The 72,089-nt window shown below is 39.9% G+C and overlaps 2 protein-coding genes and 1 long non-coding RNA gene across 14 annotated transcripts in view; all 3 read left to right on the top strand.

Annotated features, from left to right (window-relative positions):
- Positions 1-20,801: 20,801 nt before the first annotated feature.
- LOC143117281 (uncharacterized) lies at positions 20,802-23,650 on the top strand. Of its 2 annotated transcripts, XR_012985962.1 has the most exons (5): positions 20,802-21,128; positions 22,099-22,179; positions 22,292-22,450; positions 22,751-22,969; positions 23,166-23,650. It is a non-coding gene; the product is annotated as an uncharacterized LOC143117281 (long non-coding RNA). The 2 variants fall into 2 exon arrangements; XR_012985961.1 differs by having other exon boundaries at positions 20,802-22,179.
- Positions 23,651-35,804: 12,154 nt separating this feature from the next.
- On the top strand, positions 35,805-58,308 carry ptprc (protein tyrosine phosphatase receptor type C). 11 transcript variants are annotated; one of them, XM_076278895.1, is made up of 34 exons: positions 35,805-35,949; positions 36,119-36,222; positions 39,808-39,867; positions 40,162-40,212; positions 40,673-40,780; positions 41,099-41,176; positions 41,338-41,403; positions 41,998-42,027; positions 42,143-42,520; positions 42,955-43,116; positions 45,656-45,763; positions 45,957-46,070; positions 46,341-46,469; positions 46,709-46,849; positions 48,363-48,577; positions 48,677-48,740; positions 49,175-49,283; positions 49,607-49,641; positions 49,738-49,838; positions 49,970-50,060; positions 50,195-50,277; positions 50,473-50,509; positions 50,639-50,736; positions 50,932-51,057; positions 52,337-52,494; positions 53,998-54,133; positions 54,273-54,419; positions 54,618-54,708; positions 54,870-55,006; positions 55,133-55,267; positions 55,397-55,519; positions 56,673-56,833; positions 57,281-57,416; positions 57,558-58,308. In XM_076278895.1, the coding sequence occupies exons 2-34, from the start codon at positions 36,159-36,161 to the stop codon at positions 57,894-57,896; spliced, it is 4,011 nt and encodes a 1,336-aa protein (XP_076135010.1). In that variant the 5' UTR covers positions 35,805-35,949; positions 36,119-36,158; the 3' UTR covers positions 57,897-58,308. The 11 variants fall into 11 exon arrangements, with proteins under 11 accessions (XP_076135010.1, XP_076135011.1, XP_076135015.1 ...); XM_076278896.1 differs by having other exon boundaries at positions 35,901-35,978; XM_076278898.1 differs by having other exon boundaries at positions 35,926-35,964.
- A 13,357-nt stretch (positions 58,309-71,665) lies between these two features.
- Positions 71,666-72,089, top strand: part of LOC143116463 (pepsin A-like) — a 4,003-nt gene continuing 3,579 nt past the window's right edge. Inside the window, exons 1-2 of the mRNA XM_076277663.1 lie at positions 71,666-71,721; positions 71,876-72,020. Coding sequence (XP_076133778.1) covers positions 71,666-71,721; positions 71,876-72,020 — 201 coding nt within the window. The remainder of the gene's footprint in view (positions 71,722-71,875; positions 72,021-72,089) is intronic.

Here is a 72,089-nt window from a genome sequence, read left to right as displayed (position 1 = left end):
CAAGCAAAGCGAATTTTAATACTTCCCTGAACAATAAATTATGCTTTGGGCCATTCTTTCACAATTTCCCAAAAATAAATAATCTTAACTAAGATGTGGTGGCCATTTACAGATAGAGGGCTATATCTTACACTCGGTGCAAAAGGACGGCAAGTGCGATGGAAGGCTTGTTCCTATCTTAGCCTACACCCAATTCAGTGATGAATTTTTCGTCATGCGCTCCAGTTCAATTGAACATTGTGCCCACGGGCATGTCAATTAAAAAAATAGGTGTGGTCAGGCGCATGATCCAAAAATCGTTGGCTCCTATCTTGGTGATCTGAAACGCATGGTCAGTGGCAAAAAGCTTAAATACATTTAGGGGTGTGTCCAGTCCACATTCGGGGTTATTTTGTTATCAAACATCAGGCACATTTTTCAAAAGGGTTGTTCTTCTGTTTCTTAATGGGTGTGTTTTGGTAAAGTGAAACTAACTTCACTGTGGACTCATAGTCAATGGCACAACAGTTATACATAGTTATTTACTTTCAGTATTGACTGACAAGGGGTTACAATCGAAAACGTAGCCAGAAAAACTGTTCTGAGCGCTGTGGAAAAAATTGGTCAGCCCAGAGGACTTTTTGCCACAGAGGCGCTGAGCGCTGTGAACGCTGATAGAAAAGAGCCGCCGACAAAAAACGCGATTGGTGGACACAGGCCCTTAAGCCAGGTGAAGGAGAGCCTTTACGAATCTTGAATACTACCAGTGGTGTGTGTTGTTGTCGTAGCATGTTTTCCTGTCTATACCTGCAATTAGAGAAGCAAATAGCTGGAATTTAAGGGCCTGTGTCGACCAAATGTGTTCTTTACACCGGCGGCAGCTATTTTCTATACAAATCATATGAAGGTCAACGTTCACAGCGCTCAGCGCCCTTAGTGGAAAAAAGCGCTCAGCGCTGCCGTTTTTTAACCAGTGGCAACCAAACTAAGAATTTAGATGTAGGCTACGTTGAGAGAGCAAAATCAATGTGAACTTCAGTTCCTATGAAACATTTGGTCTGTTTTAGTGTTGACAACAACAAGGATAAGAGGTCTAGTAAGTGTTTGTAGTTATTCAATACTTGTTCCAGGCCTGTATGGGTGATAAAAAAATCTACAGTATAAAATGAATATGGTGTCCAAAATGCTGTGTATGATGAGTAATATTGCATGATTATGGATAGTAGCAATATACAGGATATATACCTTCCAAGGAAGTTGCCAAAAGCTGTCAATGACCTGGCAAGTCCAGTTTCATATTTTTCTCTTTTCTTGGAAAAGTAGTTCATGTCAAAATAAATTAAATTGTGTAGGGATAGCTTACATGAGCCTAATGGTTCCTTTAAAAATGTAACATATGACTGAACAAACCATTGGGCATCTAGAATACCTCCTAGGTTCAAGTGTCAAAAGCAGCGCAGCCAAAGCGAATTGAAACATCCATGCGCTATGCACAATTAAGGAGGCCAAAAATGGCAAAAAAACAAGCAAAGAATAGTTCTGTAACAGGGTGTCAACAGAACTTCTGTTGACACCCTTTTATATACATCATACTATAACACTGGTTCTCTGAGTAGGGACCAGACCTATTACTTTGTCTGCACACTGTGTCTCTGCTGAGGTGCTTAGCAGCGAAAGCGGAAGATGGACATGTGTCAGCGGGCTTTATAGCCTCAGCCAGGGGCCGGGCTGTGATAGGACTGACACGTCTATCAGCCATTCAGTGTGATTGTAGAGAGCTTCGATTGGATGCCCCGATTTCATGATCAAATCCCATTGAGTAATAGGTCTGGTCCCTATTCAGGGAACCGGTGTTGTAACCGAGACATTCCCTTTTTCAGGAACGGCAACCTATTACTCAATGGGACTGTATCTAAACACGCACAGGACTATGGCGTTGCAGAGGGATCCCTTTAAACAAGCTATGCCATCAAAACACAGTATCAACGGCACGTCAGCTCCACAAACCCTGTGCCATATGAGCTGTTAATACTGGCCTGTATTACCTATCAGTATTTCCTGTGTAGACATATGTACCACTTTTCACCCTGTGCAGCACAGAAGAGACTAAATAATTATACAGTAACTAAGAAAGCACACTTAGGACAAGCTCAAGCTAGATGTGTATTAGACACAGCTGACAGTCCTTCAACAGTGATGCTACAGAAGTCAGCTCTACCTTGTCTATTTCATGTTCAGTCTCAGCTTACACCTCAAACCACAACCTCCCTGGGTTGGAGTTTGAGACAAGGTCTACAAGTAAACAATGTGGTTTAAAGTGCGTTCATACATTGACTGTGAGACAAATGCTTGCCACACAAGCCACACATGCATTTTCTCACACTAACATCTTTGTTTCCCTTGATGTAACGTCATAATTTGATTATTAATTAGGACGCATGCATGTACATGTAACCTTCAATAGACGTAGCTCAAATTTATGCATGGCATGGAACGTTTAATTTGCCAAAGAATTACCTACAACTAAACTCATTTAAGCTAGTCCTGCCTGGCTTTCTTCCTGATGTATTGAAACCTAAATGTATGCAGCCTGTATAGATAACTAAAACAATGTAACTTAAACAAAGAAACAAAGATAATAACTTACTCCTATATTAGTACCATTATACTATGCATAAATGCAATCATGGATAGACTACCTTTATCATGAACATGATCTAAAATAGCCCAATTATCAAATAACACCAATGGACTCATTCTTCTAACTTTTAATTAAAAATAATAAAAACAGCCAAGACTAGAGAGAAAGAATCAGTTTTATAATACAAGAGGGAAATGACAGAGAAGGGCCTTCACAAGATGTGAAAAAAAAGAAGACCGTAAAGTTGTGAGCCAGATAGTAGGTCCTAAATGTTCTGCAGGTGACCCTACAAATGTATAGATACTGTAATGTATCCATGGTATGTATGTAATGTATAATGGTCTCTCCTTAATGTTTTTGTTCATTTACAGTTCTCTCTCTTTAGTATGCATGTTATCAGGTAAATGGCAGACATGGCATCAAATGACAATTTTTTGCCAATAAAAATAGTCTTATGACTAAATGACCTATTGGCCCAAGGCCCAAGCCATTGTGAACTACAGCACAGTCGCGACCACAGATGCAGAACTTGAGCACAGTCCTTCAAGTGATGCCACAGAAGTCAGCTCTACCTTGTCATTAGCAGCACTATTTCATGTTCAGTTCACATCTCACACATCAAAGCACAACCTCTCTGGGTTGGAGTTTGAGACAAGGTCTTTAAGTAAACAATGTGGTTTAAAGCGCAAACACGCATTGACTGTGAGACACTGTTGACAGACTTGCCACACATGCATGTTCTCACGCTAACGGCTTTATTTCCCCCATATGTAATTTCATAGTTTGATTATTAAATAGGAGTTGAAATGACGACAGGATCTGCAAATACAGTTTGCTGGTTACACATGCACGTAACCTTCAATAGGCGTAACGTTTCAAGATGGCACAATGATCTGCATCAAAACGAGCGCACAAGGTAAAATGTACTATATGCATGGCATACAATGTTTTATTTGCCAAAAAATAACCATACAACTCAATTCATTTAAGCTACTAAGGCACGCCTTGCTCTGTTCCTGATGTACTGACACCTTAATTGACACAGTCTGTATAGATCACAGCCTGCCTGAAACAAAGTAACCTAAACAAAGATAGAACTAGGAAGGAGGGAATAATAACCTAGTCCTAAATTGATTTCAAATGAATGTTTTATCGATCATTATACAGTGCATAAATATAACTAGATGTACCGCAGAGCGGTACAAAATATGACCGCCGCCCAGTCCAGCACATTTTTTCCACAAAAATAAATCACGCTGAAAGGCCTATATGATTCTAACTGTCTCACTAAATTGCATTAGCCACACTCAATTCTCACTGGTATCTGCTAGACAACAAGTACCAAAACATGATTAGTTCATAGATTTCACATGTAAAATTCATTTTATACAACCCCACCCCCATCTTGCCTGTTCATAATTCTGAGAAATTCTTGAATTGTGTGCATGTGTGCGTGTACACGTTTATGTTTATGTGTGTGGGTGTGTGTGTGTGTGTGTGTGTGTGTGTGTGCGTGCTTGTGTGTTTGCCTGAGTATGTGTGTTTGTGCATGTGCATCTTGCCTGTTCATAATTCTGAGAAATTCTTGAATTGTGTGCATGGGTGCGTGTACACATTTATGTTTATGTGTGTGGGTGTGTGTGTGTGTGTGTGCGTACTTGTGTGTTTGCCTGCGTATGTGTGTTTGTGCATACATGCGTACATATGTCTACTGTGTGAGTATGTGTCATACGTATGATTACTGTGAATGTATGTGTGTGCGTGTGTATCTGTTTATGCACATGTGTGCACATGGAATGGGTTAACATGATCCCTGGAAAATTGTGTTTGCCCTACCCTCCTTTCGGGGGGTCCAGTACAGCGGGGGGGCTACAGATCAAAACGAAAAATGACGGTTCCATGCTATCCATGTGGGGTTACATGCCCACCAAGTTTCGTGTACCCCGGTCTTTCAGTGTCCCGGGAATCCTTGTTGGTGTACGGTCACTAAATGTACACATAAATTATTTTATTGTAAGGCCCCCCATGAACGAAAGTTCACAAAACTTGGCATGCATTTGGAGGGTGTCATAATGATCCTACACTTTCAATTTCGTGCAGTTTTGACCATGTCAGCCAGAGATATTGTGATGATAACACCTACTTTTTTGCTTTTTAATTTTTAACTAGGTGGCGCTATACATGAAATAAGTGGTAATGGGATGGGTTGACATGCCCCCTTAAGACCAACATACAAAAAAAAGGTGGACCTCCTAGGCCCTACGGTTCTCGAGATATTCACAGAAAACTGTCTCCGGCCACCTACAGTACAGGCCAGTTGGTGTATAGTAACATAAATTAATTTATTGTGTGGCCCCCCATGAACGGAATTCCACGAAACTTGGCGTGCATTCAGAGGGTGTCATAATGATCCTACACTTCCAATTTCGTGCAGTTTTGACTATGTTAGGTCACAGATACCTGCGATTACAACACCTCATTTTTACTTTTTTGTGTTTAACTAGGTGGCGCTATACATGAAATGAGTGGTTATGGAATGGGTTGACATGGCCCCTTGAGATCGATCAACATACAAAAAAAAAAAATGGTCCTCCTAAACCTTACGGTTCTCGAGATATTCACAGAAAACTGTGTCTGCCCTACCCTCCTTTCGGGGGGTGCAGTCCAGCGGGGGGGCTACAGATCAAAACGAAAAACGATGGTTCCATGCTATCCATATGGGGTTACATGCCCACCAAGTTTCGTCTACCCCGGTCTTTCAGTGTCCCGGGAATCATTGACGGAAATTTGGACATGCGAAAAAGAAAAAAAAAACGACTAAACCCGCTTCGCTGCGCGGTGGTCATAATAATGGATAGATTGCCTTGTGAACATGACCCCAAAAAGACTAATTATTCTAACTTCTAAATTTAAAATTCAACAGACAAGACTAGAAAGAAAGAAACAGTTTTATAATACAAGAGTGAAATGACAGAGAAGGGCCTTCATAAGAGGTGAAGAAAAGAAGAGAGTTCTTTCCAAGTAAGAGACAGTGAAGTTGTGATCCAGATAGTAGGTCCACACACACACACACACACACACACTCAGGTAAATAGCCTAGAATAGAAAAACCGCACTCTCAAGTATTTTCTCTTTACTTATTTATTAATGCCACGTCCATCTGTCACACTGACGATGGCTTAGGCCGAAACGCGTCTGTGGACGTGGCATTAATAAATTAATTAAAGTAAAGAGAAAATACTTGAGAATGCGTTTTTTCTATTCTAAGTTGTCACTTTTTAACTCGCACCCGAAATTGTTGTGAGATTTGAAGTTGAGCGCGCCTGTTCTCACTACTCGGGTAAATAGCCGACATGACATCTAATGACTAATTTCTAACTATAAAAAAGTCTAATGACTAATGACCTGTTAAGTCTAAATACCAAATATAAATAGGCTATGCATAGCTTTTTTTGCATAGCATTCACTCTGAATTAACTTCTAGTGTAGTCTATCTTGAGCCTCATATTGAGTATACAACACACAAAACACATCAGCTAAAACTCAAAGACCATTCAAATAAAACTTTAAGATGTGTTATAATATATAAAAAGGATGTCATTAGTTTGTTATTCACATTTTCTTCATATATATATACAAACGAAAATAACAATTGTGGCTGATTAAAAAAAACAAACAGATTCTGGCTAAAAAAAGGTTTGTGACTAGCTCAAAATAACATCCACTCAACTTCAAGATGAGAAAGGGCCACAGTTCCGCCAAAGCTAATTCCTCTCAGTTGTGACTTGCAGTGCGCTTTGTCTAGAAGCAGAATCAGGTGAGATTTTAGGGCTAAACCCACACAGGCCACAACTAACAAGAGACTGCAGAGAAAAGAGATTTGCTTGATTTGTCTGTTTAGAAAAGTATTATTATATAAGTATTATTTATGTGATTTTAGAGAACGTTGTGAAGCTGATAAAAGGCTTCTTCAGTGACGAGAGATCTTGTGTCGCTCTTCAACAGGGCGTCAGTGGTGGCTGAGCCAAACGCATGCAGCTCTTGGTCATGGCACGTCTCTCTGGCCTGCAGGTCCTCTTGGCTCTTGCAGTCCTCTATGGCTCGGCTCAAAGTAAGTGTCCAGTTGCATTTTTTTAACTCATGGAGCATCACTCAATACTTTTTTGTGTGATGTTAAGGTAAATTTGGCGGAGTTAAGATGTTTTATGAGGGAAAGGTAGGCTACATATAGATATATAGATATTTGAACATGCATTGCATTCTTAATTCTATAGAATTGGTATGAATATTACATGTTATCTAATCACACATGAAAGAAACAAGAATTCACATGGAAATATCTGAAGAATTTGGTTCCAAAATGCTAAAACATTAATAAATCATGTTATGTAATTGTGTATTTCACGTTATATCAATACAATTGCAGTTTTGCTGTTTTGATTGAGTAAAGATAAATCAAATAACAATAACCCAATGTCTAACATTTACATGTCTAACATTTACATTGTAACATTCAACAATGTCTAGCATTAATCTGCTAGTTTAATGTATATGTGCTGGAAAGCCTATTTTCTTGCAGCTGTATATGTGTCTGCAAGAATCATAATCCTCTCTTTGAGGCATGGGAGCACTCAACGTTTCACTAAATGATAGATGGTAGAATTCTGGATAATGTATAAAACGCCGGTCATTAGGCTATTGGGAAAATAAGTCCGTGCAGCGTAGGGGTCTTGTTCCGCCCTGAAGGGACTCATTTTCCCAATAATGACCGGCGTTCTATACATTATCCCGCTTATTACACGGCTACTTGCCAACACAAGAAAAATAAACTTCACACAGTAGTCTACTTTTATGAGGTCCGAATGATTTATAGCGATTTTCGTGAAAAGAGAAAAAAATAAGAGAAAATAGTTCTTCAAAAGTTTAGACGTTGCTTGGCAACGCCTTGGATTTCTAGTACCGCCAGGGATAGGCTACTTGTTGAGGTTGAATTGGACATTCCCGTTGAACGTACAATTGGAGAGGACGAATGAATGGTACATCTCGGGGTAAGTTTGCACTCAAACCCCCATTCATTTCTTGACTTGATGCAACTTCTCCTCGATCGCAGCTTACAGGGTTAATTCCAGGCACACCTGAAAACACAGAATAGACCACGTTGACTGCACAGTGTCCACATTGGAAAAAATATTATGGCCAACTTGTAGCAGCTATTGTGGTAGCAACTCACCTGAAAGGATCTGGCTCCATATCTCCCTGTCAGAGGTTGTCGGAGCCCAGTAGCTTTTCAGATTTGTCTATCTATTGTTAATCTATATTAATCTTAGATCAATCTAAGATCAGGGTTGGGCAAATGGGAGTTGTACGTCTCTGATGAATTATTACCCATTTTATGATATTTATGATAATTTACTTATTTGTGGGTATTGGTTATGTTACTACACTTTTGTGTTACTACACTTTTGCACCCCTATTTATTATACCACTAACCTAATAACAAAATAAAAGTGTATTTGGTTACAAGGAAAAATAGTGTCAGTGAAGATGAAGGTTGAAGCCAAATATGAGATACATGAATTAGACACTGATCAGACACTGCAGAAAAGTCAAAGTAATGATCACTAATTAATATGAATGTTTTTCCACTCAATTAAGCCAAACAACTTAAAAAAATATTTCAGATATAAGATGAATTTAATGTCGCACCTCATTTGTGTATGAAGACAGTAAAAATGTTGAGTTCCAGCTCCTCTTGCAGCAATAAACAATAAGAGTAATGATGATGTGTGTGTGTGCGTGTGCGTGTGTGTGTGTGTGTGTGTGTGCAGGGGTGCCGCTAGGGATGTATAGTTTGCATCATGTGTGGCCCAAGCTGACAATACCCCCCCCCCCCCCCCCCCCCCGCACTTTTGGTAAATGTAGGCTAGCCTAACATGCAGGGTAGGCCTCTCCTTAAAAAAAGGCCTACCCACCCTGCATGTAACCTTTACATAAACAGGAACAGAACTTCACTACCCAACCTGTGAAAAAGGGAAAGAAAGGAACAAATAAACCAATGAGCTTATATTGTGATTTGCGATAGAAAAAAACACAGTTATGGAAACCTATTAACAATAAGGAAATTTGCTCACAACACTCAAAATTCATTGCACTGCTGTTTTTGGTTGTCCCAAACTTTTAGATGATCGATCCATACTCTACACATTAACTGAATCTTATCAATCTTGGAACCCGAATGGCGAAATGTTCCAAACAGAGTGACTGTAGAGGATGCAATGCCTAATCTCACTGCTGTCAGCAAGCATCCCTGCTAAGAACAGTGCGCCTTTTACTGTAAGACTACGTTTACACGAAGCAGGGTATTTTCCTAAACGAATATCTGGCCATCTACGTTTGCAAATAAAACTGCATTTACACGAGACCGTTTTTTTTTTTTAAATGTGTTTACACGAACCCGTGTACATACATGCTGTCATGAGCACGCCAAACAGTGGCAGTCTAACGATAAGCTCAAGCTCACATTAACCAATCAGAATCCTGAAAGGTTACCCGAGCCACCGGAAACTGAAGTGTACTCTCTTCTTCGGATAGCAGCGGTAAAGCAAGTTGTTGTCGATACAGTAGGCCTACACATTCTTCTGTGCTCCTCCACATAAAAGAGGAGCTGAATTTGCAAATGCAAACAGACAAAAGGGGTCTGCACCAACATAAACGCGATGGCTATTCTGAGCGCATCCATGATCACCTCAGCCCCCAAAATGTGAAGTCGCACGTGAGAACATTGGTCGCACACAGGGTGCGATTTGTAGGGGGGGATGGTGAGGATTTCCCACCCTCTGGTTTTCCTATCCCTACCTCTGCTAAATTATTTTTATCGTCGGGGGGGACAACATTTATCCCCCTCTGCCCCTCATATTGATTAATGCTACTTCATATAAGTAAAGCGCTGCAACGTGAGAACAGTCTAGTAGGCTAGCCTACATAATAATCTGACATCAGAAACGCACCGTCACCGTCAGCACTGATGCTGCTGACACAGTGGCTGCGTGATAACTTAATTTGGCCTTGATCGTGCAGGACATTTCAGAATGTCGAGTGTGTAATCCATCATAAATGGCTAGGTTCAATGGAAAAGTTAGCTGGACAAATGAAAGAAAACGAGAAGGATTCAGTGAAGCATAATAATGTTTTAGAACCTTCAAAATTAGAAAACTGATGCAACTGAGATGGAGGACAACTGCACGTAGAGTAGAACGTAGGCCTAGTGTCCGAAGGAACTTACATTAAATGAGGAGATATTTGCTGAATGTCACAAAAAGTGTTACAGAAATGGCTTGGCATCGCTTATTCAATGGCTCTCTACCGAAACACCTGTAGTTTGCGGAGGACGAACGAGAAAGCACTCGTTTGATAAATCAGCCAGTAGAAGACAAATAACTTTTAGAAATAATCTGTACTGCAAAAACGTATGTTGGTGGGTATTTAAACTATCTAGCGGGTGTTTTAACAGCTGCAAGAAATAGAAGCTTCATGGTCTTTATGTTCTGGTTCGTAAATTATTTTCATAAAACTTCAAGTTGCCCTATAACTTTACTCTCCAAAGTCTTCACTGCACTGTAGGCAATTAACTGACAGTATGATAGGCTATTTATTTTCTGTAGGCTACAATAAACACATTTATTTTTTCAACTTTTGCAATATTACGCACTTGGCTACTGAACGCAAATCAGCAGGAGAGAAAATGCACGTAGCCTACGCAGCGTGTAGCGCAATGTGTAGGCTATTTGGTTACCAACTAACACTGTTAGCCAATTCACTAACTTAAGACTTCAGTGCCATAATATACAACGTTTTTTACACAACAAATACAGAAAGAATGGAGGCAGCAAAAGTAGAGAAGTCATTTCAGATGGGGCAAGAACAAGGTGAATTTGTATGCTTGTCAAAACGTAGTCCTACCCTGCATTAGAGGAGCTGATCATCATACCAAGCACATTCGCTGTTTAAAGTCATACACCACGGTAAACTAAAACTAAAATGTTACAAAGGTGGCAAAAATAATATAGGCCTAGGGTATTATTAGCCATGACATTACTAGGCTATGAATCGTTCGTTCATTTTTTTTTTGGGGGGGGGGGGGGGGTACAAACTTATTCAAAATCATCCCCCCCTCTGGTTTTTACACAAATCGCACCCTGGTCGCACATTTGGTGTACTTCTGTCGCATACTGTGACGTTGGCTGCCCAAAACTCCGTTTACCACAGTTTACAACCAAACGCATAAACAAAGTTTTCCAAAAAAATCACTTTGGCCGGAGTTGTTTTTGGATAACCGTTTTACGGGGCGAATTCTCCGTTTGCGTCTAAATGAAAGGCTCAAACGTAGGGAAATGTCTTCGTTTATAAAAATACACATGCTCGTGTAAACGGGGTCTAAAACACCTGAAAAATATTAAGCTGAAGTTTTCTTTTCATGACGATCACTAGGCTTGAATGATTTATATGTCTGAATGGAACATTGTGTTTATTTTATTATTATTATTATTTTTTGGGCTTTTTATGCCTTTAATGCAACAGGATAGTGGAGAATGACAGGAAGTGAGTGGGAGAGAATCAGGGTGGGATCCGGAAAGGACCACAGGGCGGGAATCGAACCCGGGTGACCGCCATACGGTGCAGGTGCCCCAGCCAGTTGCGCCACGCAAAGTTGTGTTTTTAAGCACCAGAATGACTCATCATGTCATGACAAAGTTTACACCACTCATCATCTTCTAATGTATCCCTATGCTGAGAGGTCCGCTCTTTTTGCCCCAAACATAGGCTATCATTTGTGCGCAAAGTATGTTTCAATCAAGACATTACACAAGCTATTTTTATTGTTGTAGGCCTAATACTGAATGATTGAATGATAAAGTGGTGAAAAGCACAGTGCGTACAGGATTATGTCTGGCAGCGCCAATGTGTGTGTGTGTGTGTGTGTGTGTGATCAGATAGATACATAACAAGCCCTCATTATCCATCGTTCATCAGCCTGGTTGCCTGGTAGAAAAAGATGTTACTGAGTCTGCCGTTTCAGGGGTTTAAGATTGCAATACCGTTTGCTTGACAGCAGCAGCTGAAACATACTGTAGCAGCCCCTCAACTTGGAATAAACAGGCTTGGGAGTGTTTCCATACGGGTGTATTTTAATTCAGACGAGTGTGCATAGCACCAACACCGTAAAAACTTGAAAGGAAAATAACAAAGGCAATTTAGCCAGATACAAAATAGTCCTTTGACAAATGCACTTTAGCAAGCTAGCATCACATTGATAACAGCATTGGCAGGCAACAACCATTATAAGAAATGAATCTCATTACATTTTACATGAACATATGAAATGAATTAATATGAAATACATAGTACAGTACATTACAATGAACCACATACCTCGCTCCGCGTATCAAGGGGTGCTAAAGAGTGGTGATCCAGGGAAGGCTACCGCCATTAACTTAACTACTTAGCTAGCAAGTTCATAAATATTCTCAAATTATTACTGCCAAAGAAAATCAAGCACTGACTCAAAAAAAGGGTGCCCAGGAATGCTGCAAAGTGGTATAACACTTCAAAGAACACTTTAGTTAAAGGTTATAGTAATATTTTCCGAGACAGACTTGTAACGTGCCTTCTTGTGTTTTTCTTTGAACGAGTGTGAGCGTAAGAGATTAGTTCACCATGCAGATAGCGTGATGTCAAAATAAAAGTCACATAAAATCAGTCAAAAAGTATATCATAATAAAACAATGCTAGTGGTCACGTACCACGGAGCCCTAGAGGGGTCATCGCAAAATGTTTTGCATGTTGAGAGAATGTGCGCTCGTTTTACTACATTGTGCGCTCGTTTTACTAAATTGTGCTCTCGTTAAACTAAATTGTGCTCTAGTTTAACTATATTGTACGCTCGTTTTACTAAATTGTGCGCTCGGTTTACTAAATCGTGTGCACAATTTACTATATTGTGCTCTCGTTTTACTATAGTGTGAGCTCATTTTACTAAATTGAGCTCTCATTTTAAGAATAGTAAAATGAGGGCACAATTTATTAAACGAGTGCACTATTTATTAAAACGAGCGCACGATTTACTAAAACGAGGGCACGATTTATTAAAACGAGAGCACAATTTGTGAACATGGTTATAGAATATTGTGTGCACGATCTACTTAAACGTGGCCACAATTTGTAAAACGTGCACTCAATATTTGTCTTGACACATGTAAACATGAGCACGTTATAGTATATTCGAGATCTCGGTCAACTAAAACGCACCCACGAATAATTAAAACGTGGGCTCGAAGACATTAAATTATCTGCACAAAAACGTAGTGTGGTGTCAAGGGGTATCCCCGGGAATGACGTTGGGAGGTGTGTAGCTTGTAGTGACGTAGAGGGAATCTCATTGATTGCCAGATTGCACCTGGATATAGCCCCGTTAGGTAGGCTGTAGGTGGGAGAGCAGATGATTGTGTGTGTTTGCACAGGCCCCTTGCCATCATCGTCTGTTTGCCGAAGTTTTGAGTGTTTGTTGAGGTCCAAGTGTATGCAGAGCTGTGGTGTTTATCGCGAACGGTGTGAGCTGGGCTACATAGCCTGAGAAGCTGAGCATCGTGAACGTCACTGTTTATGTCTCCCGTTTCATAGTCCGTATCAAAGCTTACCTCGTTGTGTGCATCATTGGTGTGCTGGTGGGTTATATGGTGAGGCCTATCGGGCGCTAGAGGGAACCTTATTGTATTGGGTGGGTAGGCCTATTAGGCTACTACTAATACGCAGTAGCCTATTTGTACAATTACTAAATGTGAGCACGAAATACATATTTCGAGAGCTCAATTTAGGCCTACAACGGGGTCACGTTTTATTAATTCGAGGGCTCAATTAAAGGAAAACGTGCTCACAAATTATCACGACCAGAAAAAATATCACTTAAAGTGAGCTCTCCCGGGCTCCGTAATCTACACATACTGTGGCTAGAGTATCTATTCTGTGCTGACGCATTGTCTGTTGTACAAGGCCTGGATAGAGGGGAGCTCATATCTGCTGCCATCTGCTGTCCTCATGACTCTCTGCAGCCCTTTTTGGTTGTTGGCAGAAGAGCTCCCAAACCATGCCGATGTGCCACCAGTCAGGATGCTCTCTGTTGTGCAGTTGAGTCACTAATGGTGATGGGACCCAGCTTCATTCCTTTCCTCCTGCAGTTGACAATTAGCTCTTTGATCTTGGTGACATTGAGAGCAAAGTTGTTTTCCTGGCAAAAAAACTGTTGTTATTTCCACCAGTCACTACAGTCCACCACAAAATGACTATCACAACACATATAAACTGTTATTACAAATGAATATAACATCATTACATAGCCTACATATACAGACATTTTCAAGACTTATAATCCATATTTCATTAGTGCTAAGAAAAGTGTAAAGGGAGGCAGGAGTGTAAAGAGGTACCATCTTTAATCACGATCGGAGATGAAAATCACGACTGAGGACACGTTACCATCAACAAAGTTCCAGCAGCAAATTCAAAGTTCTCTGGAGCAAGGCCCAATCTTATACAGGCTCAAATACATGGTTTCCAGGCAAAACCATTACATGCAGACATACAGTATGACAAAACCCATGACTGTCATTCTGTAGTTTCACAAAATAACACATATGCATCTTTCCTGCTGTTGAAGGCCATCACATGATATTAATTATATGTCAGCACTATTCCCTACAGAAGTATAGGCAATAGAGCGCAACAGTTCCGCCCATCGCTGAATCCAGAAGTAAGAATTCAATACAATGGGGTTGGTATCCCAGACATGGTTTAAGCCTAGTCCCACGTTAAGAGCTATTGTTCCATTAGTGATTTTCATTTAAGCTCTCTTTCAGTTAAGGACTAGGCTTAATCCATGTCTGGGAAACCAATCCCATATCAGGATACCGATACCCCATATCATAGGATGCCCATGTAAAACAGTGGCATTCTCATGGAAAATGCAGGTGCTCTGCAAATATTAGAGGATTATCAAGGTCATATTTTCACATGCAAATTTGGTTTCTGGCAAACAGTTGCAGTTAACTTTTGGCAGTTTTGCAGCAAATTTGCAGCAATGTCATATGCAAATTAGGTTTGTCACCAGAAGTTTGTCATTATTGGCTAAGTATGGTGGCAAATCACTGGTGAACACATATTTTTTAAAAGTATATTTTTATGGCCTTTTTATGCCTTTAATGATAGTGAAAGTGGAGAGTGACAGGAAGCAAATGGGAGAGAGAGCAGGGATCCGGAAAGGACCACGGGGCGGGAATCGAACCCGGGTCACCGGCGTACGGTGCAGGTGCCCCAGCCAGTTGCGCCACAGCTGGGGCCACTGGTGAACACATTTGCCACTAGTGGCAAACTTCTCATTGTTGCCAGAACTTTGCTGGAAGTTTGCCTCTAACGGCCAACATTGGCAAACTTCTGGCAATATTTTCTAGTGAACTCAATTGTTCCCCACAAATCACCCACAAGTTTGCTGCAAATCTTGCCGCAAAAATGTGTTTTTTGTAAGGGCAGTACTGCCTTCACTTCAACTGTTAATAATTAATTATATAGTGAGTGATAAGCATTCAACTAATTTCTGTACATTGTAAAGCGTGTTTGTCTGTCAAGCACTAATGTTGTCTCAGCCTTTTTATGGAGGAACGATGTAATGCACACCAAGATGAGGTGCTGGCTACCGGTGTGTAACTTAAGTAGGAGAAGGAAGGTGCCGCACACTCCGAGTTTATGAACAAAACGTTTTAATGAGCGATAACGTTTCGGCCTATAAGGCCTTCATCAGATCGCATGTATAGTGCATTCAGACAAAACAGACTTATGTAGCTTAGGCTTTGACTCATTGATTGGATCAATTAGTCAGCTGATTACTATCTAAGACGAAACCCCATCAAATTGAGGACGTCATCAGACAGGTCGGCCCCAGGGTGGATCTCGTCATGGTCTGTAATAATAATAAAAGTACAATGTATTCAAAAATTCATGTAGAACAAGATATTACAGTTTCCGTCCTAAAAGAACATCATAAATAACATCTTTATCTCATCCAAAAAACATAGTCAGAGAAAACATCTTAAGTCAAAGTCAATATTTAAACCGTGAGGTGCAAGAGTTTTAAGATAGTAAATCCAAAAGTGTTCTCTCCTTACAAGCAGGGTGTCTAGATCACCTCCTCTAGGGGGGAGAGAGACTTTCTCTATGCCTATATATTTTAGTGAGGACACTGGATGATTACATTGAGTAAAATGTGCTGCCACTGGGTAATTCAAGTTTTTACATCTAATAGTGCTGCGATGTTCTGCAATACGGGTTTTCAAAGCTCTACTAGTTTTACCTACATAACATTTACCACATGGACAGGTAAGTAAGTAAATAACTGATCTGGTATTGCAAGATAGCCTGATGAGCCAGACCCACATTAAAATGTAGGGTCTGGGCACTCACCGTTCGCAGTGCTCAGTCTGAGGGGCGGGATAATCAGTTGTCTTTCAAATTCCCTCTGCACGCAATAGGACAGCGGCAGCGCTATGAGTCCCATGCGTTTCCCACCAGCGGAGCTAGTTGGCTAGTTCAAACGTTTGCCAACTTAATAAAAGCTTAACTCGTGTCACACTGTTCTCCAACAGCAACATCCATCTTATTTGTTTTCAAGTAGCAGGGAATTCAAGCCAAACCGTTGCAACTCTGCCATCAATCATTATGTTAAGCCCACCTAACGACTCTATACACGATTTCATTGGCCTGATTGAGTTTCGATTTCTGGAGCTCACAAGCCAACGGAGAGTTGCTAGACTAGCCGCTAGGGGCGCGTCTAGATTTCTTGGCTAATTGCAAGATATAATTCCTCTGATTTGGATTTCCTTACCTGTGTGTGGGTGTTTAAAACTAGTGCAACGGTATGTGAAATTACATTGGCTGCAAGTACCACAGCGGCGGTTACCCTCTGGTATAGGGGCGAGTAATTTTTGAGGTGGAGAATCTGATGGGGGGAGGTACGAATGAACTAACTGGTCCCTAAGGTTTCTCCCTCTTTTATATACCACTAGGGGGGGTACTTTGAAATTTTTATGAAGTTCCGAATCTGACCTCAATATATGCCAATGTTTATTAATTATAGATTTTATTCTTTCTGAACTCTTAAAATATTCCGTCGAGAAAATAATACGTTCGTTAGATGTCTTTCTGACTTTATTATTCAACAGGTCCGGTCTTGTGATCGCATTGATTTTAGTAGCAGCCTCATTCAAGACAGATTGTTTATAGCCTCTATCTCTGAAATTATCCGTCATTAACTTCTATTAGAATCCTCCTCTCAGCCTTTTTAAACAACACTCACTTTTGGTTTATAGACACTCAGACTCCCACTCAGCACCATAACCTTTTCCCTTAATTATAATAGTATCAGTCAGTGACTTCTTATATATTGAGATTCAAGATTCTTTTTCAAAGAAATTTTAAACATGTTCTCATTTTCATTTTCATCTCCCAAATATGGCTCTTGTAGGTGAAGTTACGACAACCAAACCCACAACACCCAAACCCACAACAGGTAATAGCAACCTCTTTTGAAAACATTTCCAGTGATTAGCAACAGCTGGAAAGCAGATTATTCCAATTCATGAGGTTATTTTGTTCTTACAGCTTAGCTATAGCTCAGTATCCACCCTGTTTCAGTTTCTCAGTGCCATAACCTGTTCCCCTGCCTCTCGCTCTCTTTCCTTGCATGTGCACTCACCTCCCATACAAAGCTGATCCACTAGCTTCCACAACTCCTGCAGACTCAACAGCACCAGATAATGATGGTACCACATTTGCTATTTATCTCTTGAAGGGATCCTGTTTTTAAAGACTCATAGCAGCAGCTAGTAGGAAAAGGCTGTCAGATGCACATAATGAGCATTAAAGGGGAACTATGCAAGTTTTTTTTAGTTTAATTTACCTTAACTTAACAGCTTCGGAGTCATCGGAATGGTTATATTACTTTTTCTGGGGTGAATAGTGTCCATCTCGCTTCCCCCTAGCGTCTGTGAGCAGAAAAAACAGCCTTGCAACTTTGGGCCGGCGGGCCGGTCCCAGAGACAGAAAGTCTTGCTGTCTCGCGATTTAACGAATTGCTTTACTGCACTACATACATACACGCCAGGCACCGGCTAGAACAAGGTAGCGATGGTGTTTCTCAGACATACGTCATGGCAGAGCCTGCGAAAAGAAGTAGACTGAGTACACCGTTGTCGGAGGAACAGGGAAAGAAGAAACAGCAGACTGATCGATTGAGGAGTGTCGTAAAATATATACTCTAAAGCTGTAGGGGGAGCTCTGCAGATAAACCTGCGAGCAAAAAGCAAGAAAACAGTGAAGAAATGGCCAAAACTGCATACGGAGGCTTTAGGATTGAGAAGAAAAAAAGACTTCGCAGCCCAGTACTCATCATACCACATGAAAATGTATTTTCCAATTTTCATATTATATTTCACCATAATCACATGGGTGAATTTGTGGTGTATAAGGTTTTTTGTTTGTCCAACTACCTTTATCATCCATTATAGTAAATTTGACATGGTGTACATCCAAAAATCAGCATACCACTCGTGCACGCACCTCTCCCACTCTTCCAAGCACGGCTGCTGCAGGAGGTCCTTTTTAAACAACACTGCACTTTTGGTTTATACGGTAGACACTCAACTTTCTTCCACTCAAACCACAACAATCCCAACGACAGTCGCAGGTTTGCTCTCACTTAATGGAGGCTTGCTTGTTTGGTGTTCACTGTGATGCACACTGATCTTTTGACAGACATTTTTTTATTAATGACCCAGTTTTGCACTTGTTTCTGTGTTTCAGTTGACCCAGAAATCCCAACATGTAACGACAGTAAGTAATAGTGTCTCTGTAATTAAGAAATTATGAGAGCAATATAGAGCAATTATGCCTGTTGGCAAAGGTGCCTGAAATGAAACAAAATCCATTGCGTCTCTATGTTTCGCAGGATGGTTTAACATTGAGGAGAATGATGCTGATGTGACAATAATCATCAAAACCAAAGAAAACATCCCCAGTGGCAGTTCAAGTACTATTGCTCCCACCATGATTGCCTCAGCAGATACTACAAATACCACTATCCCCGCTATTACCACTAGCCCTACTGTCAATAGCAATGATGTTGCAAGTAGCACCAGAGCTATGGAAAATATTGATGAGTACACAATTGAATTAAGTGATGTCTCATCTGGCTCGAACTTCACTGTTGATTCATTAATCATCAGCAAAAGAGAACTGAACCCATGCACCATCTACCAAATAAGTGTCACTGTCAACAGCAGCACCATTTGTAGATTAAATGGTAACACAACTTTCACAACCAGAAACATGGGTAAGTTCATAATGGTATGGCACTTAATGATAGCTGATGTTCCATTGCACCATAATGTCAAAGGTTGCAGTCTTTGAAGTGGCATCAGAAATATACATATTATACCAGTTAAATATGCATGTTCCCTGTGTGATATGTACTTATTAGGCAAGGAGGATTTCAGAAAATGGACCCAGCAAAATGACACATCAGTTAAAATATGTTATGAGACACACAAGTGGATGAGGAGGGAATGGTGTTTCGAGGAGAACAGGACTTGTGAGCTGAAATCATTTAAGATAGGTCCAAAGAATTGCCGTTTCCCCATAACAGATTTCCCCCTTGGTATGAAGTTTTATGTGATTTCCATCTTTTGTTAAAACATAGGTTTCCCCGTATCAGTCTGAATAAATGTTACATTTGTCTTTGATATGACTGACAAACAAATTCTTAACAGTCTTATAGCTGTGACTATACTTACATGAGTGTAAAAATGTGTGTCATAGCTAATCAATATTTACAGATAAAATAATATGTATAATAAATGGCTAAATATTCAGTTCAATATATTCTTTTGCAGTTGGTCAGATTGATCTATCTTATAGGAACACATACCCTATTGAGATTGAATGGGAAAACAAACCCAGGGAATGTAAGAATGATACTTTGGATTTCGACTGTAAAGGTGAGAATATTTTTTGTTTGTTTCATCTTTTGTTCCCCAGACATGGAGTAATCCTTATCCTAAAAACATTATTCAGTGGAGATCTTGACTCCTAGGATTAGGCATAATCCACGTCCAACTGTATATCTATCATAAAGTGGTTTATGGTAAATGCACATTATCGATGATCTGAAAAATATTTTATTTTGAAGGACGAGATGGTTCATCATATCCAGTTGACAAATTAGAGCCATTCAAACAATATACCTGCACCGGAACCTACAACAAATCCAGTTATCCTCTTAAGGGCCAAACAGATGCGCATCTCATTTGTGGTAAGACACTACTCATATTATTTCTGGAAAATCTAGTCTATCAAATTCTGTTTATGCATTCACACACTATTGATATATAAATAAGATCATTAAGAATGACTGGCTGGTTTTGTTCTAATTTGGACAGTGAAAAAAATCGCACATGCAAGGACATGTAATATAATTCACATGTAACACTACATAGGGGTATATCACTGTTGCCATTGTAGGTTTGCTGCCATTCTCAGTTTAGTAACGCCATAGCACTGTTGCCATTCTTTGATCTGGTGAAGTGTTGAGATAGAGGCTACTTGAAGGATATATTTCTGATTTGATGAATGTTGCTTCCTTTATAGATGTAGAGGTAACAATGAATAACATAGTGGAAAAAAACACATCACTTACATTCAAAAGTACAAGTAAAATTGAAAAAAGATGCCCAACAGTGAATTTCACCCTTCTTACCAATTGTGTTGGTCATAATGTTGGTAAGTAATAACATATCTTTGTTCCTTAGCATTTTTAATCAAAAACATATACTGAAATGACCTGTAGCTTGATTTTCTTTTAAGTCTGAAGTCTTGAATCCAGAAGTGTTAGGCTACTGTTGATTGTGGATCTGAAAGTGTGATAAAATGATAGAATAAACAATAGAATACATTTTAACCCATTTACCAAATGAAGAATGATGATAATTTCCTTCAACTTATGCTCAATTTTTTTTGTTTTCTAGACTGCAAAAACCTATCCAATAGCCAGGAGTGTACCATGAAAGATTTAATACACAGCAAATTGAAAAGAGTTATTTTTTTGGTGTCAGTGATTTTTTAAGAAGGGTAGAGTTAATTATACTCTGAATAGAGTCAAATCCCACATATTCAACTCTCTGTTGATATATAGTTAGTGTAAAAACAAAGTGTCATGACGGAGTGCTTTTAAATTGACACTTCAAGTGTCATACCTGATTTGACAACTCTGTAACTCTGAACCTGGCCGTGACACTCAACGTGTGAACGTCACCCCCGCCCTCATTTCCTCACATGCACCACCAGTACTGTCAGAATCTCAAAAGTCTCTCCCGCTGTCCACACTCGGTCCTCAACAAATCTATGTTGTTCGGTAAGTAATATATCGTATGTTAAAGTAATAGTTTGATAACAATATTTTCTCTTGCTCTTTTTTTCATTCGATGGTAAACTAAACTAACTATACCACCACACGCCACCACAACTTGTGCTAATTGCAGTAGCGCCATCTTGTAAACATTTTAGTTAACTAAAACTTTGCCCTTCATGGTAATGAAAAGTTTGCAACTTTGCGCGAGTTTTTCCACTTTGAAGAGCTTAAGGTAAGTAAGTTAATGCTAACGTGTCAGTATTTTGATGGCTTAGCTTGCCATTAGCTAGCGTTAACCAGTCTAACGTTATGGCGTTAACGTGATCATTAGCCAGCGTTAACGTTGACTAGCATTAACGAACGCTAATTAGCTAGCTGCTAGCTATAGTTTCATGTGCGTGAACATTCTGTCTGGCATGCCTCGCTTGCTAGCAAGCGCTGATAGTGTACGATTGTGTAGTGATTGTTTAATAGTTCTATATAGCTCATGTAACGCGGTGCGGCTCTTGTTTTGTTGTTGTAATTCAGAAGACCTTTGTATTTGATCAGAGAAACGTTTGTGTTTGATCAGGTTCATTGTGGAAATAAATTTACAATCCCAGCTCATCTCGTGTGCCCTGACTGCCTGGTAGCCGTTACACTGCATTTGGCAGATGCTCAGTATAGCTTCGGTAAAGGTATAAGGGCTGATTTATACCATACATTTATACTCGACGTTCCCAACCTGTTGCGTGACAATGTGACGTCACGTGAGCGCCGTAACTACACTCGCGCCGGTGGTTGCGACACTAGTTACACAGGGCACACGAGATGAATGGGATTTTTGTCATCCCTGTCGTTTCTTGTGATAAAATGTTGTAAAAGTTGTATGACATTGGCTTTCATTGACCACTAATTTAAACTGCATTACATTTGCCAGAGAAAATATGTTGAAAGCTTGAATTTGAACATGAATTTTCTAAAATTTCTACAGAAAATGCTGGCCAGGGTAGAATATAGAGGAGTCCAAAAATACATAAAAATTCCACGAAATGATGAAAACTTCTTCAAGCAGGTTTGTATCCACCTATTTTTTAAACTCAAAACAATAATGACTTAAAAAGGTCAAATCCAAATGATATGGTTGACATGGTAGCTAAATGTAATTTCTCTTTGTATTATCCTAGTAACAGACAAATTTAGCCTGCAGGCTGAATCTCTGAATGAAGGTCTCCTCAGCTTGACTGATACATCAGGTACTGAGGTCGACGCAGACATATTTGATGAGCTGATAAAGTCAGGGATCCAGAACTTCAAGATTGGATATTGTCAGTATCCAGTATCAGGTACGTTTAATAAATCAATATTTGGAAGACGTGATCTTTGTGTAAGTTATGTGTTGATATATCTTCTAGCAGTTTATGATTACTTATGAGAGTTAAGTTTAGAAATAGTTTTATATAAGGTCTTACACCTGTTTATACATATTCCAAAATGTGTGTAATTGAAGCTGTTTATTTCTTGCCAACTCTAAAATTCTTTTAAGTATTTTAAAATATGATTTCACTGTCATTTTGTCAAGGATATTTCTTCTCCCTAATCCTTATATGGAAATATTTATTTTATTTCCTGTGGAACATTTTTAGATCTCGAAGTACAGTATGTCTTGTGGCAGACGAGACACAATCCTCAGTATTGCCAGGCCCATCAGTGTCACCAGTGTCATTGCCAGCATCCCCTGTGTCAACGTCAGACCAATCAGCATCACTTCTTCTGCTTCAACAGCTTCTACTGTCATTCTCTCATCATCCACTAAGAACAGGAAGAGGGGCCTTGGTGACCTGGACCGTGATGAAGCAAGACAGGTGAAAACAATGAAAGTCAAATTTTTAAATGTAAATTAGAATGGAAAATTATTACGCCTACATTACTAGCACTTGAACTGCCACTATGCATCTCATAGCAGGTGATTGTTAGAAGTATATCTAAAATTAATTTAACAGGAGTTACTGTTAGAATAATTCATTTGCTTAAGCTGATATGTAAAAAATGTTTTTGCAGAAGATTGAAGCTGTCCTGAGGTCCAATCCAAAGGGTGAAGAAATCTTCAAAGAATATTACAAAAAGAAAACGCTGTCGGATGCAACGCGTAGACAGATGATCAATATTTTGATTGCAGAAATGACTGAATCCTACGGGTAAGAAATGGTTTGAAACGACCAAGGATAACATGCATAGACTGGATACAAATGTAAATATGCCGCATTATAATACATGAACAGCATGCATTCATAGTAGGTTGTACAGTTGATACTTTGTACTTTGATGAACACTTACATGCATTCTGTATAGAGGAGCAAAATGATGACTATGTAGTGATATGCATTGACCAGCTCACTTATTTCAGACCCTTTGATAAACAATACTCTAATGACAGTGACCGAGCATACATTGTTCCATATTGTTATATGTCTTAAAATATTTTTTTTAATATGTAAATATGTTAATGTGGTGCATGATTTAAAAATAAAGGTGTTTTAACTGAACTTGGCCTCATTATTTTAGCAAACTTTATCCACCAGAGAGTAAGAGTTAACATTTAACACTACTTTAAGTGTTGAGAAAATGTTACACTGGTTGGTGTTAAGCAGTGTTAAATGTTTTACTCTACAGAGAGTCAATAAGTAACACTGAATCAGTGTTAAGGAGCCAACTCTCCAAAAAGTGTTAAATTAACACTTTGTGGTGTGGACCCATATAGACACTTCAAAAGTGTTGAAATCAACTCTGACAGTGTTAATTTGGGTATACTGATTTTGCTGTGTACCTTTCAATGAATATCCCTGCACCATAACAGTGTATTATGGAACTATATTTGTGAAAGACAAGAGGGAAACATTCAAGACTAAAGCTGGCAGTAAGTACTTTTTAACTGATAGTAACATTTGCTGAAAATGTATGGAAAGTAAGATATTTCAATTCCCTGTCCGTAATTAAATAGGACTGCTATTATATTATATTTATAATTATATTGCACATCACATTTTCTCCACTGGGGGCCATTTCCGTATGATTTCTCACCACACAGCACTGCATTCCACTGCATTCTGTACTAGAAAGGGCCCTTTGGAACACTGTCATAAAGGGGCAGCCAATAGGGGCATTTCATAATGACACCCTTTTCCGTTGCAAGGGGACCCAAAGTCAAAGTCAAAAAGTCCCATATGGAATGTTTATATAATCATATATATATATATATATATATATATATATATATATATATATATATATTAGGGGTGTAACGGTTCATGTATTCGTATTGAACCGAAACGGTACGGGCGTCACGGTTCGGTGCATGAATTTACACGGAGAATACACGGTATAAAAATACATAAAACTCGTGTGCGCAATAATTAATGTCATGCGCAATTACTGTTAAGTAGCGAGAGTTACGGGAGTTCTTTAGCGACACCTAACGCTAATCTGTAGCCTCGCCTTAGCTCTGAAGCTCTGATTGGCGCCTATGTTTTTTTTGTCAGGTCGTCGGTCAAGTCCGTCAGTCATTAGCAGCACTAAGGTTAGACCCACAAGAGTTAGAGGATCCGCTGGTCTCTTTAATATCGCAAGTTTGAGAACTTCAGTTATAGTAACGTTAGTACAGGCGAAAGAGTGCTGGATAAGATGAAACTGTGTGTCGGCGTTGTTCAGCAGTTGTTGGGTATGTGAGTGGAAAAAAATACTACACATATTCGAAGCCATCACCCAGATGATGTAGGCTACCAATCACTGAAACGAGGGGAAAAAACTTCCCCTGCGCATCAGCAGCCTTTGGATACACATAGAAATAGGGCCAAAAACTATGGCTTAAATTAAATGATTTCGTAATGACAGAAAGCTATGTAAATCGCGTGGTAATTACCTTTATGTTGGGGTAACTTGTAACTTCTTACATGAGGAGCTGGTGTTAAGTGCATAGACAGTAAAATAAAATGACAACGCTAACCAGGCTAATAAACAAACCATGCTACGGTGAGTTAACGTCAAAGGGCAAAGTCACGTGACTTCTAGTTGTAGTCTGTTTATGAAATGAAAGGAGCAATTTCGTTTTTTAAAAAAAGGCAAAATAGTGTGATATTTTTACAGTTAGTAGGCTAGATTATTACTTTACACACAATAAAAAAAAATATTGAGGCAAATTGTAGACCCTTCCATATACAACTAAACACAGATGTTGAAGGTCTTGCTTAAGTGGATTTTTAAAAATCATTTTTCTATGTAATTTGCACTTTCAGAAATAAGAGATGCTGTAGGCCTATTTTCAGTTTTTAGCTGATTGTCTTATTTTGTTTACAAGTTACAGATGGAGTCTGGGTACTTATTGTACTGTTTAGCCTTCATCTTACACACTTCAGGCTGTTGCAGATAGCTCAGGGAAGAGACTGTATGACACTAGGTGGTACAGCCTGAGACATGTACAAAAAAAAATGCTTTCTGCATTTTTGTTTTGCTTTTCCCTCCATTGTACCGAACTCGTACCGAACCGTGATGTCCGAACCGAGGTATGAACCGAACCGTGACTTCTGTGTACCGTTACACCCCTAATATATATATATATATATATAATCATATATATAATCATAAGGGTGCCTAATAGGGCATGGCATCACACTTTCTTCTCAAGAGGAACACTCTTTAAGACACATTATACAATTTTATTGCTCTATACTCTCTAGGATGTCCTTTTCTGGTGGGATGATGTCTTTCTAGAGTCTATAATCAGCACTGCTGCTATACGTAGTGTGTGTTGTGGATTCAAATTAGTGATATTTGTTTTGACCTGCTTAATCCAGATTTTTGTGAGTCAGAACCACCTTGGTTCCCATTCCATATAACTGATATCAAGCTATGCCTGTGAGGGAGTGTAATCTGTTTCTGAGCTTTGAGCTTTCCTATTGGATGTCAGAATAACAACCTATCTAGATTTGTAGTTTATATGAGAAACAATAGAACATTTTCTTTTAAAAAGTCAAATATATGTATATTTAGAAGTCCATCTATGCAATATTTGTTGTTGTTTTAATAGAACCTGAAAAACTACCAGAAGACCCCAAAATAACCGTTGTGTCAAATAATGCGTTACATGTATCATGTAAGACAATCAAGAAATGGTATGGTACCAAAGGAGGGTATCATGCAACAATACATTCTGGGGGAATCAAAATTAAGACAATAAGCAACAGCGACTGTTCTTTTAAGTTTGAAGACCTCAGCTACTCAACAGAATACAAAGTGGAGGTATGTATGCCACAATATACATTTTCATGAAAAGTACAATGTACCTCACTTGGAAAAAACATATGTCCTGCTGTCTGTAATGCAGTCATCTCTATGCAGGTTAGAGCAAAGAATGGTCAAGGGTTTGAGTCAGATCCAAGATTTAAAAAAGAGTTCACGTCATGTAAGTATAATCTGGCATAGCTGGACATGCAATTCCAAATTTGTAAACATATTTTTATCTAATTTTAGAGCGTATATCCCGAATAAACAGCATGGAATTCTCTTGCAGATAATGACAAAGCCATTGGAAGTGTGGCCTTTCTCCTCGCACTGACTGTCATTGCCCTCCTATTTATTATGTGTAAGGGTGATTCCACAAAATCAGAGTATCTTATGTCCACAACTGCACCTGTATCTGAGGACAATGAGGTCATGTCCACAGTAGTTTTTCTGCCAGTTTAGGATTTTCGGTAACACTTTGCGGTAAGGGTACATGAATTATGTAAGGGATAATGTATAGAACGCTGGTCATTATCAGAAAATAAGTCCCGACAGGGCGAACAGGACTGTTGCTTTGTCCTGTAGGGACTTATTATGACAGCCGTCAAAGTTCTTTTTTTTTTTCTTCAGTCATCTACGATCTACGTCCTGAAATTTTGGTCAACAATACCCGGGACACCGAAACACTGGGGCACATGAAACTTGGTAGGCATGTAGACACTTGGTGGCAAAAACCCCATTTTACTTGACAGTGGTCTGTTATACTCAGCAATGGTCTGTTATTCATATATATAAATATCAGACCTCCGAATGTTGGGAAAGCCCATTCAAGTGAATGGAGCATTCTGCAGCATTATGAAGATGCATGAATTGATTCATGATTGATGTATTACTTCATTCCTTAATATCTCATTAATCATCAGGAATTGGACAAGGACAACAATAGCCTAATGCTTAATGCATAGCCTAATGTTTTTGTTTTTAAATTGGTTGCCAACTCCAAAACAAATTGAATCGGACCAATCGGGTGCAATCTCCGTGATAAATCTGGTCAGCAACAACTGTATGTTTAGGTTGCTGTTTCTCCTCTTAAATCTCTAGGCTAAAATAGAAAATTTCTTCAGAATAATTATGAGTGGATAGCCTATTAATGAACACTTCTTGATGAGGCCAAAAGGCAAAACGTGAAGTTATCAGACCAAAGAAAACAAACTTTCCTGTTCTCACACAGCAAGCGTCTGAATGAGGAAGAAAAACATCAACTTTTTTATCCAAACTTTAATGTACAGCCTACACATTTGGCCTTAAAAATATTTCTAGGTCGTTTTACAGTAAGATATGTCAATGAGTGATAGACAAGAGGTTTTAAGGAATGTGTTTGTGGAATGTGTTTGTGGTGAAATTAGAAAATACATAATTTAGTCATTTTACAACCCTCTTCTTCACTATATCTCGAAATGGATTTCTGCGACATAGGACTCAATTCATCGTGGCACGCCCCAAATAATGAATTACTTCATGCATGAATTCATGATAATTCATGTACCCTTACTGTGAAGTGTGACCGGATTTTCTTTTTGCAATGATAATACAGCTAGCCCGGAGCCCTCCGGGTGACATGGGGGAAAAAAACATGGGTTAACAAAAAAAAAAAGTAATGGGAAAAAAAACATGAAGGAAAAAAAAAACGATGTACTTGCAGGTGTCTCCCTCTCCCTCCCGTGTCATAGGCCTATGTAATGTGTCCAGAAAACCCACAAAACGCAACAGCGATAGAGCAATCATAGTATCATGATATGGTTGCCATCTGGCGGTAGTGGTTTGTGGGCCTATTGGGGTCAAGTAGGAAGCCCAGCAAGTTCCAAAAGTAGAAAAAAAGTTTTGCGAGATCCCGCATCCCACCTAGAGCTTCTTATTTGTTTTGCAAAAATCCACCACTCCCGGTTCTTCTGGTCCTATCAGCACAGGACTTTGTGAGATCTGACTGTCAATCACAGTCTGGTGCACACACACTGATGAGCACAAACTCAATGGGAGGGTGCTTGGTGGTAGTGGGGGAGGGGCATGAGAGTTGCATACATTCAAAATGTTAGCCCCTCTGTCTGCCAGTCCCCTCAATCTGCCAGACTTACCAACTGCAGCTTTAAGCAATCATCCACCTACTGTAGCTTATTCACTTCCTTAGCTTTGGTCACACTTTCAGTGTAATTTGTTTGTATTTGGTATATTTGCCATGCATCACAAAATGTAATGCAATGCTTTGCAATTAAATAATTTAGCTTTACTCACTTTTTTATGCACTGTTGTGTTGATGTATCTATTTGACCTACTTTTACATCGAAATAGAGTTTTATTAAATGCCAAGCAAGGCAAATATTTTAATACTTACTGTATCTGAAAAATAAATGATATATTGGACAGGGGCATTCTTTCATGACTTCTCCTCTCTCTATATATCGGCACATTATTGTATTACAATTTAACAACCGCACAGAGACCTGGATTTCTATCTAAATTTCACTTTCATTAGATTCAACTATTGTCATTGTGCAGAGTACAAGTATACAGAAAAAAAAGGACAATGTGAACAGTATAGACAGGTAGTGCAGTGTAAGCAGTATTTGACATATAGTGCAGTGTAGACAGTAGTAAACAGTTACAGTAAGTAAGTGGTATGGTTTACTGTAAGGATATATGCAATGTATGAACAGTAACATTATAATAGCAGAATAAATATTGATATGCAGTATGAATAATATAGACAGATAATTACAGTATATGTGCAATGTATGAACAGTAACATTATAAGAGTATAAGAGTAAGTATATGTGCAGTATGAACAGTATAGACAGGTATGTAGCCTACAGTTGACTATGGAGTATAGTCTACAGTAATAATAAGCTTTATTTGTATAGTAAGGGACACACTCAATCTCAACAGACGTAACAAATGTACATTTAACGTGGCAATTGCGCTTCTCAACTTTAGGGGGACCCCAAGAGGAATTCTTCTTTAGTGCTTCTGTAGGGGGACTCCAAGAGGAATTCTTCTTTAGTGCTTCTTTTAAAAAAATATATGTAAAAAACAGCAACAACAAAGTGAAACAAATAAATAAGTATAGAGATTAAACTGCATAGGTGATACATCAGAGAATTCTATGGTGAAGGCAGTTCTATACATCAACACATATGCTTCGATTCTTGCGCACTCAGTACCAAGCACTTGAACAAGCTTTGGACGTAGTGTTGATTGTTCATCTTCAAACCAAAATGGTGCATAGTGCAGTGTGTCCTGTGTGCACTCGCCTGAGCTCAGTGCTGCACGTAAGACACTGAGAGAACTGAGCCCCAGAGCACATGGTGTGAAAACCACCGCTGCCCACTCCTTCCTGCACGACCCATCTGCCCTGGGCCGGCTAACGGCTGCCTCTGTCAGGCTGCTTATTCCTCGCCCTGTCCCAGGGTTAGTCTAGCTTGCGCTTGGTTACACAGCACAGGTCGTCAGGCGGGACTCCCTTCAGTCCTTTACTCACTCCACAGGCTGGGCTCAGCGAGCACGTTCCTGAGGGTTGCCGGGGAGACCGAGAACTCAGTGTTACCACAGTGCCCTCTAGTGGCCACTGATGAGACTGCAAACTTTTACCATTTCAGTTAAAGAGTGTTTGTTTGGTTGTTTCCACTGAAAGGTGAAACTAATTTCTTTGTCAAGCATTGTTTATTTATCAAATATGACAACAATTCTGTCAGGTAGCGGCTTTTTCCTGCCCTTTTCTGATAAACTTTATGAGAGGAGAGAGAAACCCTTTGTTACAGGAAGACAGCATGAGGAAGTGAAACTGCGGTCCATCTCACCAAGGCCTGTCTTCTTTCTTTAACTCTCTCAGTCTCTCTGTCTCTATCTTTACATGTTCTCATGAGTACAGATGATATCCTGCATGTCGCACTCTTGACTACTGCTCGCTGTGTGCTGCTGTGGTACATAGGGTTGCACTTTGCATGACTAGGCCGGAGGAGTAGCTTGCACCACAAGGAGGGTGTGTAGGGTACATCTTTCAACTCCGACTCTGTTAAAAAAAACAATACTGCAGCATCACACACACATGCAGATCTCAAAGTGCCTGTCTGACTGGGCATACAGTATTGGCAGCCATAAGCTAATGTACCATTACGTCTTGTAACACACTAACAACAAATTAATATTCAGATACAGCAAACAGTGATTTTATACAGAGCTGGGGCATTCTGTACTAGCAACAGCAAAATCTTACACACATCATACATTCATGTAGACCTATACAGGGGCTCAAATAGGCTCCGCAAAAGGAGCAAAACCCTAAAGAATAAAAGAGGTGACAAATGACAGTATGGTCAAATGACACTCACACCACTCTTTTAAACAGTAAGGTGCGGATGTTGACTTAACACCATCGTATCTCAAAAGCTGTTGTATTTCCGTCTCCTGCCCTGAGCAAAGTTGAGTGTTGCTTTTTGTGTTGTGTATGGTTTCCTGGCAATCCACATTTCTGAGATTAGATGTTATTCTAAAAAAGGACCATATGCCCTGTGTGTTTCCTGTGGCCTGATCATAAATGAAGATTTTGAAGACTTTTTAAAAAAAAAAAAGTTGACCTAGAACTAAATTAATCAGCTATCAGTTATCTGACCAACTACTGTATATCCTCTCAGCGTTTCCTGTGTGGGCATTAGCTTTTTACTTTTAATCCTTATATTGCACAAAAGTTCATTTAACAGTAGTTAAGCAAGCACACTTAAGCACAAGAGAAATGTGTATTAGACACTTGCAAGCACAAACTAGTGTGAAGGAGAGAACAGTAGTGTTGGACACAGTCCTTCAACAGTGATGCCACAAAAGTCAGTTTTATGCCATCATTAGTATCAGGTTTATCAGTACATCCCATCAGTACATTTAAGACAAGATCTTCATGTGGGCAATATGGTTTAATGGTACAGTCCGCAAATCTAATTTCAGACACCTGCCAAATTCAGCTAATTGCTGAACAATATCCTTTAGAATACATGCACACGCACACACATATACATGCTTATGCACATGCACATACATACTTGTGCACACGCACATACATACACATACATACTTATGCACACACACACACACGTAATAACACACATACATACCTACTTGCAAGTGAGTACTGTATGTATATGCATGGCAGTATGGTTGTATGCAAGTGCAAGTACCAGTATATGTACGAGTATATATATGTGCAATTGTGCATGTGAAGTATTCATTTACGGTCTAAACGGCCCCCCATAAGAGAGAGTGTGTGTGTGTGAGAGAGAGAGAGTGAGAAAGAGAGAGAGAGAGAGATCCATGACACAAGTGCACTGCAGGCATTATGAGAGCTTGACACAGATGTTGATGTGAGGAACAACAGTGACCATTTCCCAGACTTCTCTTCTGTCAGGCTCTGTTCTCAGACTGCAAGTTACACATCTAGTACCACAGGCTGTAATGCTATATTTAATTATAAACATCATGGAAATATGTATAAACATCTATAAAATGGACGATTTGGAGACAGACTCAGGTCACCAGTCACCTGTCCACTATCTACATTGAATGTTGATGCTTTGACAGACTGGCAAAATATACGTAGGAGAATAATTACTTTTGTGACTTGAAGCAAAAGGTGTGAGTGAGTGTAAAATGTATAACAAAAACATACATAGGGAAAAGCTTGAGAAAGTGGGCGAGAGAGTCAGTCTTTCTTTTCTTCCTGTTCCTTCTCTCTTTTTTTCTCTCTCTCTCTCTCTCTCTCTCTCTCTCTTTCTGAGTATCATATGTGAAGCAAGCCCCTCCCTCTGTTCTCAGACACATAAAAAGGAAGCCAGTTAAAAATACCATCATGCCGTGCAAAGGGCCATAGCGTGCAAACATGGCTGCTCTTGGCTGAGTCAAAGTCAAAGCTGGGAACCGTGGACGGGGCGCATGACTCATGGCAGATAGCAATGGGAATATGTGTATGTTCCAAACTCGATCCAGGCCCTAAAGAAAAATATCGTAATTTTTTAATGTCTTAAGCACCTCAAAGTGAAGGTTTTGTGTTAGACATGGGGAAAATGAAAGTTCATCAAATTGCATCCGTTTTAGCCCACTACCGAGGTGTCATGCCTTTAGTTCTCTTTGTGTTTGATATTTTCATTGCTCATCATGTTCGTCTGTGAGAATTGTGGTCACAGAAGAGAGTGACTAAAGCATGCAGAGTGGATGTCTATGGTGGGCTGCTGAGATCCGAGCAAACGAGGCAGACAACTGAATATGTTCTTCATTTGTGTTGGATGTGGCTAAAATAGCCTGAGGTCGTACCAGAAATATTTTGGTTCTTGTGCGTGTGTGTGTGTGTGTGTGTGTGTGTGCATATGTGTTTGCGTATGTGTGTGTGTGTGTGTGCGTGTGCTTGTGCGAGTGTGTGTGTGCATATGTGTTTGTGTGTGTATGTGTGTGTGTCTGTGTGTTTGTGTGTTTGTGTGTGTATGTGTGTGTGTCTGTGTGTGTGTGTTTGTGTGTCTGTGTGTGTGTTTGTGTGTTTGTGTGTGTGTGTGCTTGTGCGAGTGTGTGTGTGCATATGTGTTTGTGTGTGTATGTGTGTGTGTCTGTGTGTGTGTGCATATGTGTTTGTGTGTGTATGTGTGTGTGTCTGTGTGTGCGTGTGTGTGCTTGTGTGTTTATGTGTGTGTGTATGTGTCTGTGTGTATGTGTGTATGTGTCTGTGTGTGTTTCTGTGTGTGTGTGTCTGTGTGTGTGTGCGCGTGTGCGCGCGCGCGCGTGTACACTGACCACTGATGCTTGCCATTATAAACAGAAATAGATAAACCTATGCCTGCTTAAACTTAATGGCTGCCTTGACAGTGTGTTGAGCTAAAAATTGCTAATATGCAGTGTAGACCCCCGGTACCCATGCTAGTCTTTTGATAACTAGTGTGGGCCCTCTAGATGGATTCTGTCACTCGTATCATTGTGCTATATGAATATAACTACACTATCTTTATTTCTTAACACATTTTTTATGAGCGCAACCCAAGGGTGGAAAATATAAAAAGAAGTATAAAAGACCAGAGCATTTTGGGGCAATGGCAGGATGAAGATCTCTTGAATATGTGGTATCTGAAAAGTGAAATGGAAATAGACTGAAAAAGATTAATAAACAGGAATTTTACAACAAAAACGTGATGGTTGATCTTGGTAATCACATTCTCTTAGCCTTCATTGTGTAACATGTAACGTACAGCATGACTCAGCAATGCAGGACACACGGAGGCTGGACTGTCCCACTGTCTCTCCAAGTCATTGACTACAGGTCACTTTTATGAGCAAACGCATGTGAACTTCCCTCCACTGTAACCCTGTACATGAGTAATGACAAGTCTCACGTTATTTTTTAATGAAGTGTGACAGGAGTGCTTTTGGCAGCTACTCATCCTCACAGTTGCTGTATGACTGTATGTCACTGACTTTAATAGCCACTGCTACTGATGCTACTGAGACAATGGCTTTGGAAACAAAAATAAACATAATACCATTACCATAATACAGAGAGAACATTTTTGCCAATCACGTTATGCTTTGTTGCTATGCTGTAGTGGTTTTACAAAACACAGTTGTTTTTTATATAACAGATCATACTTGTGTGTATATTGAAATATATCTTCGCAGTAACTTTCTGGGTGTATTCCTCCTTTGAGTATTAGTCCTGGCTGAAGAAAAGAAGTGTCTCCACTCTTTCTGTATCCCTTGGCAATGTATGTACAATATATTTTAAGAACACTGTGGGAGGGTGTGGGGCGAGGAAATAAAGAGATAAAACTCATTTTTAGTTTACTCGGAATTAGCTGCTTTAACTTCCGTAAACTAGGTGAGAAACAGAACCATTTGCAGGAAGTGGTAACTTACGTCATGGCTTGAATGCAAAAAAATGTCTCACAGTGACTTTATAGAACTCCCGGGTGGGGGGTATTAAGAGACTATATGGTGACAAAGTAAGGAGAAAAAAAAACATCTTGTTTAATTTCATGACTATGAAACACTGATATCCATACGTGGTACAGATTAAATTAGTTTGACCTCCACATACTTTAATTGATTTTGTTTGAAATGATAACTTTGTAAAGGGAAATACAAATAAGGTCCCTATAGCAAGGCAGCTCACTGCTGTGTGCTTCACCTCACTGTGTGCTAATTGTGTGCTTCACCTCACTGTGTGCTCTGTGTATTTTACTAATTCAGAATTACAAGTATACAAAGTTTGGTATTAAATGTCTCAGATCTACAGTTTATAATCTTTCTAAATACTGAATCTGTCATTTCATATTAGGCCTTCCATAGAACACTGAATGTGAAGTACACCAAACCAGCAATTTTGCACAATTTGCCAAAATCTGTAAATACCCATACATCTGAAAACCATGTGTGTCTGTGTGCTAAGTTAGGTTACTTTATTTGTCCTGAAGGAAATTTTTCCTCTGCATTTAACCCCTCCCGAGGTAGGGGTTAAACACACACACATACACACACACAGACTAGGAGAAGTGCGCTCACCAGGAGCACATACACACCCACAGCAGTGGGTAGCCCTTGTTCCGGTGCCAGGGGAGCAGTTGGGGGTTACGTGCCTTACGCACTGTTCAGTCACTCTCCCCACCCCACAAATCGACGAACCGACCCGCCTCTGTCTGATTCCCTAACCTGCCAGCCACAGAGTTTACCAACCCAAGGCAGTGTGTGGTTCACCCCCCATTTTGTCTTGGGTCCACTTGTCTAGTGTGTTACTGGTTACATTTATGATAATATTAATTTATTATATTTACCAAAACAGTGCCCACACTGATTACACTACAGTATCAAAGCATGGGAACCCAGTCAATAGATGAGAGCATAGATGTTATCATCTTCATGTAACCATAGGCATTTTGATACACATCAGAGAATGACAGGCTTCAACATGGTGCCCATAGACAACATGGCTAGACGTTGCACGGACTTTGTGAAGTGTATTGTAGTACCCATCCCATAAAGCCTTGAGGATGCTGTGCACAGAGAACTTCTGCTAGTCAACTTGAATATTAGATAGATAGATAGATAGATAGATAGATAGATAGATAGATAGATAGATACTTGATCCCCAAGGGGAAATTAAAGGTCTAATATTATGGCAGGGCAGGTTTTAGAATGAAAAAGAAATTAACTTGAGGCTGATGTGTATTGTACTTTTTCTATTGTTGTTAGTTGCATCATATTGGCCTTTTTTACCCCACCCATCAGGAACTGATTATAAGGGTACACTTTTGATTTTACGTGACCCATTGCATCTTTTAAGATGGTTATGTGCCTTTGTAATAAAAAACAAGCTCTTTAACTTTAGCCTTCTGGCTGCTTTGCTTTGTGATTGCTGTGGAGAAGAAAGTGGAAGACAAGAGATTGTGGCGTAGCTCAAAAAATCAACTTCCTGTTAAGAAAGGGCCACAGCTCCGCCACAGTTACTGCCTCACTGATGTCACTTGAAGCGTTCCTCGTCCAGGAGTAAGACCGGGTGAGGATTTTGGGGGTAAAAAGACACAGGTGCCAAGACAGATAAGAGGCAATATAGAAAAGAGACGTATTTTTTTCTTATTTAATAGAGAAGAGTTTATTAGTTTGTTTATGACGTTCATAAGAGAGGCGTTTTGAATTACCAGAAGTCTTGTGTCGCTCTTCAACAGGACGTATGGTGGCTTAGCCAAGCGCCAACAGCTCTTGGTCATGGCGCGTCTCTCTGGACTAACGGCCCTCTTGACTCTTGCCATCCTCACCTCCTCGGCTCAATGTAAGTGCACGCTTTTTCATGAAAAGTTTTTATTTTTAGTTTGTTATTTTGAGTCATGGTACAGTTTGCTTTTTTGAGTCGTGTTACTTTCTTCATGTTATGTCAAGTAAAGTCAGAAGACTTTAAAAGTTTTATAAGTGAGAGGTACAATTATAGATGTTTGATACATAATAATAAATAACAACACAAATGTGCTTGACTAAACGACTAAAAAGGAAGGATGTTGAACTTATACATGGAAGAGTAGAGCATAGTAAAATGATTAACAGTCTGCTTTCTCAGCCTCCACTTCCTTGGCTCTGTAAGCTTCCATGTGTCAAAACCTGAGGCGATGTGCTCAGATTGATCATTCTGGGACAGAAAAAAGTCTGAAACACCTCATGTCCCATAGGAGTGACATTCTCCATGGTGCAGGGTTGAAAATGTCTCCTGTTTAGGTGTCTTGTAACCTTGGGGATGCTCTACAGAAAGATTAGTGGTCTGTCTGGGTGTGTCCCCCATCACTGCTTTCACTTCAACCAAACAGCAAAATGTCACTTGTGATGCCAGTCCAAAGCGTTCTCTCTTTCTTTCTTTTTTCATTCTGTCTTTCTTTTTTCTTGTGCTGGAGCTTTTCCTGTCCACCCAGTAGTGTGTTAATGGTTCATTTTATGTCATCTGTTATGAGGTTGATACATGTTTGCAGTCTACACTTACAAGCAACATGGTTCTGGTCACTTCTCTATTCACTGGAGAGGCCTGTGCTAGTAGTTAGACAACTACAATGATCTCCTTAACAGGACTGTACAGGCACTTGGTACCCCCACCCCCATCTGTTTCATGCTGTGCAAATGTGTGGTTGTAAGTGCTGCAGAGGCAGAGCATTTACCACTTCCTTGTTCCATTTTGAGATGTCTGCTCTTCCTGACAGCTACAGCTAGCTAAAATGGTGCTTCAAAAAGAGGACTTGAGCGCGTAGACTGTAAAGTTCAGATCAGCAGACTGATTAGACAAGCTCAAAAGACTCTTCTCTCATTATGCTACCATTGTGTCTGAAAACATATTTGTACTCTCACCACATGTGTAGCATGTTTACTAAGTGAGGTACATTTACCTGAGTGTAAATGTAATTGATGAGCTCTCTGTGTTTATTGTTGAAGAGAAAAGGCAGTGTGACAGAGGCCTACTGACTAAATATTATGTGCCTGTGAGTTCAGAGCCATCCAGTTTTGGCCTTGTTTTCAGCATGTTCTCCTGTTCCCTTCTGAAGTCTTTGCTTTTCAATTTGATGTTAATCGGTCATGAACAAGTCAAAAGAGTGAGAGCTGACCTTATCTAACAGAACCGCATGTGCCGAATGCTCACCATAGCCTACATATTTAAAGGATACATTTACCTCAGACTTCAAAACACCTATCCCACCTAATGCATGTCTAATGACACATTAAGTACATTGGTTGATTATTTGAACAGAGTCTTCAGGATGGAAGACTGATGTTTATAATCATATTAGGTTGTCCTTATAGTGGATTAAGGCCAGGTGAAAGCATCTGTCTAATGACCAATCACACATCAAGAGGAATTGAAGTCAGGGACGTAACTTTGAGTTTAACATTGGGGGCGTTGAGCCCCACACCCCCCACCCCCTTTTCATCATGCTCTATAACAGTGTCCTTCACCAGAGATTTGATTTTGGGGGTTTGATTAATGGGGAGGGGGAGGGGGGCTTCATTCCCCCATGTTTTACACCTCTGCTTGAAGTAGTACCCTATCATCTGATGACATTCACTACATTTCTCACTCTTTTTCACAATGCTCTTTGTAAGGATTGTGTAAGAAGGTGTTTTGTGATGTAGGATACTGCGTGAAATTAAAGGAAGAGAGAAATGGTCAGAGGTGGGGGGTGGGTGATAGAGTGTTTGATAACTCACCAGTCATCCTCTGTGTTCTTTAGTGCTGCTGACTTTAAGGGGAACATTATGTCATGGCATCTTTTACCAGGCCACATCAGCACATGGCATAGACTGAATCAGACAGGGAGACCTTAGCGATTCCATGGATTCTTTTTTTAAATCAGAAACAGCATGCACTTGTCATTATTGTTTTGCTCTTCTCGCTAATAATACACATACAGGTCTGCAGACTTTTGTGTGGATTGCCTTTACAGCTAAATTCAACAAAGTAGTTAAAACAGCAAAAAAGCTGAAAGATAAGAAGCAAAAACACAGAGAGTCTTTTAACATGCTTAATTCAGTCAGAAACACGGCACCATATCACTTACTTAAGACAGCACAATTATGGTAGGAGGTAACCACCATTATACAGTATTTAAAATAAGATGTTATACATGGAGTAATCTCACAAAATGTACATTAAAGGTCAACTTTTAGGTCTACTGAATGTCTAACCTGAATGCTTAGTGTACATAATGGTCCTGACTATCACAACTTGGGCCCATAGTCACGTTTGACAGTGAACACCAGGTCCTTTTTCTGAGAGGAGTAGGCTATGGGGTGGAGTATAGCATATGTATGAACATGACATGAGAAACACAAAAGACAAAACCAGAATGCCTCTGAAAAAGCAGAAGCATTGAGGGAGAACAGAGAGAGAGAGAGAGAGAGAAAGACAGAGAGAGGGAGAAAGGAGAGAGAGAGGAGATTGTGTGAGGGAGAGAGAGAGAGAGAGAGAGAGGGAGGGAAGAGAGAGAGAGAGAGAATGAGAGAGTGCTTCAGGAAGTTGCGGTAAATGAGCTCAAGTAACACTGTTCTTTTACACTTGGCGTTACCATAGCACCCAGGTTATGCCACTACACTGGTGGAAACCGCTGTTAGCAACACCTTTTCCTCTCAAGCAGCATGTTGAGCTCATGCACCCAGCCTACACTCCAACCAGACACGCACCTTCATATGAAGGTGTCAGCGAGCACACACAAACCCCCTGTATCTCCTTAAGTCTGTGTTAATGTACAGCAGACCCATAGACAGACGAGTTGTGTAGAGAGTGCAGAGAAAGTGCATTTGGCTCATGTGTGAATGATGTGGTGTTGATATGATGGTAGAGGATGATGTATTTTTCTAACTATTCAAATGGTGCTCAAGTGCAGAAAAGTAATTTGTTTGTTTATCTAATACAGTAATTGCTTTCTAAGTTGCACAGTTGAACATGTGGTCATATATCCTGAATTTGAAGCTGCACATATCAGAATTTTCTTCTTTACAAATCACCATTTTCTCAGATCCACTTACTTAAAATAATTGTATGTTACAATAATCTATCTACACATGTAAACAATAATAACAATGATGAATAATACTGATTGAAAAGCTTGAAAAAAGTGATAAACGATAAAACACATGTATCAATTGAACTTAATTCACAGTTTAAACAAAATGCAATATCTGAATCCTGAATTCTCTCTCTCTTTCTCTCTTTCTCTCAGTCTGTCTCTCTCTCTCTCACCATAATAATGATCATAATAGTTTATAATAATTATAATAGTATCAGTCAGTGACTTCTTATATATTGAGATTCAAGATTCTTTTTCAAAGAAATTTTAAACATGTTCTCATTTTCATTTTCATCTCCCAAATATGGCTCTTGTAGGTGCAGATACGACACCCAAACCCACAGCACCCAAACCCACAGCACCCAAACCCACAACAGGTAATAGCAACCTCTTTTGAAAACATTTCCAGTGATTAGCAACAGCTGGAAAACAGATTATTCCGATTCATGAGTTATTTTGTTCTTACATTCCAAATTGGTTCAGTAATTTGAACGAGCCAATCTCAGTCATGGATGAAGCCAGTGGAGTTAAACTGTTTGGGGAATAAAAAACACCAGCCATAGGCTTAGCTATAGCTCAGTATCCACCCTGTTTCAGTTTCTCAGTGCCATAACCTTTTCCCCTGCCTCTTGCTCTCTTTTCTTGCATGCACACTCACCTCCCATACACAGCTGGTCCATCAGCTCCCACAATTCCTGCAAGCAAAACCACATCACAACCAGGTAATCATGGCACCACATTTGCTATTTATCACTTGAAGCGGTCCTGTCTTTAAAGACTCATAGCAGCAACTAATAGTAAGTCAAGGCTGTCAGATCCACACTGAGGAGATGACCTTGTGTCACCTTCACCCTCTCCAGTCCCCAAAAGCCCAGCAATGAGGTCAGGGTGTGATTTCTAGTGTGTGCGTTTTTCCATTCTGTATCTAATCGGAAAATGAGTATTACGATTAAGAACAAAAAAAAGACTCTTCACAGCCCTGTCCTCATCATGTCACATAAACTGTTGACGTTCCTATTTTCCGATTTTCACATTATATTTCACCATAATCACACAATTGTAGTGAACATATATTATATATTATGTGTACTATATTTGTGGTGTATCAGGGTTTTCTTTTGTTTGTCCAGATATTTATTATCTATTATAGTAAGTTCTGCATAATTTCCTTTCAAAAATCAGATAGCCATGCCATTCTTGCACGCACCTCTCCCACTCTTCCAAGCACGGCTGCTGCAGGAGGTCCTTCAGCAGCTGACTCTCCTCCACTCAACTCCACCAACTCCCCAGGTATTAAAAACACCATCCAGAGACAGAAGGTGACAAGGATGCCACCAGAATATTTGCTACCAAATAAAAAATAATGTTGGTTCATTGTGTTCTGTTAGGGACCCTGACAATGCAAGTAACTTGGATTCATCCTATCTTTCCCCCTCCTTGCTGAGCCTCTGTATGGTGGCCCTAAACCCTTTATTCTAAACTGAATCTGTGGAAACAGTAGAAATCATGTCTAACATTTGTGGAATAGGCTGTTTTCCTGGTGAAAACACCATGGCTCATTTAGGCTCACTCATGGTTTGTCTTCATTTTGCATAATTTTCTTACCAGCAGATATCAGTCCCTCACCCACACGCACCCCCACACTTCAACAGAACACATTGACTGTAGATGCCACTAGTGAAACAGGTAAAAGCTGATTGTTGGTGTCGGCTATTGAGTTTGCTTGCAGCAAGGTGCTATGAGAGATTCAATTCTATTGTTTCTATCTTTAGTAGCCTAATCACTTGATGGCCAGTCTAAATGCACTCATGCTTTATCTTTATTTTGAATGCTTCTCCTACAAACAGTCACCTCTCTCCCACTCAACCCCACACGTCAACAAAACACAGCAAACCCAACCATCAGTGAAACAGGTAAAAGCTGATTATTCTTGTTGGTCTCTCAATTTGCTGGCAGCAGGGTGGTTAACTTTTTCTCTCCTGTCTTGTGTGTTATGGGAACCCATTGCACATTTGTTTCATTGAATACATCTTTCTTTTCTTAAGATATGAACTATAGCTGTTTTGTGCAGTGTATTTGAAACATAATAAAAAGGATTGCAACTTTGCATGTCATGGACTTACACTGTAGCTACATTTCAAGTAAGACATAAGCAATGCGGACATTTATCTATATTGTAGAATCAGACTGATGTACCATACTGTTGTAAAAACTGTGATTAGTACAATTGTATTGTCCAGTTAGTGTCACTTACAGTATATACAATGTAAAGCCAGTTTGTCTGTCAAGTACTAACTCTACGTCAGCCTTTTTAAACAACATTGCACTTTTGGTTTATAGAGACTCAGACCCCCACTCAACTTGCAACCACAACAATCCCAATAATAGTCGCAGGTTTGCTCTCACTTAATGGAGGCTTGCTTGTTTGATGTTCACTGTGATGCACACTGATCATTTGTCATGCATTTTTATTAATAACACGTTTTGCCCTTGTTTCTGTGTTTCAGTTAACCCAGCAATCCTACCATGTAACAGCAGTAAGTAATAGTGTCTCTGAAATTAAGAAATTATGAGAGCAATACAGAGCAATAATGTCTGTTGGCAAAGGTGCTTGAAATGAAACAAAATCCATTGTGTCTCTGTGTTTCCCAGGAATGTTTTACATTGTGGAGAACTATTTTGATGTGATGATATACATTGAACTGAATAAAGACAACCCAAGTACCATTGCTCCCACCACTGCCCCAGCAAGTACTGCAAATACCACTATCACCGATAATACCACTACCCCTGTCCCTAGCAATGATGTTACGAGTAACATCAGAGCTATAGAAAATATTGAGGGGTACACACTTAAATTCAATGATGGCTCTTCATCTGACTGGAACTTCACTGGTAACTCATTCACCATCAGAAACCAAGAATTGAAACCATGCACCACTTACCAAATAAATATAATTGGCACTACCAACGGGAGCACCATTTGTAGATTAAATGGTAACCAAACCACTTTGACAACCAGAAACATGGGTAAGTTGATAATGATATGAGATAGTTGGTGTTCCATTACACCATAATGTCAAAAGTCAACGTTTTTTTGATGTGGCATCTGAAATGTGCATGTTATACGTGTTAAATGTAGTCTTAGCATGTCATTGTTTTTATATTATTGATTGAATTGACATTATTGTTTTATTATTGCCTTTCCCTTTTTTACATTGCTTTTTTATTAGGCTATTGATTGAATTGATACTATTGTGTACTACAACTATTCTCCTTACTATATTTGACCTACATTTTAATCTGTTCCCTGTTCAATTTTAAATATTATTATGTTGTTTTGTATTTATGTGTCGCTTTGGACAAAGGCGTCTGCTAAATCCATAACCATAACCATAACCATAAATACACATGTTATCTATATTCTCCTATGTGGTACATACTTATCATTATTCATTCAATAGACAAGGACGATTTCAGACAAAATGGGAATGTAACAGCAAGTGAAATGTGTTTTGAGGCACACATGTGGGATATACCGGGACAATGGTGTCTCAAGAAGACCTGTGAGGTGGAGTCATTTCCCATACCTATGATGAACTGCTCTCTCGACATAGTCCCCCTTGGTATGGGATTTTATATGGCAATTTCCATACATTGTTAAAACATAGGTTTCCCGGTGTTATCTGAATAAGTGTTATATTTGTCTTTGATATGACTGACAAATACATTCTTAATGGTCATATGCCCTCCTAGTGGCAGTTCAAGTACCATTGCTCCCACCATTGCCCCAACAAATATCACTATCTCCGCTATTACCACTAGCCCTAGTAAACCTAGCAATGATGTTCCGAGTAGCACCAGAGCAATGGAAAGTATGGATGAGTACACAATTGAATTAAGTGATGTCTCATCTCCCTTGAACTTCATTGGTGATTCATTCATCATCAAAAACACTCAATTGAAACCATGCACCGCCTACCAAATAAATGTCACTGCCAATGCCAACAGCAGCCGTGTTTATAGATTAAGTGGTACCAAATCCACTTTCACAACCAGACACATAGGTAAGTTCGTAATGGTATGGCACTTCATGACAGTTGGTGTTACATTGCACCATAATGTCAAAAGTCACAGTCGTTTGAAGTGGAATCTGAACTATACATGTTATACCTGTTAAATATAAATGTTTTACATATACATATACATACTGTAGATACTTATTACTATTCATTGATTAGGCAAGAACAATTTCAGCCAAAAATAGACCAAGAAAAACGACACAGCAATAGAAATTTGCTTTAAGAAATCCACATGGGATATGCTTTAAGAAATCCAAATGGTGTTTCGTGGAAAACAGGACCTGTGAGCTGAAATCATATAAACATAAATCTGACATACGCTGATACGGCTTTATGTTTTTCCCCATTACAGTGTCACACGGTGGCATATTTCCCGACATTCATTGAATGACATACAAAAAATGAAACAGGTGCTGGGTAGCCTATAAGGCTGAGTCAACATATGAAAGAATAAAGAAATACCCACACACTGTTATATAAGCTCCCAGAGTGTTTTATTAGGCTACAACGTTTTCGACCAGAGGTCTTCGTCAGGTATCAAGCAGATTACCTACATTGTTAAATAAACCCTGTTATAATCTAGCCTGGTCATTACCATCTGTACTTCTGGCCAAAATTTGATTTCGGTCTCGCACGTACAGTAGTCTGGCCCAACTGACATTATACGGCTCGCGTGTAGCCGAGCCATTCAACGAACAGTTGAGTGATGACGCGGAACTCGCCTGCCGAGTTGCTTGTAGTTCAACAGCATAGCAACAGAGGAAGAGATGCTAGAAGCTATCCGCGAAGTTGTCCCAACTCTCGAGAGCATCAAGCAATTAAAGCAAGAACAAGAGGCTTGTCTTGTCAATTTTATAAATGGCAAGGACGTTGTAGCTCTCCTTCCAACTGACTTTGGAAAAAGTTTGAAATTTTACCAGATGGTCCGAATTAATTTAAGTGGGAAGCGTAAGAGCCTGAACTGGAAGCGGAAGTGATAAGCGTAAGAGCCTGAACTCCGGCGCACAGCATACGTCATTACCAAACTTTGCTGATTGGTTAAGGGAACTCCAATGATTTTAAAGACAGATTCCTATTACATTATGCCAGGCTCTATGACGAAGAGAAACGTAGTCACAGGTGGTAAGGACCAGGCTAGTTATAATCACCAACTTTGGATATTGGAGCTTACCGACTGTGCATCTTCAGTTTTAACGTGAAGTCATAGTCTCAAAGCCTAGCTTCGTTTGAATCTGTCCATTTGTCTCCAACTTGACTGAAGTCATCCACACATTTGCACAGACACTATTGTCGAGTATTGTTCTCCAGTCTCTTGATTCGTTTGTAAACAAATTAATTAAATCACAACAAATTGTAAACAAATCTACACACCTCAAGTACCTCTTGACTCTTTATAAACAAACAACCTCAAAGCATAAGTGAAATTTCGAAGTAAATTCTTTGTTAGGCTATGTGATGACACCGTTTTACTGTAGGCCTTCCTCAGTTCACCATGCTTATGCTTAAGTTTTCAAAATCAAAGCCTGGTTTGTGTTCTTTCTGGATTTTAATGGCATTCAGAGGGTCAATGAGAAAGTCCATATTCCAAAAATCACGCCTCTTTCATAAGGCTGCATTGATTTTGAACTTGTGTGCTCCGGGTGTGACAGAAGCGGGAATGGGAGAATAGGCCTACCCGTAACTGCAGTGCGTAACTGCGTGTAAAAAGCGTGTAAAAAACGTGTAAAAAACATCCGCTCTTTCCCCGATATTATTGATTTATGAATGCACTGCCCCCCTAGTTGAACGTGAGATTTTTACTGGGGCACAGCTTATAAATACTGGGGCACGTGCCCCAGTAAAAAGGGTCTATTGACGCCCCTGAGTTAGACAACAAAAAACAAAAAGGAGCTAAAGAATATTCATAAATTCATTCACAAAACTGTGGACAAAAGCATTGTATCTTGAAAATGTGAAATGCAAGGTTTGACTGTGACTACTTACCTGACTGTATGACTGTGTGTCAAAGCTAATCAGAATAATATGTATAATAACTCAATGTGCAAATTTTGACATATGTTCTGTCAAAAATATTCTTTTGTAGTTGATGAGATTAAACTAACATATGAGAAGAAATACCCTATTGTGATTCAATGGGCAAACAAACCTAGCAAATGTCTAGAGAATGAGACTTTGCATTTCAACTGTACAGGTAAGAATATTATTTCATGTCCTGTTCCGCAGAGTAATCCTAATCCTAAAAATGTTATTCAGTGAAGATCTTCATTTACTCCTTTAGTTTAGATATAGGCTTTTATGTGAAACTGGCATTTATCTATCTTGTCATAAACGTAGTTTATGGTAAATATGCATAATACATTTTCTGTTCAATATTTTATTTGAAGGTACATCATATCCGGATGAAGGATTAAAACCATTTCAAGAATATATCTGCTATGGAACCTATGAAAAATCTAGTTTTTCTCGCCAAGGCCAAGAAAAAGTGCGCCTTGACTGTGGTAAGACTTATATTATACATTATAGATGTGTAAATCAGAATTGCCAGATGTTTTTGTTCTAATTTGGACACAGTCAAAATTCACACATAAGCACATACAAATGTTCTCATGCATTTCTATCTCTAAACACATTGCACTTTATCATGTTTGTAATATAATTCACATGTAACACGATTAGACTGTTGCCCTTGTTAATTTGACAAGTAATCTTTGCTCTGTCAAAGTGATGAGATAATATTTATGATTTGATGAATGTTGTTTCCTTTATAGATGTAACGGTGAAAACAGAAGAAGTCGCTCACACAAACACCTCACTTACTCTCCGCAGTATGATTAACAGTGTAAAGTGTGCAACAATAATTTCAAATTTTACCCTTAATATCAAATGTGGTGATAAAGGTGAGTGATAACATATCTTTATCCCTTACCTTTTTAAAATATTAACATGTATTGAAATGACCTGTATAGTTTGATTTTCTTTGAAGTCTTGAATCTAGAAGGGTTTAGTATTATTACTGTATATACTGGATGTTATGTACAGATAGGATAAAGAATATTATTCAATTAAACAATAAAAATATTATTGAACAATGATGATACATTTCTTCCATCTATGCTCAATTTTGTTTGTTTTCCAGAACACAAAAACCTATCCAGCAGCCATCCCTATGACATTAAAGAATTAGAAGCTTTCACTGACTATACCTGTACCCCAACTGTGAATTATGGAGATACATCTTTGAAGGGAGAGACCAAAATATTCAGGACTGGAGCTTACAGTAAGACTTTTTTTAACCCTCTATAGTCTATTGCATGGCGTTACCTTATAAGGTAACTTTCTGTTTTGGTGGCATTGCAGTGGATATTATCTCAGGCAATTATGCCTGTCAATCTGTGTGTGTGTGTGTGTGTGTGTGTGTGTGTGTTTGAGTGTGTATGTCTGCTTGTATAACTACTGGTCAGATTTGCTTCAAACGTTAAGGCAAGGTAAAGGCACACCGTATCTAGATGATTTTAAATGGTGATTTGGATCATTTGATTTTTTTAACACTGAAATAGGAGTGAGGGTCTGCAGCCACCTGACTGCTCTTGTTATTATTGATTGAAAAATGAGATGGAAGAACATTCATGGAAATGTGGAGCTGTGGCTCTCGGCATCCTGGTCTGTGCATGTTAAATGCGCTATACAAATAAACAAATACACATCCATAACGCCAACTAAATACCATGGCATTGTGTTGGCGTTATGGATGTGACAGTTTTGCGTGGAATTGCCCTACATTGAAAAATAAAAAAGGGTACTGTGCAGATGAGATTGCATCAAAATGCCCCTGGCTAAAACACAAAACAATTTAAGTATTTGGAAGCACCATTAGACTGTGGGCAGTGCATCTCACTATTTTTTTCCATTGGAAAATCTGTTAAGAGGGCATTTCATGATTTTTTTTTTCAATCAAAAAGGCACCTGTTTGTCCCATTGTAAAAGTGCCTACATGGCACATTACATTTTATCAAAGTCCTTATAGGCAACTCTTGCCACCATTGACTGTTTATAGAGAGCTTTCTTATATTTTCTCTATATTTTGGTGTCCGTGTCTCCTTATTATAAAGTCTGGGGAAGATCCTTATGCTTTCTCACGTGTATAACATCATACAGCACTGCATTTCACTGCATTCTATACTGGAAAGGGCACCCTTTGGAACATAACCATGAGGGGGCAGCACAAGGGCTACTCTTTTCCATTGTATAGACCCTTATAAGGGTACCTGATAGGGCACTGCATCACATTTTTACCTCACAAGGGGCTTATTTAGACACATTATTGAATTTTGTTACTCTAAAGGCAGTAAATGGCAGAAATGTTTCTCTAGATGTTAAATAAAATACTAATTTCTTAACAAATTTCTTTGCAACATTTTCAAGAATACCAAACATTGCATCATCACCTTTACCCCACAGCTGTACATAGTTGTACAGATTTGGGATTCAAATTAATGCCCATGTCATTAAAATATTTGGATTGACCTACTTAATCCAGATTTTTGTGAGTCAGAACCACCCTGGTTCCCATTCCAACAACTGATATCAAGATATATATGCCTGTGAGTAAGTGTAATCTGTTTCTGAGCTTTAAGAACTTTCGTGTGGGATGTTCCCTGAGCCAGAATAACAACCTACATGTATCTAGATTTGTAGCTTATATGAGAAAGAACAGAACAATTTCTTTTAAAAAGTCAAATACATGTTTATTTAGAGGCTAATCTATGCACGATTTGTTGTTGTGTTTATAGACCCTCAAAAACCAGGGGAACCCAAAATAACCGTTACATCAAATAATGTGTTACAAGTATCATGTACTCCCATCAACCAGCGGCAGTGGCATGGTACTCCTGGAAGGTATCATGCAACACTACTTTCTGGGGGAATCAAAATTGAGACAACAGACAACAACAAATGTTCTTTTAAGTTTGAAGACCTCAGCTACTCAACAGAATACACAGTGGAGGTATGTATGCCACAACATACATTTTCATGAAAAGTACAATGTACCTGACTTGGAAAACACATATATTCTGCTGTCTGTAATACAGTCATCTCTATGCAGATTAGAGCAAAGAATGGTGAAGGGCTTGTGTCAGCGCCAAGTTTGAAAAAAGAGTACACGTCATGTAAGTACAACGGCAAATCAGAACAAGTTGGGACGTTGTGTAAAATGCAAATAAAAACAGAATGTGAATCTTGAAAAACCATATTTAGCTGCAAAAAGGACATAAACAACGTATCAAATGTTGAATACAATGGGACAATACTGTTTAAATATATGCATAATTCATTTGGGTATTGTTTTCCTCAAATATCCAAGGTCTTCCCTGAAAAAGGCATTGCCTCGATGACAGTATATGTTCCTCAAAACCTGTATACATCATTCAGAATTGTGCCTTGCCACATGTGCAAAATGTTGTTTTATTTTAATTTGTATATTTGTATTGAATTAATTAAATTAATTAATTGAATTGAGACTTACTTGTTTTGGACCACTACTATTGTGTATTGCTACCAATTATTGTAACCAATATGAAATAAATAGCAAATTCTTTTGCAGACAATGACAAAGCTGTCATAGGAATCTTGGCCTTTCTCATCATCCTGACTTCCATCGCTCTCCTATTTGTTCTGTATAAAATCTACATTCTCCAGAAAAAGAAGGATAAGTGAGTATTTACCTCAGTAAGGTCTGAAGATGTCCTGCATTGTATTCCTTTTTATTTGCTCACACAATGTGCTCATTGTGTCCTCAAAACATAATAGTAATAATAATTGTAATAATAATATGTTGCACTTATGTATTGCATGGTTTGCACCTTTTTCAAACTCCTCGTCTCTTTATAATGAGTTAGACACATATAAACTAACAAACAAAAACATAGCAATCAAACAAGAGAAGGAAAAAAGAAGAGGTGTGGTAAAATTATGCAGTGGAGGAGGAGAAATGTTCATGAAACAGAAAACATGTTCTTCCTGTTTAACATTGCAGTGACCGCTCTGAGGAAGTAATCCCACTTGCAGCAAGTGAGTAAATATTTTTGTGTGAAAGTCAAAGAGGCAAAGATTGATTCACAATCCATTCATTTGTACTTATGGCCTTACAATATCATATCTACCCAGACCCCTTGATGACAGTGGAACCCATCGCTGCTGACAGCCTCCTAGATGTCTACAAGAAGAAGATTGCCGATGAGGGCCGCCTCTTCCTGGCAGAATTTCAGGTGCCTCAGTTCTACTAATGCATTCATGTACTATTATTCACATGGATGGTTGACTGATTGATTTATTGATTGATTAATTGATTGATTGGTTGATTGGCTTAACCACTGCTTGATTGCCTTGCTGCCTGCAGAGCATTCCAAGGATTTTCAGCAATTACACTGTTAAGGAAGCCAAGAACTCCGAGAACCAAATAAAGAACCGCTATGTTGACATCCTTCCTTGTAAGTATGTTTTTGTTCTGAAGGAATACATGCATTTTCATGTAAACAAAAACAAGCAAATTTTTGCTTTATTGGGATTTTTTTAGTGAAGGTAGTCAGTGTTTTGCATTATACTGTATATATTGATTTTATAGATGACTACAACCGAGTTCAGCTGTCGGCCTCTGGTGGTGGGGGAGAAGCTTGTGCGGACTACATCAATGCCAGCTTTATCGAGGTGAGAACAGCTTCCTCTCAGACCAGCATCCTGCATCTTGTACAGCCCTATGCTCTTCAGCCATGTTTTTGATAATGACGGGTTTAAGAACCAGCCTGCCTCCATGTTGTGGACTCCTGGTCAAGCGAGGCCATCTGTGCATGGGTGAAGTCTTTCAGTGTTTAACTCTCTCTCTCTCTCTCTCTCTCTCTGTAGGGGTTCAAGGAGCAGAAGAAGTACATTGCAGCCCAAGGTGAGGCTGTGTGAGGTGTTTACTGTGGGCGCAAGTCACTCTGTCTGGATGTCGGTGGTGGGGTTGTGTGTTGTGTGTCTGCTGTACAGGGGATGTCTCTGATTGGGGTAATGAGATGTCTGTGCACAGGCCCCAAGGAGGAGACCATGGTGGATTTCTGGAGAATGATCTGGGAGCAGAAGTCCTCCATCATTGTCATGGTGACTCGTTGTGAGGAAGGGAACAGGGTAAGCCCCTTGGCTTGAATTAGCAAGGATAACATCAGTTTGATTAAATACTTTCATATGTTTTCATTTATGTTTGACCCGATTGCTTTAAATTGTTTCTTTTACTTCTGGTATATGAAAGGACCCTCAACTTAAACAGAGGGCATGATTACAACTTGTCATTGACCTCTTTATTATTGTTTTTTGGTGACACAGAATAAATGTGCTCAGTATTGGCCATCCATGGACCGAGAAACAGAGATCTTTGGAGACTATGTGTTGAAGATAAAGAAAGAAGACCTCTGTCCCGACTACATTATCCGCCATCTCACCATAATCAATGTAAGTCAGTTATTTCTTTCTTTCTTTCTTTCTAGTATGTGACATTGAAGTAGCTGGCGTGCAGTTTAAAACTTCGCTAACTTGTTTACAAAATGAGAGGAACATTAATGACATGTTACTGTAACAGTAAAACAACATGAGATACATGTGGGTTTCAGCACTGATCCAATTTATAGTACTATACAAAAATGTGCACAACAGTTATTTCACAAAACATTTGTCTCAAACAAGTATTTTCTATCTTTATTAGCATCAGTGTGTCAAATTTCATATTTTCAAACACTCTTTCTTGAAATATAGAAGTTTTACATTGAGGCATTTAGTTGTTAAAGAAAGAGAGTAATACCACATTATAGATTGAAAAACTTGAGTTCATCAGCTTAAAATTTGATAGAAACTAGTGTACTGTAACTTGAGATGAAGAGACAGAAAGAATCAAGACAGTCAACATTCACTGACACCTGTGGCAAATATTTCTCTACAAGTGTACCTACAGGTGAATTTTTGCTGTTTTGAAAACAAAGGATGTTGCACCAAATATTGATTTGATTAGATGTAATCATTAGATGGTTTACTTCATATATGTTGTTATTTTATGAGTACATACTTTCAAGGCACTCTCACATTACTATTTTTTTCCAAAAGTGCAGTAAGTACAGAAACATCCTTATATTCTGAATACTGAAGGGAATAACTATGTTATGGCACAGGGCTAGCATTATAACCATTTTAACAGCCAATAAAATTCTGCCAAGGCACTCTGAGAAAATGCTGTTTGGAGTGACAACACGCTAAAATAAAAACTAGCATGTTGTGTTTTACAATGCAAGCCAGTGTGTCTGTGGTTTGCCTCATGAACCACTAGTGTGCATGATGTGTGTGTGTGTGTGTGTGTGTGTGCGCGCGTGCGCGCTCTAATGTGTGTGACTGGATGCATATGTGTGTGTATTTTTGAACTTGCGCATGTCTTCTTTTGGTGTTACATTTGTAAGCTCTCTCTCTCTCTCTCTGTTCATGTGTCTCAAAAAAGCAATGTGTGTGTGTATGTTGTGGGTAAGCACAAGCACATGCGCATGTGTCGTGTGTGAAAGAGAGTGTGTATGAATGTGTGTGTGTGTGTGTGTGTGTGTGTGTGTGTGTCTGTCTGTGTGTGTGTGTGTCTGTGTGTGTGTGTGTGTGTGTGTGTGTGTGTGCGTGCATATGTGTATGTGCATGTGTGTACTCGAATGTGTGTGCATGGGCCTGCAATGCCACTTTTACACCTGTGCAAATGTTTCAGCGCAAAGATAAGTCACCTGAGAGAGAGGTGACCCACATCCAGTTCACCAGCTGGCCAGACCATGGCGTCCCCAGCGAACCACACCAGCTGCTGAAGCTGCGTCGCCGCGTCAACAGCTTCAGCAACTTTTTCAGCGGCCCCATCGTTGTGCATTGCAGGTGGGGCACTCGAACATTCTACACCACAAAACAGAGAATTCCAACCAAAGTGGGACAGTGTAAATATGTGTAGCATCTTGTTTTGGGGGAAATGGGTCTGAGGGTATTGTGTTAGCACATTGAAGAGCGTGTTGTTAATATTACTTAAAGGTACCATCAGCAATTCTAGATGACGTTAGATCAGTTGATATTTGAACCAAACACCAACAAAACACCAGAGAGAGAACTCACCAATCCCCTCCCCAAACTCCTCTTTCACCAACAAAATACCAGAGAACTCCTCTTTAATTTCCCCAAACTCAAACACATAGTGTATGCGTATAGAGCAGTAATATGTAATGCACATGATCATTACACATGATCAGTGTCAGATTCTTATTGATTGAAGTTTTAGGCTTTCTAGACTTATTGGTCCCTTTAACCAGTTCAAGGGTATGGCCATTTCTACAACAGTAAGAACTGGTGCCAATTTTCTTGGTTCGCTTAATATAGTTGTAGTCATTGTCACACTATTTAAAAAAATATATATATATTTTTACAGAACTTAGCACTTAACACTTAACCCTCAAATACAGACTGTCATAGCCTCTAAGGGCTGTTTCAGACCGGGTGCGTGGCGTGAGCTGCATGGCATGTCCGTTTTTATTTCGGCTCCCATGTTAACAGGTTAGATTTTGTACACCGCCTACGTGACATGCACGCCTCAGGAGCGGCTCGAGCCGCGCCGAAAACGTGCGCATGCTAGAAATAGGGCCGACGCCTATTTTTCACGCGACACGCAAGTGTGTTGGAAGCGTTTTTCATTCAAAACAGTGAAGGAAAAAAATGGAGACGTTTAAATTGTCAGAGAGGCTGCCGCTGCGCTGCGTCAGACACGTTTCTGGTAAGAAACGACATAGAAAATGCCACACAGCCGCCACGAACCTGACACGCAACGTTCACACCACGCACCAGGCCTGAAACAGCGCTTGAGGTGGGTAGTGATGAAATTCACTGCACGTTTCCTCATTACAGCTTTGTTTCGGTTTTGCTTGCTGAGGTTTCCTCAGAAGAGTCCTCTGAACCTCACTACTAAAACGGGATTCTCTTCCATCATGATGAAACTATCTACAGTACAAATAACTCCTGAGTTGTCCTGAGGAGTGTGCCGAGGTCTACAGTAGGCCTGTCAGGAAACTCACAGATTGGATGCAAGCTCAATAGATGAGGCTTAATACACAGTGTAATACAGAATCCAAAATGACCCACTGAAAAATTAATTGAATGAATTAAATTTCAAAGGACAGGGGAAAATGTTCAGAAATAACCAATATGTGCAGCAGGTGATCAACTGAAAACAGCCAAGTGAACAAAGGGAAGTCATGACTAGTGAGGGAAACCGGACTGGTATTGGCTAGCAGGCCATAAGAGAGAGAAGACTGGACTGGAGAATGGGAATGCTGTGTTGTAGGCCTGACAGGTGCCCAGTAATGATGTTTCTCTGCTCTGCCGTTGTGTCCTCAGTGCTGGGGTGGGCCGCACAGGCACCTACATTGGCATCGATGCCATGATGGAGAGTCTGGAGGCCGAGGGCGTCATGGATATCTATGGCTACGTGGTGAAGATGAGGCGCCAGCGCTGCCTCATGGTGCAAGTAGAGGTGAGGAGTATGTGTGTGTGTGTGTGTGTGTGTATGTGTGTGTGTGTGTGCGCGTGTGTGTGTTTAGTGGGGAGATGGAGGCGATGCGCCTCATGAACTTCATCATTCTTTTTATTCATGTGTGTGTCTGCTCGCCCAGGCCCAGTACATACTGATCCACCAAGCGCTGATTGAGTTCAACCAGTTTGGAGACACAGAGGTGCCCCTGGCAGAGCTGCATTCCTCCATCACCGTGCTGCAGCGCAAGGACTGTGATGAGCCCACCCTAATGGAGGCAGAGTTCCAGGTGTGTTCATCCATTTACATGATAACTGATTGGTTAATTGGTTGGGTGGTTAATTTGATTGGATGGTTAATTGAGTGGGTGGTTAATTTGATTGGGTGGTTAATTTGATCATGTACTTAATGTCTTCTTTCATCTCAATACTCAATAATAACCCTCTTGCGTTTGCTTACATAACGTCCTTGTGATGTTATATTACAGAGGCTTCCCAAGTACAGAAACTGGAGAACCTTCAACACTGCAATCAGTGAGGAGAACAAGAAGAAGAACCGTGACTCATCCTACATTCCATGTGAGCACCGTTCCCTCTTTTTCCCAAGAGAACACTGACGTATGGGGTCCAAGCCGGTCCCATTAAATGAGTGTCTGAATTGTAACTACCAATTGATTACATGTATTGTAATGGATTATGCCAGATAACTACAATGGCGGTTATGTATGTGCTGGTTACAGACGACTTTAATAGAGTTCTAGTGAAAATAGAAGAGGAGACAAGCCGTGAAAGTGATCAGGAAGATGACGATGACTACTCTTCCTCTGATGATGATGAGGAGGAGTCCACCCAGTACATCAATGCTTCATACATTGATGTAAGTCTTTGCCTAGGGTACTCAAATCATGTTAAAATCCTCTTCCAAATTACTTTAGTAAACTATACCTCTGAACCTGTAATTCTGATCATGCTTTTTTTTTTTCCTGTTCATTTTCAAATTCAGGGCTACTGGAGTCCAAAAAGTCTGATCGCTGCTCAGGGACCACTGGCATGTACCATCCCTGAGTTCTGGCAGATGGTCTACCAGAAGAAAGTCAGAAACATCGTCATGCTCTCCAAGTGCAAGGAGGGTGACCAGGTGGGTTGGTCAGACATCACGGTGCATCCTTACAATTATGTGGACATAGAGAGTCAATCACTTAGCCATTACATGATGTTTGTTGATTTGAATGTTGAATGTTGATTTCAATTGTGTGTCCCATGTAAGGAGCTGTGTGCCGAGTACTGGGGCCAGGAGAAGAAAACCTACAAGGACATCAGCGTAGAAGTGACAGAACCCATCACCTCTCCAGCTTACATCAAGAGGACCATCCAGTTACAGCATGCCAAGGTGATGTGATGTTGGTTGTGTTTGCTCTCCTGACTGTGACTGTGTTCTGTTGTATGAAGGCAAAGTGCCAGTGTTACACAAGGCAACAGGCCCAATGATTTCACAACTTAGTTGGTTTCTGTTTTTGAGGAAATGGAGGAGGGGAAATTTCTTGATTGCAACCTGGGTATTCCACCATTTCTTTGTCACCTGACATAATCTTAACACCATTTTAAAGCAACATTATGTAGTTCTTTTACTGCAAATGACGGCTCTAAACTCATAATACGGAGAATGGTGTCCCTGAAGTTGCCAATGCATGTCAAGAATGCCTGGTATTGCACTATGTAACATTGTTGGGTAACAACACTTAACTTGTCATGACAAAAACCAAATGACACTTGACAGAAGCGAGTGATAAAAGTGTTATGTCATAAACATTTATGACTTGTTTATAATTTTTATGACAGTAGATACCGTCAAGTAAAGTGTAACCCTTTGTTGTATCTGGAAGGCAGAAGGCAGAGAAGTACTGTATTGTTGCGCTCAGATGATAGTTTTTAAGTCCAGGTGCATTAGAACCAATAATGTGAAGATGAGGCTTGTCTCATCGTCTTGTACCTGAAAGGAACATTACTCTTTTTGTCAGTTTTTGACACAATGGGGTCTGTTTCCCAAAACCATAGTTGCTAACTAAGTTAGCAGCTTTGTTGGTTGCAATGCAATTTCCCATTGCCAACCAACTAAGTTGCTAACAGGTTAGCAACTATGGTTTTGGGAAACGCACCCCTAGTCACTATTTTAGTGCCATTAGGGTAACTAGTACATTGGAACTTAACAACAAGGAGTATAAATACCATTTCCTACATCATGTTGATTTAAGGTGCAGACAGCCATTCTAATCCAAGACATTCTTTATCCTAATCCCCATGGTCCATCAGTGTGCACATGAATGTGTGAATGTTCAAGCTTTGCAAATGGAAAACAATCCATATACAATTCAAACCTACAAATCAACACCTTCCTTCAGTAGCACAAATGGAAGAGGTGTAATTTGATTGGCTGGTAGACTCCATTATCAACAACATTTTGCCAGAGAAGTGGACTTCACCTTTAATTTGAACACAGAGTGAACTCAGATGATAACAAGTGTCTCCTCTTCTGTCCTCTGCAGAGGAAAGATGCTCGGCAGGTGAAGCAGTACCACTTCCAGAACTGGCCAGAGCAGGGTTTGCCCCAGAACCCCCAGGAGCTGATGGACATGATCAAAGCCATGAAGCAGAGCATTGGCTGCAGCAGGGCGGACAAGAGCGTCCCGGTGGTGGTACACTGCCAGTGAGTCTCACCGTTAGGTCCGGCCAATGCAGGCTTAGACATGAGACAATTGTGTGATATATACTGCAATCACAAGGCCTTGGTCGTCATGTAGCCCCATCAGCACCTTTGTGTTTAGTGCAATTTTCCTCATAAAGACAATTAATTAATGACTAAAATGTATTTTGGTTTGAATTGAGGAGCAGTGAGGGGTTAGGTGCCTTGCACAATGGGCACTTCAGCCGTTCCTACTGGTCTGGGTTCGAACCGGCAACCCTCCGATTACAAATCCCTAACCAGTAGGCCACGGCTGCCCCAAATATCCCACATATCAAATTTGAATATTCAGCACTTGTTATAATCCTGGCTATTTATGCTACAATGGAAGCAAGTAAATGGTGCACAGTAGCCTACCTAATATATGAAGTGGAATTACTCATTCAGACACTGTTTTATTTTGTTTTAAAGAAACGGAACTAGTCGCACTGGCATTTTCTGTGCCCTGTGGAACCTTGTAGACTGCACAAACACAGAGAACCTGATGGACATCTTCCAGGTCTGCAAAAGTTTACGCAAGGAACGTCAGGGAATGATCTCCGAATTTGTAAGTCAACCAATACCACATTATCTGGATTTTTCTAGGAACAGCATGAGACTTTCTTGACAGACAAATCAGTCTCAGGAAGTCACAGCACTGACAATGTTCTCATATCTGCTTCCTTATCTTGTATTTACTCCTGCGTAGGAACATTACCAGTTCCTGTACCAGGCCATGGGGGGAGCCTTCCCCGTGCAAAACGGCGAGGTCAGGCAGACTGTGCCGGCTGTGGACTCGGTGCAGATTGTGAATGAGGTTCCTGCAAGCACTACCACCGATGACCAGAAGGTGGCGGAAACCGCACCAGTGCAAGCAGCCTCTTCAGCGGCCCAGGAAGAGTCGAAGGAGGACGCTGAGAAAGAGAAGGAAGCAGATAACGCTGTTGAGAGTAGCAGCTTGCTACCAGCAGGGGGAGCCAGTGAGGCGGTTGAGGCAGCAGCCCAGCCCAGTGCTGCCAATGGCCCAACTATAACAGTTGATGTTTGAGAGAGGGAGTGACAGATTACAGCCAATGAGTTACAGCTGTAGCAAATTATCTTGTCAGAGGCTTATTTGAATTGCTTGTATAAATGAATAAATAACAGCTCTCTCTGTGTCTTGAGATTTGTAATATGCATAAAATATCATTTTCATATAGCAAATGTGTGCATAATTTTAAGTAACATTTGGTTTCTTTCATTGAATGTATTGTAAAAATCATTATGGCATACTGAAACTAAATTATAAGACTTTTTTTATTATTCATTATGTACAAAACAATCATTCAAGTTAAAAAATGTATGCGTTTGCACTACATTGCTCTTTTCAAACTAAACCATTTTTTTTAAGGCAGTTGAATATTTTATTTCCATGCTTGTATTTGAGTAAAAATAAATAAATAAAGGCATTCTAGAATATATTATTTATATATTATTTTATTTTATCTCCCTTAACAATGGAATTCGCTTGTCTGATTGGCTGGTGGGGTGGCTATTAATTCTGAATAACGGGACACCTTTGAAGTAGATCTGGTAAAACAGGTTTAATCACTGTTCCATATCAATGCTTATGAATGGTAACTATAACATGCTATCGCTGTTATAGGGCCAAAGAAAGTTGTACAACAAACTTAACAAGTTGGCTTCTTTTTAAACGAAACCGCTTGTTTCCTTTGCGTGCTATAAAGGCATGACTATACATGGATTTCTATGGAACGTCACGATAACATGCGTGCGCAACCAAGAGGCAGAAAGCACCATAGAACAGCATAGAGCAATGCAAAAGAGCAAAAGAATAAAATTAGTTTTTGTGCTGAAAACTGCACCAATTCGAAATCACGAAATTAGAGAATTTTAAATATGTTCAATATCCCTAATGGAATGCATGTCTTCGCCAAAAATGACAAAATACGATGTTATATTAATAATCCAAATGAACGTCAAGCTTTGAAATATAGTCTGAAATGAGATGTTATTATCATTGAGACAACAGGGGTATACAAAAAAATCCGATTGTAGCTTACAGCAGCCGACTATTTAGGTTAATTTTATAACGTTGTGGACGGCCACCAAGCCTCTTCTGCCTCAAGGCTGCGCGCATCTAGTTTTGTTGGTAAACGGGAAACCCGTGTATTGCATATAGTGGCAACCGGGAGATAAGCGGGATAACGGCCTTCGAGGTGACCTGTTCGATGGAAATAATGTCTCGGTGGAGGCAACGTGCTGCACACGTCGCCGGAGTTCTAAGCCTCCACCTCGCCATTATTTCCATCGAACAGGTCACCTCGTCGGCTGTTATCCCTTGCATGATATCCCTCCTCTTCATTGCTGGGAAAGACCTGACAAAAATCATGCTAAACAGACTGGTGGAGTACATCTCATACCCGAAACACAGTGTGGTTTCCGAAAGGCCAGATCCACCACCAGCATGATCTTAGTCCTGAGGCAGCTACTCGAAAAAAGAGAAACGCAAGGACCTCTACATATCCTTTACCTTTATTAACCTCAGAAAAAGCCCTTGACACCATAAACCATTAGATGCTCTGGCAACAACTCTCCAAACTTGGGGTTCCACTAGTGATGGGCAAATGAAGCTTTGATGAACCACTGAACCACAGCAGTGTGAACCTAGCGACACTAGCTGAAAAGCAAAAAGATGGCCGCCACACATACATTTTTCAACATAAAAGTCCTTAACAAACCAATATTTTTGGTTACATATACTGGTTTGGGTAAAGACTTTTATGTTTAAAAATCTACATGTGGTGGCCATATTGGATTTTTTCATTAGTGTCGCTAGCTTCACACCGCTGTGATTTAGTGGTTCACCAAAGCTTTATTTGCCCATCACTAGGTTCCACCCAAGTTCCTCTCCATCCTGCAGCAACCTCATGATGGGATGCAAGCCAGAGTTCTCAATGGGAGGACTCTAATCAGAGCCCTTCAAGGTCAATGTCAGGGTTAAACAAGGCTGTGTCCTAGCAACGGTCCTATTCAACCTCCTCCTCTCAGCCATTACCCACCTTTTCCACCATATCATGGGACAGAAAGATGGTGTCCACCTGGAGCGCCAAGTCAATGGAAGCCTGTTCAACATCTGACAGCTTCAGGCCCATATGAAGACAAAGACCTGCCAAATATACAAACTCCAGTATGCAGACGACTGCGCCGTTCTGGCACACAGCCCAGACCCCATGCAGTATACCCTAGATACAATCTCTGGCCTATATCAATCCTTTGGCCTTCAAATCAACATCAAGAAAAAAACTGAGGTCGTGGCTTAACTCACCACCCATCCCTCGTCATTCCCCAGCTTCCATATCAGTGGGAGTCCAGTCCACTCAATCTAGTCCAGCGGTTATCCAGCAGCAAGTATCTTGGGTCTTCACTCTCCTCCGACTGCTCCCTTGACAGTGAAATAAAATGCCGTTTCAACAAAATCTCATCAGCCTTTGGACAACTCTGCAAAAGGGTGTTTCACAGCAAAAAACAGAAAATGCTGTATGCATCTCCACCCTGCTCTATGGGGAAGAAACATGGACCTTCCATATAAGATGCCTGGAAAAACTCCTCAGCCTTTCTTGGGAAGATTGAATCCCCCACACTGAGATTCTCTCCATGTCCAAGACCATCTACATGGAGGCAGCGTTGGAGTAAAGGCATCTTCGGTGGGTTGGTCACAGCATCCTCATGCCTTACTTCCAAAACCCCTCTATGGGCAACTCAGCAACTCCAGAATGGGCTGCTGGAGGACAAAAAAGGCACTACAAGGACTTCACAAAACATCTCCTGTAGCGCTGTAACATCAACCCCAAGGACTTCACAAAACATCTCCTGTAGCGCTGTAACATCAACCCCAAGGACTTCACAAAACATCTCCTGTAGCGCTGTAACATCAACCCCAAGCCAATTAAATATTACCTTTCACTCTCTTTCTGCGGTGAAGCACAGCCATTACTGGCCAAACTGAATCCTGCACCCAGGCCCAGGGTGGGTAATCGGGAGAATCAGGAGTATTCCCGGTGGGCCGCTTCACTTTTGGGCCGGTCGAGGAAAAAAAATATTGACATTTGTCACGTTAGTCTAGTTAGTAGGCTATACACGTTCCGCATTCTGTACATGACACCGTTGCCTCTGCATGGGTTGTAGCCTACCATGTGAGGGAGTTCTCCCCTCCCAAAAAGAGTTGGTTGGGTCCATATAGCCCGTCTTTTCCAAAAAGTTTTCTCAGCCGGGCCGGCCCTACAGTAGCCATAAGCGTCAGGAAGGATGGATGGTAGAAAGAGGCCAGGAGGGACTGAAACGGCCAGGTAGAATATTGCTAAATGTGCATACCGTAAAACTCCAAATAATAGCCCGGGCTTTTATTTTCCCAAATCGCCAAACTGCACCGGCTAGTATTAGAAACAGGCGTCTATATGAGACAGGCCTTTAATTCCCTTTACACAAAACTTTTCCTCTGCAAAGATGGAAAATATTATTGAATTAATAATTTCAAACACACTGAATGTCTACCTATATGACTAGGCTATCTGATGACAATTACGGATCATCATTCATTTAGTGTTGAGATGTTGTTCATTGAGTGAGATACAGTAAGATCCAAATAGCGGGGATAGCCAGAACAGATGAAACACGTTTTAATTAAACGTAATCTACAAAGAGATCGTATCACACTGAAAGCTCATATTTTGTCACTAGCAAATAGCCTATATCGGTCCTTTGTCAAAAACAGTTGCATTATCAGCCCTGACCAAAACCGTTCAGGAATTATTTATGCAAAAGTGGAACGTGCTTAATGTTTCATTCTCCCTCCTTTTCGGCAGGAATGAAACAGCATGAACCATATTTTTGACCAGGGGTGCTGAATAACAAAATAATCATGGATGTCCGACGATTTCTCCCCCAGCATATGATTCGAATTTAGACAGCTAAATACGCCATTTCACTGCCGTGTATGAGTAGGTCTAAGAGTGAGAAGTTTTATAATGCCATGCGGCAGCCACATTACACTGCAACTATGCGCAGCACTTGCCACGCCGACTCATCAATAAAAACTGCGCGCACACACCAGTCCCATAGAAGCGCACTTGACTTTACATCATTAACCTATTTCAGTAGGTTATATAGCCAGAGAATGTCCGTAGACGGGCTCTGATATAGCCTAGTCTAAGGTAAATTCCTTTTCTGACTTCTTTCTCTTTATCGCCATGGCATTTAGAATAACGTTCGCGAACCGTTCTGGTTAAGCATAAAAACAAGCTTACCATCGGCCTATCCGCAAATTAACACAAGGGATGAATTGAACGATGACGAAGTCTGACATATAGGCATAGTTCATATTAAAAAAAAGGTTATACAATTTGGAACTCTAGCTTCTCCCCACCGCAGTCTTTTAATGTCATCTAATCATAACGTGCGCAGTCTGCGCCTTAAGCCCAAATCACACCCAAGATTCGCAACGAGATGAGCAGCAACTTGATGCAACATTCTAAAACCTTGCAACTGTGACCAGACATGTGAATGCTTTGCGACGGCTTGTAACGACGTGCAACATCTAATTCACACTGCTGTAACCTCCTTTCTGTAACGGTTTCGTGTCATTGCGAATCTTTAAACAGACGATCTGACGGTTTTTAGAACATTAAATACAACCCGAAACTAAAAAACCGACCAGGCCTCTACTGGAGACCGGCCTTTAACCCAAACCTGTAGCCACGCCAGGCGTTTAAAAGAGACAGGCGTCTCTTAGGGACTCGGCGATTATTTGAAGTTTTACGGTATCTCCAGATTACAGACAAAAGTGGCAACTGGTAAAGAGAGATAGCCTATAGGCAATGATTTTAGCAATGTAATAGGGCTAATATTGGACGTTGTTGTCAAGCTATTCGTAAACAACATATTAAATTACTTAAAATATAGCCTTTTGTATCCGATTCATAGACTTTGCAGTATGCAAATAACAAAACTGAAGCTTGATCTGTGTAGGCCTTTGCGGTAAAAATTGTAGCCTCTGAACAGCAAGGCCGTAGTCATGATGTCAACATTGGGGGGGACCAAATCTGTGGTGGGGTCTGAGGGACCCCCAAACAGAAGAACAAAAGAAATTACAAACTAGAGTATCTTTTGATAACCTCTATATTACACAGAATGTAGTTCTTTGACTTATTACTTACACCTGAAGATTTTTTTTAAACTAAGGCTTAGACTCATAGGTTTGGAGCCTAATAAGATTTTGTCTTTTAATTTAGATTTTATTATGCTGGCGGCTAATCACACAATTTTAACGTAGTTTGAAAGGGACAGGATTCAGGAATAGGCTACTAAGACAGGCCCCTCTTCTGTCTGACTTACCTCATGTTACCCCTGTATGCATTATAGCAGGGCCGTAGTCACCATAGACATTGAGGGGGACGTGTCCCCCCCAATATTCAAATATGACCAAAATGTCCCCCCCAATATTCGGACATAGAAAAATAAAGAAAGAATAAAGCGCTATACTAGGCCTACAGGAAACCAACACGTATCTGAAATGTAATCAAACGTAAATACTGGCTTCTGACAGAAATTACGTTTTGTGCCAACATGTAGAAACACTAGGCCTACTACAGCCTTTAATTGGTGAATGGAGGTGCAAATTCCTTTCCTTGGTTATTGTCCGCGATTCACATTAACTAGGCTATCACGTATTGTAAACGTCGCCACATTTGATCACGTTTTGCCTGCATGGATGCGCGATTGAGTGCGCATCTAAATAATATGCAAGATGCAACAATCATTTCTAAGAGGCCTATACACGGTAATTTCTGGCATTACTACTAGCATATAAATGCATTAAAGACGTGAATGAAATGGCACAGGCTTGCACAAATTCATCATTTAAAATGAAACGTTTCACTTTCGCTATCATTGCGAGAATAGGCTACAATATGGAAAATGTTCCCTTTCAGTCTGATCGGCTCCAAACATGTATGGGATTTCCTTAGCCTGTGCTACACCTTTCCAAGAAGTTTTGTGAAAATTGTTCCGGTAGCTTTTGCGATATTGTTGACAGCCCTACCTCACCGCAGTAGGGTGCAGTAAATGGAAGCTTTTGATAGCGCACGCCACTAACGAAAAACGGACCAGGACAAACCACTCAGGGGTGTAGGCTACTCTGGAACCATAGGTCACTAATTTGTGCGTTATTTACGTTTGATTACATTTTAGATACGTGTTGGTTTCCTGTAGGCCTAGTATAGCGCTTTATTCTTTCTTTATTTTTCTATGTCCGAATATTGGGGGGGACATTTTGGTCATATTTGAATATTGGGGGGGGCACGTCCCCCTCAATGTCTATGGTGACTACGACCCTGCTGAACAGTAGATCAACCAGTCGACCATTGAAAATGATGAGCCCTAAATTAGTGATGAGGAGGCCATGACTACAGGGACAAGTAGAGAGGATAAATTAAAGTTATTTAATGTAAGAAAGAGCAATTACATGATAAACCTATATGCCTTGCTTGCTCAGAAGGGTGTAGTAAAGGAGTAGCCTAGGCTAAATCACCAAACAATAGCCTACCTATGCAAAAAAGCATGTAGCCTAAACATTAGTTCAATATGCCTCTTTGTGGAAGCGTGGGATAGGCTACATTTCAAAGGCTTTCTTTCTTTCTTTCTTTCTTTCTGTTTTTGTTAACTTGTGGAATAGTGGAATATTTTTTGTTAACTTCTCAGTTGAAGTGAATTATTATATAACCTTTACACATTTGTTGAACCATACTAATAAAAACTACATTCATTTATCCAATTTCCACCACTATGGAAAAATTGGGCCGGTCTTGGGCCTGAAACTCCCGGGCTGAAAAGTGGCCCCACTCCGGCCCTGCCTGCACCCACTAACAAAACCTCTTTTTCATGTTAGCGTTTGCCACATTTTTCCTTCTTATGGAGTCACGCTCTTAGTTCAGTTGCAAATCGCAACAGTTCCAAAGGCTCAATGCAATACTCTGCTGGCATTTACACTCGTTGAATATTTTTTTCTCATAAGACAGTTGCAAACAGCTGAAGTCTCTACAGCAGAGGTGGGCGAGGTTGTGGCAGTTGTGAGCTGGTTGGAGGGCAGCAAACACACCCACATTCTCAGTCACACACAGTCATTTGACTGAACCAATCAGCAGGCATTCTATCAAGTGGGAAGACGCACACCAGTTAACTCCTTTAGTTGGCTTATTGTACAATCCCTTTTCCAAAACGTTGGGTTTGAGTCAAATATAAATAAAAACACAATGTGATAATATGCAAATTACATAAGCCCATACATGGCTGCAAGAAGCGCACTAACCAACGTATCAAATGTTGAAACTGACCAGTTGACCTATTTTCTAGAACATACATGCTCATCTTTTAATGCCACCAATCACCAATTTTTTAATACCACCAATGTCTCAAAAAAGTTGTTACGGGAGCAACAAAGACAACACCAGGAGGAATATTTCCCTATCTGGCATTACGTTTGGGTATAAAAAAGAGCATCACAGAGGTAGAGTTTCTCGGAAGTAAACATGTGGAGGTGTTCATCACTCTAAAATTGTGTTGGAAAATAAACAATAAACAAAATAAAAGCAACAATATATTAGAATAATGCAACAATATAAGAATAATCTTTGATGTGAAATTATGAAGAATGTAGACATTTCATCATCTATGTACATATCATTAAAATATTCAGAGAAATATATATTTAGAGAATCCAAAGAAATCTCTGTATGCAATGGACAGGGCTGAAACACAATATGATGTCAGAGTATGGTCTCGAGGGCTTCAGATGGCACTGCATAAAAAACAGACCTAGTTATGTACTGAAAATCAACATCTCAGGGAAACTAACAACCATTGTTTATAAACGCAGTTTAATGCTCCATCCACAAATGCTGGTTAACACTCACTATGCAAAGAAGAAACTGTAACCATGATCCAGAAATGTAGCCCAATTGCATGCCCGCAAGTAAGCCTCAAATACCGTAGGATGAGGGGAACACATCATTCCAGCTAAGCATTCAATCATGAATAATGAATATTGAATATTATATGATATATTTATTATATTATATATATTATTATATTATATATTTTAATAAAGGTGGAGTAAGCAGAATATAAGCATGGCTGCATGAGACATTTTTTACAGATGAAAATTACATAGAGTAAAAACAGTCTAGTATCCTGTAAGTGACATCATGCTCTGTCTGCCACTCATTGCCCGTAGTAGCTGGTCATATTTTTCATGTGTGGCATTCTGAAGACATCTTTAAATTCGGGAGCTTGGGACACTGGCAGTTGGAATTGTTTGTTTAATCAAATTCCAAAGACAGTCCAAAGTAGCATGGGCTATTCGAAGTATCAGTACACATAATTTTTCACATTGATTTGAATGGCCACTGCATGCATGTTGGCGTGTTGTTGCAAAATTTGTGGAATCATTTTATGCAAGCAAACCGCATTCAGAGGCAGTCTTTATTGTTGAGGTCAGACATGATAATCATCCAAACATCTTGCACTCACTTTTCACCTGTTTGCACTGATTCAGCCTGCCAACGCTCTGCCTCTACCCACTCTGGTGCAGTGCTGTGTGAGAGTGGGAGTGGCAGTGGAACAGCAAAAGTGAATGTGCTTCTTTTACAGATATTTAAAGATATCTTTTGCATTTCTTATCCAAACAACGTCAAACTTGGCACTGCACTCACTCATGCCCGCAGCAAGACACCTGCCAAGTTTGAAACCGGTCGGACTAACAGTTCGACAGCTCTGCGAATAACACACAAACACACACACATAAACAGACGTTCCTGTCAATAATAGATAGATGCCTCCATGGTTGAAGAAAGGGGATAAAGCACTGTAAGAAACTTAAATGAAGACTAACTGAAGCCTGCTCCCATTCCTATATTTCCATATCCATATTTCCACAACGCGTTTCGCTTTTGCTTAGTCAGGTTCAACAGCGAAACGTGTCATTCACGCCAATTAAATTGTGCGGTGATTTTTCACATTTTTTGATGGCTTGATACTCTTGCAGCACATCGCCAGCACCTGGCTATGCACAAGGTCTTTGTTCTTTTAAATATTTTACATGTACGATGTTTATGTTCTACAAATCATAGCCATCTAAATAAACATTCATGAAACTTACAGTAGCCTATATACAAGCTGTTACATCATTAAAATGTATGGCAGTATACACTGCCTATAACTTTACACAAAATTGTCCTTGAAGAGGTCAATGTGTCATGTTGGTTGTTATCAGGGATGTAGTGGTAAAATAAGAGGTGGGTTAACTATGAATTATGTGATCATGGTGTGGTGGACTGCGTCATGTGGTATCAGATTTTTTTAAAAAGGCATTCAGAACATGTTTGATGATGGTGGAAGTTATTGTCCAATGTTTATAACAATACTAATGGCATTAAATGGTTCCTAGCGTGTTGATGAGTGTACATATTGTGAATGTGGATAATACAGTGTAATTGAATGTTAAAAGAAAAATGTTGAATGTTAAAACAATATTTTGAATGTTAAAAGTTGCAATTGGTGGATAAACTCTATTTCTGAAATATCAGAGGTGGATAAACTGCTTTTACTGTGTTTAGCCTCCACTACATCCCTGGTTGTTATAGAAAAATACAGCCAGGCATGATAAACACTGCGGAGGTGACTCACATGTGTATTTGTTCATGATTGTCCATGGGCCCAGCCGGAAAAAAAAACACTTATTGTAACACATATTCTGATAGGTAACCTCTGCAGAGTGGCAGGCAGCATTATGTTAAAGTTATTTATGGGTGGAATGTCTCTGGCAGTGAGTAAAACAAACTTTTGTGCCTTTTTGAACCTGAAGTTAACATTTCTCTGGGTGCAATTCCCATACCTCTCTTGCCACAACAATGCTGGAAAAGTTGTGTATGAAAAGGGTGGTAGTTATTGTGGTTGCGAAACGTTGAAAAACATTAATGGTGGGCAATACATGAATGTAGGCTACAAGCCAATATTCATTTTTTGCTGCTCTATGACCTCATTGGTTGGTCATGATTGACTGCAGAATGTACTTGTCTTGATGAATGGATGGAGTAATAGATTGATATTGATAAATGGTGGTGGTGGTGGGGGGCGGGGGGTGAATAGACTATCAAAGATGTAAGCCTGATGTAGGGTCAAGATGTAGGGTCTGGGAACTCACCATGCAGTGCTCAATCCGAGGGGCGGAATAAACAGTTATCTTTCAAATGTCCTCTGCACGCAATAGGATAGCGCTACAACTCATGAGTCTCATGTGTTTTCCCACCAGCGGAGCGGAGCTACTTGGCTATTTGATCAAACTTTTGCCAACTTTTAACTCGTGTCGCGCTGTTCGCCAGCAGCAGCATCCATCTTCTTTGTTTTCAAGTAGCAGGGAATTCACACGGACTCTGCCATCTGGCTGCAACTCTGCCATCACTATGTTAAGCCCGCCCACGACTCCATACACGATGTGTTTGGCCTGATCGAAGTTTCATTTTTCCAGCTCGCAGGCCAATGGAGAGCTGCTAGACTACCCTGGCTGCAAATTACATTTGCTGCCACTAGGGTGCGTCTAGATTTCTAGGCTAGCCTGTCTCTTTTGCATGCCTGGTGTGGTACAGGTTTGGATATATAGACCCTTTCAACAATAAAAACAAAAACAATGCTTGAACGTTCTATTTGGGCCCCAATCTACTTCCTCTGCATTAAGATAACATATGGAATGTTAAAAAGGAAGCCTTGTGGGGCCAACTATGATGCTGATAATGGAACTCTCTTGAAAGGGTCCATAAAAGCCGGTCTCAAATCGACGCCTGGTCTGTTTAATAGTTTTGGGTTGTATTTAATCAACTTAAACATGCCAGATCATCTGTTTAAGCCAGTTCTATGGTGCAGATTGCATACGCTTAAGTTCTGATCAGATGGCATTAATAAAGACTGTGGCCGTTGAAGCCAGAGTTCCAAATTGTTTAAACTTTTTTTCGATATGGATTAGGCCTATGCTACAGTATATTGCCAAAAGTATTGGGTCACCTGCCTTGACTCGCATATTAACTTGATTGACATCCCATTCCCATCCTTTGCAGCTATTCCACCCTTTGCAGCTATAACAGCTTCAGCTCTTCTGGGAAGGCTTTCCAAGGTTTAGGAGTGTGTTTATGGGAATTTCTGACCATTCTTCCAGAAGCGCATTTGTGAGGTCACACACTGATGTTGGACGAGAAGGCCTGGCTCTCAGTCTCAAATAGATAGATAGATAGATACTTTATTGATCCAGGGGGAAATTCAAGAAGTCTCCGCTCTAATTCATACCAAAGGTGTTCTATCGGGTTGAGGTCAGGACTCTGTGCAGGCCAGTCAAGTTCAACCACACCAAACTCTGTCATCCATGTCTGGGACAGGGACAGGGACACTAGGGTCTGTACATAGATAAGAGAATCTTTCTTTCTGTGTCAACTTATTTTTATGTTAACCATCAAGCAATCATATTGTGCCATGACCCTTTTGCATTTCACTTAACAGTGATAAGACACATAATCACTACAACTATTTTTGGGAAATAGAGATTAGAGATCTAAAGTTTGCCATTAAAGTTTGTAAATGCATAATATACCATTTATTTTCTAAGTAATTTAGCTTTTCAGGTATACATAATTATCATGAAGAATCTGCTCTATTGATTCATGATTACACGTACATTCAAATAACTAAGAGCACCTAAGACCTCATTTCAAAATGTCTCCATTAGGTGTAAGAGCCAAAAAAGTTGCCCCATGGTAAATATTTACAGAAAACAGGGACACTAGGAAGGGGCCATCCCCAAACTGTTCCCACAAAGTTGGCAGCATGGAATTGTGCAAAATCTCTTGGTTGATGCTGAAGCATTCAGAGTTCCTTTCACTGGAACTAAGGGGCCAAGCCAAGCTTGGGGATGGCCCCTTCCTAGTGTCCCTGTTAATGCTATTGTACCAGTATATCCCTCAATTCATTGAAGCCCTTTAAAGGTGTGATGAAAATGTTTCTGCGCGCGCACTACCTACAACTCTGGGGGCTAAGCCCCCCTGTCTTTCAATCCTAGTGACACCACTGGTAGGAAATGCTCTAAACATTTTTTATGTATTTGATTGTGTAGGTTTCAATTACATCTTTACAGGGCCTTTTCTGAGTCTTGTTTCTCTCTCATATTTGTTGTCTGGAATTAGCCCTACCTGGAATTAGCCCTACCTGGAATTAGCCCTATTTGGAATTAGCCCTACCTGGAATTAGCCCTATACCTATATACTGAAGGTATTTACAGTGGGGTATGTTTATATATCATTCATACCTTTATTTATATTTTCATGATTTAAAGAAACGTAACATGCGCACATCCAAAAGTAGGTGCTGGATAAAAAAGTTAAATCATAAAAAATAGGAAGAAATATCCGCACACAAGCTACCCTTCTTTTTGTTTCTTTTTTTAACCAAAAGTGTAAGTTATACAAAAAGAAGAAGAGCGGATGTGTGCGGATATTCCTTCCTATATTTTCATAATTTAACATTTTATCCCTAAAACAAGGCATATTTTCTGATGTATGGAACGATGAAGTGATATTCAATAATACCTTTGTAAAAACGTTTGTATCTAATATGTCAACAAAAATGCCACATTAATTTTGAAATTGACTCCAATGTTCTTATTTCTGATTTGGAAAATGCTAAATTGTGCATATTTCAGTAGATAATGCCAATATTTGCCTATGTGCTTATTTAAAAACATTTAAGAACAATTGTAATACAAAAAATCTTCTTTCTAATATGAGTAAACAAGTGGGTAAGTTTTATGGTGATATCTACTGTATTTGTTATACATTTAACCTTATTCACCTCTAGTGTCTCACCTTTAAAAAATAGGTTTTCTGTAAGAAAATGAAACAGCTGCTCTTTTGGAAAGATGTATTATGTATTATGTTACTACTTAGTCTAACAAATGAAATGATACCATTGAAGTTTTGCCACCTGACTTACTGACATCTGGTCTGGCCCATGGACTATGAAAGGCAAGTAAGGGGACATGAAGGACATGAAACATTAAATGTTGGCAATGTCATTAAGGGTTTATCTCCAAACTAGCGGTTAAGCACCTTTTCATCTGGGGAAAAATACGATAATGTTATTTAAAAAACATGTTATCTCCATTATGTTATCTCCAAATTATGATTAGCTTATTTTATTTATATAATTATGAATTGTATGTGTGGGTCTGTACATAGATAAGAGAATCTTTCTTTCTGTGTCAACTAATTTTTATGTTAACCATCAAGCAATCATATTGTGCCATGACCCTTTTGCATTTCACTGTTAACAGTGATAAGACACATAATCACTACAACTATTTTTGGGAAATAGAGATTAGAGATCTAATTAATTTAGCTTTTCAGGTATACATAATTATCATGAAGAATCTGCTCTATTGATTCATGATTACACGTACATTCAAATAACTAAGAGCACCTAAGACCTCATTTCAAAATGTCTCCAAGAGCCAAAAAAGTTGCCCCATGGTAAATATTTACAGAAAAGATATTGAATAATTCTGCGAAAAAGTTATGTGCATGCTCACTGTTTCAATGAGTGATTAACAATCTATCAGCTTCTTATCACATTGCTTATCATACTGTTTTTTACACTTTCTCCCAGAGTATAAATGGCAGGGTTGGAGTATGCTTTATTACTGCGTTCAACCTCACCTGAGTAAGCATGATGAAGTGGACTTTTGTTCTGTGTGCCCTGGTGGCTTTCTCCGAGTGTATTCGGTGAGTCTCATATAGACCCCTATTGGGTCGTCTTTTCTTGACTATGTGTGTTCATACCTAATTCCTTCTTTGTGTGTGTGTGTGTGTGTGTGTGTGTGTGTGTGTGTGTGTGTGTGTGTGTGTGTGTGTGTGTGTGTGTGTGTGTGTGTGTCAGGGTGCCCCTGATCAAGGGTAAGACAGCTCGGCAGGCACTGCAGGAAAAGGGTCTTTGGGAGGAGTACAGGAACAGGTTCCCTTACCAGCCCATGGTCAAGTTCCAGGCACAGAATGGTGTTGAGGGCATGACCAATGATGCTGATGTAAGTGAAGGATTCTAGAGTGGTAACAAGAAGAATATACTGCCAGTTCAGCTAGCTGGATAGATATCT

This window comes from Alosa pseudoharengus, unplaced genomic scaffold (assembly GCF_046254945.1).
Source record: "Alosa pseudoharengus isolate Yale_2024_CS ecotype anadromous, Long Island Sound unplaced genomic scaffold, YU_APseudo_1.1 YU_APseudo_1.1_scf_11, whole genome shotgun sequence".
Lineage (NCBI taxonomy): Eukaryota > Metazoa > Chordata > Actinopteri > Clupeiformes > Clupeidae > Alosa > Alosa pseudoharengus.
Note: the sequence above shows the minus strand (reverse complement) of the source record. Positions and strands in the feature narration are given on the sequence as shown.

Excerpts from the sequence above, each read along its gene's own strand:
- ptprc (XM_076278895.1), top strand. The coding sequence starts at position 36,159 with ATGGCGCGTCTCTCTGGACTAACGGCCCTCTTGACTCTTGCCATCCTC. Across the intron at positions 49,284-49,606 it reads CTCCAGAAAAAGAAGGATAA|TGACCGCTCTGAGGAAGTAA; the intron begins GTGAGTATTTAC and ends TTAACATTGCAG. Across the intron at positions 50,061-50,194 it reads CTATGTTGACATCCTTCCTT|ATGACTACAACCGAGTTCAG; the intron begins GTAAGTATGTTT and ends TTGATTTTATAG.